Below are 72,089 nucleotides of genomic sequence, written 5' to 3'. Positions count from 1 at the left end.
CAAGTGTTCTGAGTTTATGTTTTTAGAACTTCTATCGCACTCCCTATTTTTTGTTTGTTATTAAATTTTTAGCCATATTCATTCTGGTAGCCTCAGATATTTAAGTTGCTTCTCATATTGCTTACATCAATTGTCTGACAGTGAGCTTGGCTTTGAGATCGAACCTGAATGTCTCATTTAGTTAGGTATAGGTTACTTGGATGCATCTTACAAAGTTTAATAGATTCATGGTCTATTTTTATTTTTTTGGGGTGCAGTTCCATTTTATTGTTTTTGTATTTTTGATGCTCCTATAAGAAAACTTACAAGATTCAGTTGCTTTATAGCTGGCTGCTTCCAGCACCTATTACTGTATATGTCAGTCTATCTACCACAACTCTGAGTGCCTTCCATATTGAACTTCTGATATGCAGGTATAGGTATATGTGCATTGGATGAATGATTACATTCTATGAACTTGTGATTCACATGTGCTCTATGCTCAGCACACCAATGCTTTTTGTACACTAGGATAAGACTTATTACAAAGAGATGAAATAAGCAGGTATAGTGAACTCAACTCCAGACCCACTTACCATGGTCCTTAGATTTCAATGTGACATTTTTAGATTATATGCGCCTTCTCTATTTATCATATGGAATATCTGCTGGTTTTAAAATTAATATTTTGCATTTTGGTTTATTCTAATTTCATATCAAAGGTTGTTTTGCATTTTAGTTTATTGTAATTTTACGCCTATCACTTTAATTGGACACCATGTATACTATATGACTCCCATACATTTCTTTCTTTAATTAAACGCTATTTTCCTTTCGCACTTACTTTGAGGTTTAAGGTCCCATCGATCATCTTCCTGGTAGTTTTTGTCCTGCAATCTACATGTCGTTGCTCAAAATACCAATTAAGTCCACCTTTACAGTGGTATAGGAAGTTAATCTAAGTGATTTTTTTTTGTTTCCTAGCAGCCTTGTGATCTGATTTCTTCAACTCAAGATTCCTAAAATTTCATGTTCATTTTCTTCAACTCGGCTTCCAAAACTTGGAGATTTATGACATTCCACAGTAGGTGAATTGTACAGTCATGACAGTTGCAGTTTGCTAATGGTACCTATATTGCCACCGCTACAAATAAATAGATTGTACAATACACTTGATTATATATTTTGTTTTCCTGATATATAAAACAATAAACTTGGCTTCAATGTATAATAGTTACTTAAAAAGGCTCTTGAAATGAGTTACCCTACTGTCTATGGTCACTTTTGCGACTATTGCTTATGATTGGCTATAACGCTTGGCATGTAATTCAAAACATCAGATTTATTGTGCTACCTAAGCTGAATCTCAGCTATTACACATTGATTACAGGTTAATCTTAATTACTGATTGATCGTGCCATTCTCCTTGATTGAATATTGCATGTCATGTGATAGAGGAATCATGGTAAAATAGGAAGTAGAAAATTATTGTGCTATCCATATACACATTGCATGTTTGCATGCACCAGCATACATGACAACGAGCAAAAGGAAAGAGAATTAACACAGAAGGAAAGAGAATTAAGACAAAAGGAAAGAGAGAGATTGCTATTAATCCTCTGCTATAAATCCTGTGGCCTCGCCATAGCGCCCACCCTCGCCAGCTGAGCTCGCCCTCACTCACACCGGCCTCTGCCCTGGCGCACCGGCTGTGCATCGCCATAGCGCGTCGCCATCGTCGTTGCCTGCCGCCATCGCCTTCGCCGTCTTGCTGTGCCCTCGAGGAGGACTATGGACTGCATAAAAATACTTTCTGCTCATCCAAGCGGTGAACGCATCCAGGTGACCACCACCAACCCCTTTTTCTGCTCTTTATTTACTTTCCTGCGCATCGGCACAAGCAAGGCAACAAGGAAAATGATTATTTTCAATACTTGCTAATTGGAAGAGTGAAAAAATACTCAAAACCGAACTGAACTGCTGCTATGCCAAACCGAAATGAGCTGCTGCTATATAGCTACACATATATGAGCTGAAACACATGCATATATTTTTAATCAGCAAGAGCAAACAAGGATCAGTACAGAGATTAACTTAAAACTTAACAAGGTATACACATAATATGATGCAGTATCTATCAACAAGCAGCACCATTAAATATGATATAGAATTTGATGTCAAATGTAACTGCCGTAAGAATAGTTGAGGAAAGCAATGTTCAGAACATAAACAAACATGGTTTCTAGCATAGTATTTTTTGCAAATTTCGTTCATTGCCCAGAATCCTTATAGGGCTGCAGCCTTGACAGTTACCATACAACATAGATTAAACTCTGAATTTTAATGCAGCCTATATTGCTAGAGTACATCAATATATGCAAATCTGAAGTTGCATGCCAAAAAAAAATTGAACACAATAATTAGCAGCAAGCTAATGAACGCAGCAGAAAAAAGAAATATTATCAAACTCACTTGAATCGGCTATGGATGATACTAGCTGCAATCTATTTAAAGCAGCGCTTTCAGAAAACATCCAAATAACCAATTCCAGTTAGTAACTGAATGTTCAGCACGTTCAGCAAGCTATTTAAAGCAGCACGTTCAGTAATCTACTGAACGCAGCAGAAAAATGAAACAACTTTTTTTCTTGTGATGCATTTAATTTTCTACTGATGTGTGTCATGTTTAGAGAACATCCAAATAACCAATTCCAGTTGTATAAGAGTAACCTGACACGAGAAGGATGTAAATTAGCTACTTACAGGCAGAAATTCAAAATAACATGGGAAGCTTAGACATGTTATAAATAGTTCTAAAAAAGTAATTAGTTATAGCCTCCCAGAGCAGCTAACACGTAATAGTTCTGAACTAAAAGAGGGAGCGAAACTTGGGTTCCAGCCTCCCATGCATTTAATCTCCCCGATAGGGTTTCTGCAATGCTGGTGGGTGTCCTGATATTTATTCAGAACGAAGTGTATCTCAGACGTTAGTTTTATCCAATGGCTAAGATAAGATGGAGGTCTAATCTGGGCTGAAGTGGGCTATAGTGCACGGGACCATTTATGAATGGACCCATAAGTCAGCCGTAGTAAACTTTTCCACTTATACTCGGCAAAAATAAATACAGAAAACGTTGGGTAATTCATGTTCATGTGAATAGTATGGTTTTCTTTTTAATCTTGGATTAAATTTTTGAATTAGTCTTTCTCTATCATACGACCTGAAAACAAGTTGATTCTTTTTTATTTGTGCATCTAAAATTAAGCTCTATCATGTGTTCAGATTGATTTGTTCAAGAATTTTTGAAGTGATTTACATACTAGAACCTTGTATTTTGATGACTTCAACGAAATAAATAATAATAGTGTAAAATGACTAGAAAATTCTAAAAATTGGTATGGCGACCTAACATGGGCATATAATTTTGCCATAAAAATTTCAAATCATTTCATCGAAGAGCGACTAAACATTGTACATAAGTGGATACATCACTCTTATAGTTTTAGGTAACTATATGAGAGGTGTGTCATTTGTGAACAATGTATTGGGGAGTATAATATGTAAACAAAAGTTAAGAACTTCAATAGGGAAAAATGGAACAATGTAGGTGTTGTAGTTATTTTAGAGGCCTCATATGATGTCATCAAGATAACAGGATAGAGACACAGAGCACGTGGACAACTTTAAATCTTTAATTGATTGCCGATCTCTATAGAATAATAGTATATTATGTTCGACTAATGTTATCCTGTATATTTTTCATCATTTTGGTTTCTTAGTTGCCGATATGGGTTATGGCTGTCGGTCGCTCAAAAGAAAGAGGGTGTACGCTGACCCACTGCCTGCAATCACCGATACACACATCTACAGGTAACTACATTACATTTATCCTGTAATTGATCGAGGCAATCATTTTCTGTCAACATAGATTTACTCGTGTGTTTTATCATTTTGATTGACACGGACGGGATTGTAGATGGGTTGAATTCCATGAAGTGGGAATGGAACACATATCTTCCATATGGGATGTGAGTGCCATGGTTTTTTTTTTGGAAAGGCAATATACGATATCACCATGGTGATACATATTTGCGTGTAATTTTGAAGGATGAGCAGGTGCATTTTGAGCTCATCTTTTTGGACCATGTCTAATTTTTTTTCTACAGACCATTGTTATCTATCTGTTGGATCTAATATTTTTATAGGGAACCAAAATGGAAGCGGTTGCGTACGGCGACCAAACCATGAGGTTCGATCGTTTGCTTCGTGTAGGAGAATGTTATGACTTCATGAGAGTTGGCTTCGTGCCTACTCATGTTGGTCCTTTGGGCTACATCTTTTGTTTATGTGCCGACTACTTTGTTGTTCTATCTCCACAAAGTATGGCTAATGCACCACCGAGAGAGCAATGGATTTGTCAGTGTCCTCGTACCTTTATGGAATTCGAGGATGTATAAGCTCAAGCTGAGTACTTTTTTGCAGGTATATCTCATACACCTATATTTAAAAGTACATAGTTAACTGTTTATGCTCCTATTCCATCAATAACTATTGTTTGTGTTTGTAGATGTCATTGGTATAGTTGTGCATGTGTCTAATATTCGAGGAAGGGATGACGTGCGGATGCGACCGTACAGATATGTGGTGCTGATGAATGAAAGGTACTTACAATGAAAATTTTATTATTGCTCCATGCTATCAATTTTTTATTGTTTGATGCTAATCAATTTTGTAACTCGTAGGTACCACTGCATCATAATAACCATCAAGTATACACACATATGCCGTCACTTATCGGAATGGCGGCGAGCGGCATCAGAGTTGCGCATTTTAGCTGATCTCCATGTACAAATGAATAGAAAGAGAGGTATTGTATCACTGATGTCCTCATATGTATTGACTAAATAAAGTATCAGTTATTACATTTTTTTTTGCTCGTGCATGATAGGCGGAGTGACCACTACTGACGATTTCAGCGAATTGGTATTAAGTCCTATTTGTAATCAAGCACATACTTTTCAAAGTGAGAATCTTTTGGGGTAATTCATGGATTTAATTTATTGACTACAACACTGACTCAAAAGTTTTTTATTTGTTTATAGGCCTACGCAATCATCTGCTTGTTGATGAAGCCAGACGTCGTCGAGTTTAAGAATTTGCTAAGGACACCGTGTCGTGTCTCATAGATTTAGAGAACTAAATAATATTGAAATTATTTACACGCCTGTGACATGCACTTTGAATAGATGATGGACATGGATTTAGTTTAATATAATAGTCATTTTGTGCACTTTCATTGGTCAAACGGGTTCAAAATATATGGATTGAGCAATGTTTGTCTGACATATTTGATTGCTTCATTTAATTTGTAATATCAGAGACTTCTTGCCGATATAAAACATTATTTTAGCCGTATCACGGAAAGATCTATATAGTAGAGTTTGTGAGCCTGCAGCGCCGTGCTCTTGGTGACTGTTAATTTCATAAACTTTGCTTTTTTGGATTAAATATCAGTTTAATGTCTTATAGTATTATTATCTTAACGTGAGATCTGTGTATTTTTAGTATAAAAGTTTAGTTGTCCCGTAGCAACGCACGGGCACGCTACCTAGTTACGTAGAAAGCATCAATATGTAAATTTGACCTAGTTCTAAAATTACCATTATTGCATCTTCCTTCTCTTCACCCTAAGGATTTCAAGTTCGCTCATGAGGTTGGTCATTTGTATCTGGATATAAACAATATTATGTTTTATACACTACCAAACTTAAACATTATTTATATCAAATAAACTTTAGCATGCTAAAGAAAGAAGTTATACCATATTTTTACCAAATAACCTCTTCAGCTCACTTTACAATTGCTTAAGGTCTAAAGAGAAGAAAAAAAATTCTTCTTCTTTTGTGAATAGTTTAATCCAATAACCTCACTGTGTAAATTAAAAACTGGTCCACCAATCAAATGCAGCCTTTGAGAGCAACAATGCAAGAACGTTGTAAAACCTTCTCTTCTTCTGTGCGGCTACATTAAAGTAGTGTTACTCAACATAAAATACCTTTAGTCTATCCCTAAAAGTAACTAAGGTTTTTAAATATATACCCAAAAGATCAACTACTAAAGTTAAGCTTATCATTTTATTTATCAAAATTAACTATGTGGATAACTTCTTCATATTAATCAGCATTGTGTTCAGACAATTTGACCTTCTTCGGTTCAAAATTAAGACCAATCACTACTATAGCAACAAGATTTGATCTCTCGTCACAAAAAATAGTCAATGCTTCAAAATATTGTCCATTCTCAAATTGAAAAAAAAAATCTTTTGTATCATCCTCACAATCAAAGATGGAACTAGATCTAAAAGATTCTTTGGATTTGGAGCAATCATCGACTTGTCAAACAGACCCCTACGAGTGCAATAGACTCTCTGATGTGATATTAAGTGTGTTGGGTATGGAATAGGATCAACCGAATCATCTCCACCATTTAGAATGACATTAAACAACAAGCATATTGTTAAAGAAAACTAAACAATCATTTTGAAAAGGGTAAACTATGCACAAATATAAAAGCTAGTAAAAGATTGGATATTCAAATAATTATCGAAAAAGGCTGCTGGTGCCATAGGATCCTAATTGTTGCTTGCAACTGAAGAGTTCCTATGTGTTCTGCTCCAATGACAAACTGCAAACATATACTATTTATTGATAAATTTGTGCATAATAAGTGTGAGTTAAAGAAATGTTCCATCCTTCGAGTGGCTATCCTACACACATCTACCATGCCCTTGGGGGTACATGGCATGACACTCCAACTCATGGTGGCTACCTATGACCTTGTGTGTTATGGTATGAGGGAGGGGAGCATCCCTATATATAGGGCTAGGTGAGCCATGGAAAACATGACAAGTGTCCATGCTCCTGAGTGGCAGCCTTAGTCTTTTGTCAGATCAGACCATAGTTGCTTCTACAAGCACTTATCCTACCCTACGAGACCACCAACAGATGTAACATGGACACTCAACGCTCATGTGGAAGTTGGGGCACCACGCCACCGTGGTGCGTTGAAGAAGCCCTAAGTGCAATCATGCCCTAAGTGGGTTTTTGTGATGTTGATCATATAATTAAGGGACCAATGACTTTTGTTAAGTGTTGACAACACATTAATCATTGTGGGTGCATGTCATGTAAAAAGAGATCCCCATTTCAAAAGGAATGGCTTGGAAGCTCAAGAGGAATAGTTTAAATACATTTTATCTTTTGAAATTGTATATAGGACAAGCCGTACTATAAAGAGGGATATCACTGATAAGCTAGGATGAACCAAGTGTTCACAATCCTATACAATACATAGAAACATCCAGCCCACCATAGCCATGAGCATACTCTTTCATATCTTTTCTAGCTTGCGCAGAACCTCCATGCCCAAGGATGGTATCTTCGTGTATTATGGGCGGAGCCTCTATGCTCTGTTTGGTCAACCATTTCTATGGGTGTTGAGGGGTATTTATACGTTCCCCTCTTTTCCCCAATGGTCATCTTCTCCAACATTTATTCCTATCTATGCGCTTGGTTAGAACCATGCAAGACAAATCATGGCGTACACGCGGTCCGTTAGCGGCGGCGTACGAAGCAACTCGACCTTGCTGATCGGATCTGATCCCATCGTGATGCTTAGCCTGATTGCCACACGATCTACGATTCAGTCCGGCTCGTGATTCATGGGCATGCAGGCAAATAAGGAGCCACCGTACTATCTCACAGAACCATGCAACCAAGGAAGCATATATGTGGTATACAGGGCCATGCATCAATGGATTGCGTATACATGTATATGTCACCGTTTCTTGCATAGCATCGATACTCCGTACAAGTCCAAGTTAGATCACCGCACAAGCCAACGATGACGACGAGTACTCCAGCAGCGGCAAAGGCTGCTCCTGTTGCTCCTACACCATCGCCGATCGCGAGCTGCCTGAGTCGTCGACCACTAATATAAGCACAACGTCGCCTAGACTACTTACTCTGACCAGGGCCGGACAATTTTGTCAACGCCGACCAGATGACACCATGCGCCGCCGACCTGACGTTCTGTCCAAAGCTAAGTCATGCTTTAATATTTTTCTAAATATTCTTTAATCTTCGTATATCGCTATAATGTTTCTCCGAGCTGTTTTCTCCATGTTTGCTCTCCAAATGATTTTCCGAACCCCTAAGCAGTCACGTTGATGCTCAGACGCCTCTAGAGACGGCCCTGTCTCCAGCTCCTCCCTACACGTGCACGAGTGTTTGCCCTCTGCGTTACGGGTGGTCAACAGTGGCTCCTTGGTCACGCCTGTTCCTCATACACATGCACGGGCTCCGTGCTCAACATTATGGACTATGGGCTAGCTAGGGCTGGAGACTCAGCTACACACTAACTAGTCGGATGGTTTATATTAAATATAAATACATCTTCGCTCCAACTGATCGCCAAGCTACATACGCTATTTTTTCTCTAGAGTTCATATATTTTTACATCATGTACTATCCGTTCTACATATTTGTATTACAGGATCATCGTCCAGGTGATCGGATCACCTGATGCTCGGACTTCTCCACCGATCAACTGGTCGGACTGTTTGGTTCATGGACTCCATCGCCGACTAGTTGATCGGACTATTCACCGGTTGCTTCTACTCAATGCTCACTTCATCGCCGACTAGTTGACCAGACTGTTCGTCACCCGTGATTCATCGCCAGCTACGCCGGTTACTCCTCGGCGCTAGGATTCTTCATGCTTGAGGACTAAGTGGGCACACTTCACCACATGGACGTCGCCAGCTATGCTGGTGCTCGGACCTCACCAGCTTCATCGGGAACTCCTCGGTGCTCGAACATCGCCAGCTATGATGGGGACTCCTTAGTGCTCAAACATCGCCAGCTAGACGGGGACTCCTCGGTGCTCGGACATCGCCAGCTACGCCGAGAGCTCCTCGGTGCTCAGACATCGCCAGCTACGTCGGGGCTCCTCAGTGCTCGGACATCACCAGCTACGCCGAGGACTCCTCGATGCTCGAACATCGCCAGCTTCGCTGGGAACTCCTCATTGCTCAGACGTCGCCAAATACGCCGTGAACTCCTTGGTGCTTAGACATCGCCGCCTACGCCAAGGACTCCTCGGTGCTTGGACATCGCCGCCTACACTAGGGACTCCTCGGTGCTCAGACATCGCTAGTTACGCCGGGAGCTCCTCGGTGCTCGGACATCGCCAGCTACGCCTGGACTCCTCGGTGCTCGGATATCGCTAGCTACGCCAAGAGCTCCTTGGTGCTCGGACATCACCAGCTACGTCGAGGCTCCTCGGTGCTCGGACATCGCCGGCTACATCGGAGACTCCTCGGTGCTCAGACATCGCCAGCTACGTCGGGGACTCCTTGCTGCTCAGACATCATCAGCTTTGCTGGAAACTCCTCGCTGCTCGGACATCGCTAGCTACGTCGGGAACTCCTCGGTGCTCGAACATCGCCGCCTACGCCGGGGACTCCTCAATGCTTGGACATCGCCAGCTATGCTGAGAGCTCCTCGGTGCTCGGACATCGATAGCTATGCCGGGGCTCCTTAGTGCCCGAACATCGCTAGCTACGTCGAGGACTCCTCGGTGCTCGGACATCACCAGCTACGCCAGAGACTCCTTGTTGCTTGGACATCACTAGCTTCGTTGAGAACTCCTCGCTGCTCGGACGTCGCCAGCTACGCCGGGAACTCCTCAGTGCTCGGACATCGCCGCCTATGCCGGGGACTCCTCGGTGCTCGAACATCACCGCCTACGTCGGGGACTCCTTGGTGCTTGGACATCACCAGCTACGTTGGGGACTCCTCGGTGCTCGGACATTGCCAACTACGCCGGGAGCTCCTCGGTGCTCGGACATCGCCAGCTACGTCAGGCCTCCTCAGTGCTTGGACATCGCCAGCTACGCCGGGGACTCCTCGGTGCTCAGACATCGCTAGCTACACCGGGGACTCCTCGCTACTCGGACATCGCCAGCTATGCTGGGAGCTCCTCGGTGCTCGGAAATCGCCAGCTACGCCAGGGCTCCTCGGAGCTCGGACATCGCTAGCTACGCTGGGGCTCCTCGGAGCTCAAACATCGCTAGCTACGCCAGGGACTCCTTGCTGCTCGGACATCGCCAGCTTCATCGGGAACTCCTCGCTGCTCGGACGTCGCCAGCTATGCCGTGAACTCCTCGGTGCTCAGACATCACTGCCTATGCCTAGAACTCCTCGGTGCTCAGACATCACCGCCTATGCTAGGGACTCCTCGGTGCTCAGACATCACCAGCTACGCCGGGGACTCCTCGCTGCTCGAACATCACCAACTACGCTGGGAACTCCTCGGTGCTCAGACGTCGCCAGCTACGCTAGGGACTCCTCGGTGCTCAGACATTGCCCGTGGTGGTCGGATCTTGCTACGTCTCATCGATGTGCTATCAAGCTGCTCCATGCTGTTCGGATCAGGGTGCTGATCTTGGGCAACACGTCTAGGGTCTTGATACGCGCATGTTGGATGACGTCGGCAAAGCTTTTAGACTTCTTTTTCTTTGACCCTGCTACAAGATTCATTCTTCATCTTCCAGCAGGCTCGGGGACTAAGTGGGCACACTTCACATTGCGGTGAATGTGCGCTTTTTTCATCTCGAGGCTACGCCCGGGGACTGGCTCCCTGCTCGGCTGGTCTTCTACTTTTTGACCCTGGCACCATGTGACTACGTCACCTACTATCAGGCTCGAGGACTAGATATGGGGGTATGGCCCCCGGTATCCACAAGACAAGACATGGGCTGCACCATCAGAGGTGGCCCAGCCCACAAAATCAAGGCGTGCACGGCGCTGCTCGACGTGCACCACAAGCTATTATATAGTACCAAATAGGATACTTTCCTTATAACTCTATCCCTCAAGAGTATATAAGGAGAGGCAGGGGTCCCCTAGTGGACATGATCCATACATCTTATATTCAATACAATACACCAAAGACATAGGACGTAGGGTATTACGTCGATCAGACGGCCCGAACCTGTCTAAATCGTTGTCTCTGCGCCTTGTGTCACCATCCAGTTCTAGATCACGCGCACCTCCACCGATAAATCTACCATTGCGGGATACCCCTCGGTGGACTGCCGAGCATCTTTTGTCGACAAGCGTGCTCCCAACCACCAAGTTCCATATCTTAGCTAGTGATGCCTTGTGGTAATTGGCTTTGAGAGACTTGAGAAGCTAGAGAAGAGAAAGCTCCTTCCCATTTGAGCACTTGGCCAAACCCTAGCCACTGGTGGTGTTTGTTACTCTTGGAGCAAAGCTCCTAGCTATCTAAAGGTTGCCCATGTAGCACTCCAAGCTTTCTGAGGTTCTTCGGGAAATTTGTATTTTCTAGATTTGCTTAGTGGAACCCTCAAACTCACTACTCGGTGTAAGGTCGAGATGGCGGACTAGATGAGGGGTGAATAGTCCTTTCTAAAACTCAATTGTGTCGGCTAACCCAAACAAGTACGGAATTAAAACAATCAGTCTAGCCAAGACTACACCCCTCTATCTATGTTCTCTAGCACCTTCCGAAGATACTAATTAAGCAACAAGGGTGTTGAGCTAGCTAGAGCTCACCTAATCAATTCTAGAAGCAAGGTCACACAAACCTATACACTAGTACTTCAAGCAACAAGGGAGCTCCTACACATGCTAGTAAGCAAAAGCACAAAGCCACCTAATGCTCACTAACAATGCTCAATAACAAGGCAACCAATGCCAAATTAGAGAGCACAAATACTTAGCTACACAAACTAAGCAATGTGACTAACAAGGTTACACAAACCAAATTAGCCACGCAAGGGAGCTACTTCTATGCTACACAAGCAAGAAGGTAACTAGAGAGCTATACAAGCTAACTAATTACAAGAGCAACTACACAAGCACAATGTATATAAAAGTAATCACAAGCTTGTGTAAAGCGATTGCAAACCAACGGGAAGAACAAGGTTGACATGGTGATTTTCTCCTGAGGTTCACATGCTTGCCAACACGCTATGTTCCTGTTGTGTTGACCGCTCACTTGGTGGTTCGGCGGCTAATTGGCATCACCCGCCAAGCCTGCACGTCGGGCACCGTAAGAACCTACCCCAAAAGTGAGGGTAGCTCAATTACACACTCAACTAGAGTTGCTCTTCACGGCTCCCGAGGGGCGAGCACAATGCCCCTCACAAAGCTCTTCTCCGGAGCACCACACAAGCTTCTTGCAGGCTTCGACGGAGACCACCACCAAGCCATCTAGGAGGTGGCAACCTTCAAGAGTAACAAGCACCACCGGCTTGCAACTCAATCACCTAGTGCCACTCGATGCAATCTCATGATGCAATTGCACTAGAATCACTCTCTCACACAATCGGATGATCACTATCAAGCATATGTGAGATGGAAGGCTCCCAAGCACTCTCAAGCATGGACACAAAGTCCCCTGAGGTGCTCAGCACAAGCCATGCCCGAGACCCCCTTCTATTTATAGCTCGATGGGCTAAACTAGCCGTTACCCCTTCACTGGGCAAAACACGGGATGACCGGACGCTCTAGTCGAATCGACCGGACATAGGACCTCAGCGTCCGGTCAATGGATGCTCGCCACATGTCTCCTCTGTTCAACCTCAGTCATGTGATCTCAACGGTCAAGTGATGACCGGACGCTGCTGCTCAAAGTGACCGGACATAGCAACCCCAGTGTCCGGTCGTTTCCAGTAAGGTACCAGTCACGACCAGACGCGTCCGGTCGATCATGATCAGACACAGCATCAGCGTCCGGTCCTTCTCCACCTTCTCTGCATCACCTATGTCACCATACGTCATTCTGACCGAACATACCCTGCCAGCGTCTGGTCGAAGACCGACGCCTGCACACTCTCCACCGCCACTGACCGGATGTAGGACCCCAGCGTCCGGTCACTGCATGACTAGTGTCCAGTGCACTCTGTGAAACCCTGTCTTTTCTGTATGGGGCACCGATGGCACTGTCGGACTGTCCGCACTCTATGGGCGGACACTCCGCTGGTGGAGCTTCTAACCCTACTCGCCTCTGTTTCATTGCCGAGTTGATTGACATCAACTCCAACTTCATCTCCTTTATAATTATGCCAACACCATCAAGTGTACACCACCATATGTATGCGTGTTAGCTTTTCACAAACATTTTCCAAAGGATTAGTCACTCAACTTGCCATGCCACTCGATCCTAGCAATGATGCAAAGTTAGATCACTCGAGTGGCACTAGATGACCGATATGCAAACAAGCTTGCCCCTCTTGATAGTAAGGCCATCTATCCTAAACTCGGTCTTCAACTTCTCTACACACCTCTGATCGGTGAAATGAAATGCCCTAGATTATACCTTTGCCTTGCGCATTCCATTCCATCTCCTCCAATGTCGATGCAACACATGCACCAACATGATCAACAATGATATGATCCACTTCATATCATCACGTGATCATATTGGTTCATCGATCTTGACTCCACTTGCTTTTCACCGTTGCCTTCATTCATTGACGCCAAGTCTTGCTCAAGCTTCACCGCCACACGGTCCATCGCTCCAAAGCCTCCGACTTGCCCTTCACGCTTGCAACCGGTCCATCAAGCCAAGTCTTGTCTTGATCTTCTCCACCTTGATCACATGACTCAATGTCATGTCTCATGTGCAATAAGCTCCTTCATCATCACATGTGTGAGCTTTGCAACATCTCCAAACCATTTTCACCTTCACGGCATATGTTGCTCACACACATGTACTTGTTGACTAATCATCTGTGTATCTCACATAAACATAATTAGTCCACCTAGGGTTGTCACTCAATTTCCAAAACCACACAAGGACCTTTCAATCTCCCCCTTTTTGGTAATTGATGACAACTCTACAAAGATATAAAAATTAAGCTCTTTTGGATTCATGTTGCTTGCCCAAGCAATTTTACCATGTGTAAATGATTTTGGACAAGTACCACAAACCTGAAATGGTAGTATTAGCTCCCCCTACATATGTGCTAGTGTTTGTTTTGAAGCTCGCACATATGCATAGATTGAAATTGTGGGAGAGTAATTACTACTAAATGATGCTAAGGTGTATAAAGTAAACCTTTGAAGCATGATACCAATCGGAGTTGCACCTTTAAGTTCATCCTTAGCACCATGGTTAGCTAGATATCACTTGAAAATAAAATCACTAGATACCTCGTGAGATCAACATTAAAACCAAGCTACTAGCATTACTTGAAAAGCATACCAAGTGTCTAGCTATCATCCTATGCATGCTAGTTTTCATTTCATCAATTAAATTCTATAACTAGCATACCTCACACAAGCATGCATATTGAATTTAAGAACTTATGCAATGCAAGCAAGCACATGAATTTGCACATATCAAATGCAATCAATCAAAGTTTATGAGCTTGCTCCCCCCTATTTATGTGCTTCTCTTGTCCAAGAATTTTGATCCATCTCTTTTCTTCAATGTTGCTCCCTCTTTGTCCATGTCCATGTCCAACCTCTACTTCTTTGTTTAAATCTTTCATATCTTATCTCTCCCCCTTGTACAATCTCAATCTTAAAGCTTTCATATCTTTGTACAATCTCTCCCCCTTTGTCATTAATTTCCATAAAAGGTGTGCGTCTCATTGATGCAAAGTTATGCATTTTGGGGTAGATGGTTGAGACTTGAATCTTGTATTTTTGATGGACATCACTTGATTGTTGGAATGACATCACTTGTAGATACCACTTGTAACTTGTACCACTTGTATCTTGTGTAGGGCTTCTTGAGATACCACACATAGGATCTTTGATCTTGATATCAATTTGTGGGACACCTCTTCCTATGTGATATCATGGGTCATACATTTGATACACTTTTGCTCTTGTAGGTGAGGGATGCATACTTCATTTGATGATCACTTAAAGTTGAGGATCACTTGTGAAACCACCATCTTGCATGATTGATACCATATGAAGATATGATACCACTTGAAAGAATCTTCTAGTATGGAACCACTTGTTGGATTTATCAATAAAAACCATTTCTTGAACATTTGCTATCTTCATGAGTACCACTTATAGGATATTACTTGTGAGTTGATCTAGACATCACTTGTGAATTTGATGAAATACTTGAGTCTAGATACCATTTGAAACAAACAAACTAGATATCTATTTGCATTGTTGTCTTGTGCTTGTACTCTTGATCATGAGCATCTAAGTTGACTTGAACTAAATTGATTTGCCTAAGCTTCCAGGTCTAGTTTGAACCAATGACAAGCTTCTTCACACCTCTTACAAGGGTTATCTTGCCAATGTTGTACTTGTCACTCATTGGCAATTCAAATTAAATCAAGTACTTGGGTTCACTAGCTCATGAGCAAATTCATATACTAACCACTAGATCAACTAATCATTCAAGCAATAGTGGTAGGTTATGAATTTAAATATTTCATTTGTTATGCATGATCCTATGAAGTATGAACTATATGCACTAACCGCATACTAGTAAGGGATGAAATGATCATGCACATTACAATGATACCTTTGCTATGCTGGAGTAGAGGATAGTCACATAGATTCCAATTCATTACTCCAATAGCAATGCTAAGTCCAATTGTAAGCTTGATGAAGACCAATAGATACCATTTTGAATTCCATTCTTCACCCATATGAAATGAATACCACTTATGATCAAGTGCACTTTCTTGTTGTGGTTGGCTTGCTTCTTCTTTTCATCTTTACTTGCGTGAGAGCACCAATTTGAGAATACTACTTGAAATATCATGACTAGCTCTCCTTTGGGTGTTGCTTGCTTTTTTTGATCAACCCTTTTGATTGCTCCAACTAAGCATCTCAAATGTTCCTCAGATCACCACTTCCATATTAGCCTTCCAGTACCACACTTGGTTCACTTACATATAGGTGGCAAGCCCCTACACTAGGGAGAAGTGACCTCTCTCCAAGAACTATTCTTGATACTCATTTAAAATAACTTGATTGATTGATCCAAGTGATGGACTTAACTTGATGAGTAACCTTGATTCCTTCTTTAAGTCCTTTTCTTTCTACTTGTTTAAGTCATTTTCTTTCTACCAAATGATCTCCAATCATCACTTGAACTTAAACTTCATCTTCAACTCGAGTTTCATCTTGATTTTCATCTTGAGTATCAAAAGTGTGCAAAGTACACTCCATAATCAAATAGCCTTGTACTCTTTTCTTGTCATGCTTCTAGATCATATCAAAACCAAACTTAGGTGCCTCAATTACTTATAAACATGTTTCCAACTTGAGGACCTTTCAATTAAAGTGACTCTAGATCAATCCAAAATTTATCACTTTTCTGGCAGATTTTGTACTCTTCAAAGAAAAATGCATATCTCCCAAAGTACACATCTAAATAGCACGAAATTTGGTGGAGGTGTGCATCACTAAGTTATATAGCAGCTGTAAAAATTTAAGATTCATTTGACTTCTAGATTGCTACCATTTCAATTCTTCCACCACTGCTATATGCTGAAAACTGTTGCACTATAGCTGATAAGATCTACTCCAAAACTGAAGCATCTCTTATCCAATTCTCATGAAATTTGTACACCATCTTATACCAAAAGTCTAGAGCATGTACACCAATTTTTATGCCAATCCAATAAGTTTTGATCACTCAAACATGGCTAAGATCATACCGAGCTCAGATTTTGCAATATAGGACAGATTTCAACAATTGAGCTATACTTCATCAAATATGAATCAAACTTGAAACTAACTTGTTTGAATACTTCCATAAGACATATATCCATTCAAACCACTTACTAAAAGTCATCTTATGAATTTATCCAACACAAATCAATCCAAACTTGATTACTAAGCAATTATCCATTCAATCAACTTATAGCAAGCAACATTGCATATTTATCCAATTCAATCAACTCATATGCACCCAAATGAAATGATCAACAAGAGATATACCTTGGTTAGCTCATGATCATCCAATTAGCAAGTTTCAACTCAAATATTTTTGCAAGCCATCAAATATATTCAATGAATCACCAACAACTTAAATTATAGCACTGGTATGATGTAGCATATTTGGACTTTACTCAATTATCATGGTATTGGGTTTGGATGTGCACTAAACTTCATATCTTGACTCAACATATGATGATCAATATGGAATCAATTGAATCAAGTCTCCAATGCCGATGGTACCTACAATCAATCATCCACTTTTTGATGGCACCCAAATAATTTTGGGTCCTCCCAAGTTAGGAGCAACATGTTAGATTTGATCTCCCACTAGTTAGGCCCAATGGCCTTTTGGGCCTTGTTCTCACGCCCTGATCGGGGGCGCCCAACCCTACATGGTTGGTGGGCCCCCGTCGCACAGCGCTATAAAGGAAAGGTGGGGGCCGGGGCTCACAGCATTAAGTAATTTCTTATGTTCTTCATAAGAGTTCTTTAGAAATGAGTTTTCATTTTCTAATTTCATTGTTTTAGCTTTCTCATTTTCAAAAGACATGGTCATGCTAGCAAGTCTACTAACAAGCTCATTATATGAATCAACATGATCAACCACATTATCATTTGATACCTTGGTGTCACCTTGTGACATGAAGCAATGTGGTGATGGAGAAGAACTTGTAGTAGCATCACAATCATGGCCCGAGCATGAAGCATCATCATCAAGATCACCATCAAGTGTGCTTGAGGTAGAATCTTCATGTGCAACACTTGTGGCACCATCATCAACCTTGTCAAGTGAACTTTTGATGGACCGATCATCATCATCACTTGACCATGAGGTGGAGCAATCTTAAACAATCACCAAATTGTGATCATGCTCGACACACTCATGCGCCTCCTTCTTGGGTTCATCCTCCTTGAATTTGCCATCATCCCATGTGGAGGAATCACCGAAGGTGCGCTTGATGGACTCCCATATCTCACGAGCGGTTCCCGTGATGTTTACTTGTTTCGTCAAATCAAAACTCAAAGCATCCAATAGAAAACAACAAGCATGTGCATCAAGTTCATAGAGAACTCTTTGAGCTTTGGTGAGATTTCTATGATCCAAAACAAGGGTGAGACCACTAGTTACAATACACCAAAACTTAGGTCCCTTTGCACAAAAATGATCAAGCATGTGATTTTTCCAAAGTGCAAAGTTTGTGCCATAAAAAATATGTGTCTCGCAAACATCTAGCCCACTAGACGCCATCCTCTCGGGTCGGTGAAGACCACAAAAGAGAGACCTCGCTCTGATACCACTTGTAAGGTCGAGATGGCGGACTAGAGGGGGGTGAATAGTCCTTTCTAAAACTTAATCGCGTCGGCTAACCCAAACAAGTGCGGAATTAAAACTATCAGTCTAGCCAAGACTACACCCCTCTATCTATGTTCTCTAGCACCTTCCAAAGATACTAATTAAGCAACAAGGGTGCCGAGCTAGCTAGAGCTCACCTAATCAATTCTAGAAGCAAGGTCATACAAACCTATGCACTAGTACTTCAAGCAACAAGGGAGCTCCTACACACGCTAGAAAGCAAAAGCATAAAGCCACCTAATGCTCACTAACAATGCTCAATAATAAGGCAACCAATGCCAAATTAGAGAGCGCAAATACTTAGCTACACAAACTAAGCAATGTGACTAACAAGGTTACACAAACCAAATTAGCCACACAAGGGAGCTACTTCTATGCTACACAAGCAAGAAGGTAACTAGAGAGCTATACAAGCTAACTAATTACAAGAGCAACTACACAAGCACAACGTATATAAAAGTAATCACAAGCTTGTGTAAAGCGATTGCAAACCAACGGGAAGAACAAGGTTGACATGGTGATTTTCTCCTGAGGTTCACATGCTTGCCAACACGCTATGTTCCTGTTGTGTTGACCGCTCACTTGGTGGTTCGGCGGCTAATTGGCATCACCCGCCAAGCCTGCACGTCGGGCACCGTAAGAACCTACCCCGAAAGTGAGGGTAGCTCAATTACACACTCAACTAGAGTTGCTCTTCACGGCTCCCGAGGGGCGAGCACAATGCCCCTCACAAAGCTCTTCTCCGGAGCACCACACAAGCTTCTTACGGGCTTCGACGGAGACCACCACCAAGCTGTCTAGGAGGTGGCAACCTCTAAGAGTAACAAGCACCACCGGCTTACAACTCGATCACCTAGTGCCACTCGATGCAACCTCACGATGCAATTGCACTAGAATAGCTCTCTCACACAATCGGATGATCACTATCAAGCATATGTGAGATGGAAGGCTCCCAAGCACTCTCAAGCATGGACACAAAGTCCCCCGAGGTGCTTAGCACAAGCCATGGCTGAGACCCCCTTCTATTTATAGCCCCGTGGGCTAAACTAGCCATTACCCCTTCACTGGGCAAAACACGGGACGACCGGACGCTCCAGTCGAATCAACCAGACGTAGGACCTCAGTGTCCAATCAACGGATGCTCGCCACATGTCGCCTCCGTTCAACCTCAGTCACGTGATCTCAACGGTCAAGTGATGACCGAACGCTACTGCTCAAAGTGATCGGACGCAGCAACCCCAGCGTTCGGTCGTTTTCAGTAAGGTACCAGTCATGACTAGACATGTCCGGTCAATCACGATCGGACGCAGCATCAGCGTCCGGTCCTTCTCCACCTTCTCTGCATCGCCTACATCACCGTACGTCATTCTGATCGGACGCACCCTGCCAGCGTCCGGTCGAAGACCGACGCTTGCACGCTCTCCACCGCCACTGACCGGACGTAGGACCCCAGCGTCCGATCACTATGTGACTAGTGTCCAGTGCACTCTATGAAACCCTATCTTTTCTTTATGGGGCGCCGGTGGAGTTTCTAACCCTTCTCGCCTCTGTTTCATTACCGAGTTGATTCACATCAACTCCAACTTCATCTCCTTTATAAATGTGCCAACACCACCAAGTGTACACCACCATGTGTATGTGTGTTAGCTTTTCACAAACATTTTCCAAAGGATTAGTCACTCAACTTGCCACGCCACTCGATCCTAGCGATGATGCAAAGTTAGATCACTCGAGTGGCACTAGATGACCGATATGCAAACAAGTTTGCCCCTCTTGATAGTATGGCCATCTATCCTAAATCCGGTCTTCAACTTCTCTACACACCTATGACCGGTGAAATGAAATGCCCTAGGTTATACCTTTGCCTTGTGCATTCCATTTCATCTTCTCCAATGTCGATGCAACACATGCACCAACATGATCAACAATGATATGATCCACTTCATATCATCACGTGATCATATTGGTTCATCGATCTTGACTTCACTTGCTTTTCACCATTGCCTTCATTCATCGACGCCAAGTCTTGCTCAAGCTTCACCGCCACGCGGTCCATCGCTCCAAAGCCTCCGACTTGCCTTTCATGCTTTCAACCGGTCCATCAAGCCAAGTCTTGTCTTGATCTTCTCCACCTTGATCACATGACTCAATGTCATGTCTCATGTGCAATAAGCTCCTTCATCATCACATGTGTGAGCTTTGCAACATCACCAAACCATTTTCACCTTTATGGCATATGTTGCTCACACACATGTACTTGTGGACTAATCACCTGTGTATCTCACATAAACACAATTAGTCCACCTAGGGTTGTCACTCAATTACCAAAACCACACAAGGACCTTTCACTCGGTGGTGGTCTTGAGAAAAGGTAAGAGTTGGAAGAAACTCCAAGCCTTTGTGGCTCCCTCAACAACACGGACTTAGACAAGCCATGGTGGCAAGCTGAACCATAGGATAAATATTGTATCTCTTGTGTTGTGCATCTGTTGCTATTACTCGTGTTTTAATTACATTTCTAGGGTTTGGACTTGATCTACTTGCTCCACAAGTTCTAGGTGCAACCACTTGTTTGTATAGCTCAACACAACCTCTAGGAAGGCTGGTATAACAATCGAGTCAAGTTTCATTCATTGTATTTCATTGTTATAAGTTGTGCACTCTATTGCGTAGAGGCTTCGAGCATCTGTCCGAAACCTCCGTGGCACGGAGGTTCCATGGGGATACTCGGAAACTCCATGGTCTGTTTTGAGTTAGTTGTGATTTTTAGAAACCCCCCCTCCTAGGCCCTTACTAGATCCTTTCAAGGTTCTATTGAGAACCTGCAAATATGTCTCAAATTTGTAAGCCAAGTAAAATAGACATGACAACATTCTCAATGGATTTCAGGTGAGTGGCATATGAATTCTTTTTGAAATTTAAGGATGACCATAACAAACCAGCAAAATTGCATTAGTTAACACTTATATTATTATGTTTTAGGTTCTAAAGGACTGTTTTAATTCTCATTGGTGTCTCTACGCCTGCCAATAATGTGGTCACGCATATACTTGGCCAGCCCGGGCACGGCACTAGAAAGCACGGCCCAAGCACGGCACGGCCCGGCTCCCATCATGCCCGTGCCTGGCACAGCCCGGTCGTAGTGTCGTGCCTGGGCCGCCATGTTGGCCCATAGTGCCGGCTCAGGCACGGCACAAAAAATGGGCCGGAACGATGTGGCCCGATATTTTCTAGCCATTGGATCAGCTCTGATGTGTTACAACCGTTGGATGCAGTATATATATAGAAGATCCTAAGTTCCTAACCCAAGCTCCCCCGTATCCGATTCCCTCTCTCGGCTGTTTTACGCTCGCTTGGCTTTGGCTTCCGTGGTCGCTCTCTTCTTCCCCAGCCACTCCACCTCCATCTTCCCCATTCACTCCACCTCCATCCTCCCTGTCTAGCGCTCCCTCCGCTCAGCGTCCCCGTGGCGGCGTCACTCGGCCGGGGCGCATCTGCACGCGCCGTGGGCGCCCTCCCGCCTCCTCCTGCCCTGCAGCAACACGGTGAGCTCGCCGTGGCAGCACGGACAAGGTGGAAAAGTGGCGACGCGGCGGCGTGACGGACTCGGCGAGGTGGGGCGGGACGGCAGCGTAGCGGCGGTGCGATGGCCTCGGGCGCGAGGTGCGATTGCGGGCCGGCACAGGCACACGCAGGCTGCCTACCTAGCAGCACAGCACGGCACGGCTAATAGCCTATAGTGCCGTGCCTGGGCTGGGATGCAGGCACGGTGGCACTACACGGCACGGCACGGCAGCGCCGCTGTGCCCCGTTGTGCCGTGCCAGTGTCGTGCTGTGTCTGGGTGGCCCGTTTGGCCATGTATAGTCACGCATAGCTAATAGGCCATAGTGTTGTGTCTAGGCTAAGAAGGTGGCACCGGCGTGCCAACATGGCAATGGCATGGCACGAATAGGTCATTTTGTTGAGTAGTGTTGTACCTAATAGTACTAGGGTCTTGCCAGAGCGGATCGTCCATTTGGCCATCTATACTAGTCCCACGCTACCACTCCCTTGACAAAAAGCAGGTGAACTATGTGGTTTAAGAACTTTCAGAGCTTGGTCCCGGGCCACGTTTCTGAATTGGAATGGAGAAAATGATTGAAGCTTGCATGATTTGAGGGCCATTTTCTGGTACATCAGAGAATAACTGGTGACCAGAAAACGGACTGGCCAGGTATGGATCATGTCATTGTCATGTCATCTAAGATCTGCTACTGCAAGTGAAAGTGGTTCCCTGTTTCTTTTTTGTCACTTTTCAGAATTAATTGCATGTTTAAGTTGCTAACCAGCAAGCTTCATGCGCAGATTAATCGAGCTTCTGGGTCATTTCATTTCAGACAGCAAAAAAATGATCCATTCTGAAGCATTTTTTCGATCAAACAACTGCCATCTTCCTGACGACATGAATGTGAATGGCTGAAATATGCAAGAAGAAATGAACGAATAAGGCCTTGCTCGTGGCAGCAGCACGCACGCACGCTGGAGTGCCTCGACTGTTGGAGCTAGACAAGCTCCAGAACGCCGTTAGTGTCGCCGGACCCGATGGTGATCACGGTGAGATAAATCCTCAGAGATGCAAGAACTCAAGATCACGCTGGATTATGATGCTGCAACCAACTGCAGCTTATTCGGCCTTGTGTTCCTTGTATTTATAGACTTGCTCGAGGTTTACAGACTCCAAACCCCCCACGCCACATCGCGCAAAGATCGCAACGCCGTTGACCGCGACGTGCGCTACGCGCGCTCTGAACGACATGGCGTGAGTCTACCGGACACAACCAGGCGAGTCATGATCCCGCACGCCTACGATCACGCTATCCCCTACCTGACTATTTCAGACTCTTAATTGACTAAGATTACATGAATAACGTGCATCAATTTATCTAACAAAACACCCCCTAAACTTGATGCACCTCGACGACCCCTAGAGCACTCCGTTGCTCCACGAACTTGACTCATCCCAGAGCTTTAGTGAAGAGATCGGCGAGCTGTTCTTCAGTGCCAACATGATCAACTTCCACCTTGCCTTCTTCTATGCATTCACGCAGAAAATGATACCTCGTATCAATGTGTTTACTGCGGTCGTGATGCACGGGATTCTTGCTGAGTGCTATCACGGACATATTATCCATGAGTAGCTTCACTGTCATCTCCTTAGTCCCCAACATGTCTGCAATCAGTCGGTTCAGCCAAATGCCTTGACACGCTGCTGCTGCTGCTACCACGTACTCGGCTTCACATGAAGATAAGGCAACAATCCTTTGCTTCTGTGATGCCCAGGTAACAAGACTACTCCCAAGGAAATAGCCAATGCCCGTCGTGCTCTTCCCATCTTCGACATCTCCTGCGAAGTCACTATCACTGTATCCAACTAGAATTGGTTTCAGTTCAGCACCTTTATCATACTTGTAGCCATATCCGAGAGTACCCTTCAAGTATCTCAAAATGTGTTTCACAGTAGCCCAGTGTTCTTTTCCAGGTGCCTCCATGTACCTACTCACAACACCTACGACATAAGCTAGGTCAGGCCTAGTGTTGATGATGTACTTCAGACTCCCAATTATACTCCTGTATTCTGTAGGATTCATAGGTTCTCCTTCCTTAAGCTTTCTGAGTTTCAGTCGACACTCCATGGGAGTCTCACATGAGTTGCAGTTGCTCATCCCTGCAGATTCTAGAATCTTGGCAGCATAGGAACTCTGACACAATGTGATGCCATTTGCATCCTGTTTCACTTCAATTCCCAAATAATAACTCAAGAGCCCCAAGTCACTCATGCTGAATTTTTTCTTCATCTCTGACTTGGAAAACTTTGATGCCCTTCACATCTGGTCCAGAGATGATCAAATCATCGACATAAACTCCTACAAGCAAGAAAGAGTTCCTATTTTTTCTCCTATAGACAGCATGATCCATCTTGCTTCTGACAAAACCCAGAGCCAACAATTCTCTGTCCAGTTTTGCATTCCACGCCCTCGGCGCCTGCTTCAACCCATAAAGTGCTTTTCTTAACTTGAGGACCTTGTCTCCATTGCCGACTACAAAACCTAGAGGCTGTTGCACATACAGGTTTCAGACAGTTCACCATTCAAGAATGCAGATTTGACATCCATATGGTGAACTTCCCAACCCCCTTGCACTGCTAGTGCCAACAGTACTCATACAGTCTCAATTCTGGCAACTGGAGCGAATACCTCCTCAAAATCAACACCAAAACATTGAGCATACCCTTTGGCAACCAAACGAGCTTTGTATTTGACTATATTCCCATCAGGGTCTTTCTTGATCTTGAAAATCCATTTAAGGCCAATTGCCTTGTGTTTGGGTGGCAACACACTGACATCCCAGGTCTGATTAGCTTCTATCGCCTGCATCTTTGCTTGCATGGCTTGCCTCCAACACTGCTTGTCCAATGCCTCTTCAACTGATCTTGGTTCCTCAGCTGCAACAAGACAGATGCCACTGTACTCGAAATCCTGTAACTCTTCTGTAGTTTCCAGCAAATTCGGTAAAGTTCGATATCGCAGTGGAGCGCCGTCTGAGTCAACAGACTGTCCAGTGGGCGGAGTCACCCATTGGACCATCGATGCACCAGGGATGAAACTAGGAGTGTGTGGAGGCGAGTTGGATGCACCCCTAGATGATGGAATGGACGCAGCAGGTGACCCCGGTTCAACAGCGTCAGGTACAACATTTTCAGATGCTTCAGCGGCTGTTGTCGGACGAGGAACAGTATCCTCCCAATGAACCTAAAACATATCGGGTGTTTCAGTCGTTCCTCCATTTGCCCTGTTGTCATTCCCTTCCCAATTCCATGACTTTGATTCATCAAACACGACATCCTGCGTCACCATAAGCTTGTCTTTCACCAGATCATAAATACGATAACCCTTTGTCCCTGGTTCATACTCGAGAAAAACTCCTAGAACAGCTATGTTAGTCAGCTTGCTTACCTCGGGGCCGATCAGCTTAGCATAAACAACACACCCAAATGTTCTCAGGTGTTTGACCCCTGGTTTCCTCCCAAACCATGCTTCAAAAGGAGTCTGCCCTCTCAGACTTTTTGTTGGAGATCGATTCAGAATATGTACAGCCGTTCTGACAGCCTCACCCCAGAACCGAGATGACACATTCATACTCTTTAGCAGACAACATGCCATCTCGACCACTGTTTGGTTTCTCCTTTCCACAACCCCGTTTTGTTGCGGAGTATACGGGGTGGTGGTATTGTGCTTGATCCCATTCTCACTGCAGAATACCACAAATGCTCCTGAATTGAACTCTCCTCCACGATCTGTCCTGAGTGCCTTCAGGCGACGGCCTGACTCTAGTTCTGATGCTGCTCTAAACTTCTTGAAACAGGCAAGAGCTTCACTTTTGACACCCAGCAGCTCAACCCACATGTACCGTCTATGATCATCCACAATAAGCATGAAGTAAGATTTGCCTCCTGGTGTGGGCGGTGTAATTTGCCCATAGAGGTCTGTGTGTACCAGCTCGAGCCCTTGTGACGCACGCCACGCTGAGGCCTAAGGAAAGGGAGTTCGGTGTTATTTCCCGAGCGCACAGCCATCACACACCTGCTCCACTCTCCTAATCAGAGGTAATCCCTCCACCATCTCCTTGGCTCCAAGGTCACGAAGCGCCCTGAAATTTAGATGCCCAAAACGAGCATGCCATCTCCATGCTTCTTCCTCCATCTTGGTCAACAGACACACTGGTGAGGTCAGATTGACTTTCATGACATACATGCGATTCCTTCGTTCTGCACGGATCACAACTGAGCGAGTAACCCCAATCTATTCCTGCTCGAACACTTCTAGTACACCTTTGTCAATCTCCACCCGGCACCCTGCCTCCTCTAATTGACCAAGACTAACAATATTGCATCTTAAAGAAGGGATGAAATAAACCTCAGTGAGTACGCGATGCTCTTGGTTCTTGCCGGCCATTGTCATCGCCCCGATACCACAGATCTCCATGGTAGAGCCATCTCCAAATCTCACTGCTCCTCGCATGGACTCATCCAGGTCTGCCAACGAAGCTTGGCAACCTGTCATATGATTGGTGGCGTCTGTATCTAGCACCCACGCTCCCTCGTCGTACTTCGTAGGGAATACTCGTTCTGATTTAGGAACAAGCCTAGACCATCGGTGCCCGGCGCGCACAACACGTTACACACCTGAGCAACCAGCAGTGCTGGGTTCTTGTCCGTGTCTCCGCTGACATGATGAGCTACATCTTCATGATCTTCTTTCATAGATTTCTTGTTCAGGCATTCTTTCGCCCAGTGCCCATAGACACCACACTTCTTACACCTTCCCTTCTATCAAGGCGTCCCCGGTGATGGGTGACAACCGGAGTCACGCTTGTCACGGTCAATCTTGCCGCCACCACTACGCGCTCCGAACTTGTCCTTCTTCACATAGTGGCTTCCACCTTTGCCGCCAGAAGATGACGACTCGGTGTGCACCATGCGACTTTTGTTCCTCGCCATCCATTCATCCTCTGTAAGGAGAAGAGAGGGCTTTGCCTTGTCGGTGACTTGATTTGCCAAAGGCTCAAACCTGTCCTCCGCCGCCCTGAGACGTCCGACAAGCTCTTCGACGGTCAGAGTCTTCAAGTCACAAAACATCTCAATTGTCACCGCCACCTGATTGTAGCATGCCGTCACAACTCTTAGAAATTTCTTCACGACCCGCGTGTCATCCACGCTTGTTTCACCAAGGCCCTTTAGATCAGTTGCAAGCTTCCCGATCCGAACGCCGAAGTCATCGATCGATTCTCCCGGTTTAAACGAGATCGATTCAAACTCCGCCAGCAGCTTCTGCGCATTCACCTCCTTTACTCGCTCTGCACGCCATATAGCCTCCCATGCCTCCTTCGCCTACTTCTTGTTCAGCAACATGGAGTGCATCTCAGGGGGCATGCCACGGATCATGGCGCCGAGCGCAAGCCGATCATGTCGCCGTTCGACCTTGTCGCTCTCGATCGCATCCCACAGATACATTGCTTCGAGATTACATTGCACATGTGCGGACCACTCTTGCAGCGATGAGAAGGAGAAGGAGACGATGGAGTGCGCTTGGAATCAAGCATCGGGAAATCTGGCCCATGCCTACTTCGCCTACTTCTTGTTCAGCAACATGGAGTGCATCTCAGGGGGCACGCCACGGATCATGGCGCCGAGTGCAAGCCGATCACATCGCCGTTCGACCTTGTCGCTCTCGATCGCATCCCACAGATACATTGCTTCGAGATTACATTGCACATGTGCGGACCACTCTTGATAGTTTGTGCGAGAAAGCATCGGCCAAACCAGATTTCCCGACGCTTGATTCCAAGCGCGCTCCATCGTCTCCTTCTCCTTCTCACCGCTGCTGCCCATGGCGACGGCTTCTCGGGTTCACGTCTTCTCGATCTTGGACTTGATGGGAGCTTGTCTAGCTCCAACAACTGGTATCAGAGCCGGTTAGGAGGCGTTCGGCGGCGGAGAGAAGACGAGGAGGGTGCTGGGTGGTTGAACCCATCAAGTCCAAGATCGAGAAGACATGAACCCGAGAAGCCATCGCCATGGGCAGCAGCGGTGAGAAGGAGAAGGAGACGATGGAGCGCGCTTGGAATCAAGCGTCAGGAAATCTGGCCCATGCCTCCTTCGCCTACTTCTTGTTCAGCAACATGGAGTGCATCTCAGGGGGCACGCCACGGATCATGGCGCCGAGCGTAAGCCGATCACGTCGCCATTCGACCTTGTCGCTCTCGATCGCATCCCACAGATACATTGCTTCGAGATTACATTGCACATGTGCGGACCACTCTTGATAGTTTGTGCGAGAAAGCATCGGCCAAACCAGATTTCCCGACGCTTGATTCCAAGCGCGCTCCATCGTCTCCTTCTACTTCTCACCGCTGCTGCCCATGGCGACGACTTCTCGGGTTCACGTCTTCTCGATCTTGGACTTGATGGGTTCAACCACCCAGCACCCTCCTCGTCTTCTCTCCGCCGCCGAACGCCTCCTAACCGGCTCTGATACCAGTTCTTGGAGCTAGACAAGCTCCAGAACGCCGTTAGCGTTGCCGGACCCGATGGTGATCGCGGTGAGACAAATCCTCGTAGATGCAAGAACTCAAGATCGCGCTGGATTATGACGCTGCAACCAACCACAGCTTATTCGGCCTTGTGTTCCTTGTATTTATAGACTTGCTCGAGGTTTACAGACTCCAACCCCCCCACGCCACATCGCGCAAAGATTGCAACGCCGTTGCACCGCGACGTGCGCTACGCGCGCTCTGAACGACATGGCGTGAGTCTACCGGACACAACCGGGCGAGTCGTGATCCCACACGCCTACGATCACGCTCTCCCCTACCTGACTATTACAGACTCTTAATTGACTAAGATTACATGAATATCCCGTGCATCAATTTATCTAACATCGACGCACCATCTCATTCTCATCTCAGTCGCTGTTCTGGTCCACCAGCACGTGAACCGTGGCCGACACGGCCCTGTCTGTGGCGTCGACGACCTGGTTGCCGGACACGTTCCGGAGCGTGTGGCCCGGGAACTCATCGCCGGCGACGAGCGAGTACTGCACGTGGCCGATGCGGTCCGGGAACAGCAGCACCGGCGAGAAGTCGAGCGTCCAGGAGCTCCCGTTGCCCTCGGCTGACGCGCGCGCAGAGGTGGACTTGATGGTCATCCTCGTGGCGGAGTTCTGCTGCACGTACACCTGGTCCACGGTGGTAAAATTGCCGTCCAGCTGCACGATGTCGACGCCATTGTCCCGGCCGCTGAAGATGTTGCCGACGACCTGGATGCCCCTGGCGACGCCGTTGACGGCCTTGAGCACGACGTTGGCGTCGCCGAGGAAGAAGGACCCGGACACGTGGAGCTGCACGGGGTCCTCGGCGACGATGCTGGTGTAGTCCATGTAGCAGTTGCTGATCCACGCCTGCGTGAGCCCGGGGATCTTGAGGTAGATGCCCGTGCCCCCGAATTCCGTGGCCTTGTTGTAGCAGTGCACGCCGGAGATGGAGTTGGCCTGCGCCGTGACCAAGATCCCCGTGGCCGCGGAGAAGATGACGACGTCGGAGACGGAGTTGTCGTTGCCGTCGAGGTGGATGCCCGTGCCCGTGAAGCCGCGCTCCCCGTGGTCGGCCCCGGCCGTCATGTGCTGGCCGAGGAAGGTGTTGCGGATGAACGTCTCGTGCCCGCCACGCACCGCGATGCCGTCGGACGCGAAGTGCGCCACGTAGCAGTTGTCGATGGCGACGCGGAGCGAATCCACCACCGTCACGCCGCCGCCGCGGTAGCTGCAGTCCAGCATCAGGTCACGCAGCGTGGCGTACTCGTAGTCGAAGCTCCGCCCGCTGCCGCTCTTGGACGCCGACAGCTCGATCAGGTACCGGTCCGTCGGGAAGTCGTCGGACGCGCGCAGCGACCCGCTGTGGATCTGCGCCACGCGCCGGCGTAATAACGGTGGTACGTGTCAGCAGCGCAAGCGTGCAAGTAGCCAGCCAGCCAGCCAGCAACAGCAATCTTATATTACAAACAGAAACGACGATCGGTACGTGTGGTTTTCACCTTGAAGTTGCCGCCGCCGGAGGCCGGCAGCGTGAGGGGCCCCTTGATGAGGTACGTGCCGCCGTCGAGGTGCACCTCGGCGCCGCCGAGGTCCGGGATGCCGCCGGTCATTGTGGCGTTGGTCGGCGGGCGGAACGCGTCCGCTATGGCCTTGTTGATTGCCGCCGTCGCGTCAGTCGCGCCGGTCGGGTCCGCGCCGTAGTCTGTCACTAGGCTCAAAAGATTCGTCTCGTGATTTACAATCAAATTGTGTAATTAGTTATTTTTTTACCTACATTTAATGCTCCATGCATGCGTCTAAAAATTGAGGTGACAAAAAAAAAGTAAAAAAACTTAGAATTTAGAGGCCGTAAAAGCTTAGGCCACGTTTAGCCGGTCACCAAGGCGGCGGCGACTGATTTCGTGAAGCACTGTAGCTACAGTAACTTGTTTGTTTTTATTTTGTAATACTTGTCCAAACATTGACTAATTAGGCTCAAAACGTTCGTCTCGTAAAGTATAACCAAACTGTGTAATTAGTTTTTTATTTCATCAACATTTAGTACTTCATGCATATACCATAAGTTTAATGTGACGAGGAATCTTCTTTTTACATAGTGTCAAAGTTAGTATTTTGGATGAACTGGGCCTTAGCTGCAAAGCAAGCCGACGCATCTGTCTCTGTCTGTCTTCTATCTCTAATTTGCTGGTGCCCGTACACTCCAAATAAACATGATCAGAGATTCAGAGGGGACTGACTGACTGTACGAGACTACTACGAACTGCCCATTAAACAACTCATTACTGCAAGTGGAAAGGAGGGGACCGTATGATGAATTAAAAACAATAAATAATAAAAAAAAAGGAGGGTAGGAGCAAAGAGCAATGAACACCGGAACCGCACTCAAGCGAGAACGAACGAAGAACCGAAAGCTAAAGAAGAAAAAGCATGCGACAGGAAAGACATACATACCGTTGCCAAATCTCTTCTGGCCCCGAAGGAGGATCTGACGCTCTCCATCCTCCTGAGCGCGAGATCCCTGTAAGCAGGGCGGGGCGAGCTTGGCAAGCCTTAAGAAGGCAGAGGGCAGGGCAGGCAGCAGCATGGGCGGCCATTGCCGAAAGGACGAGAGCGGGGCCGATGAGGACCGAGCAGGACGTGGGCTGCCGGGCATGGCGCACGCACCAGCAAGGGCAGTGGCCATGTGCCAGCAACAGGAGCATATTGTGCAACAATTTCGGTCAAGGTTTAGGCCCGCGTGCTAATGATGCACGCATATTTGCGCTATGCCCGGGTGGCTTCGGCAGAGGCAGACAGAGACAAGCAGAGGTGGTACGTGGCAGCAGTAGCTTGGGTAGGTGAAATGAACGACCGAGAGCGAGCGGGGCGAGGTAGTTGAGGTGAGCGGCTGAGATCGCATCACTATAGGTGCTGGTTCACAAACAGAGCGCCAACGACATGTCCTCAACACGTTCTAGCGAAGTTCGGTCAATTTTTGCGTGAGCATCGTAACTCAAACATAACCACAATCTGCACCACGTCCTAGTATACACCTAACTGCAACCGATCGTGCGAAAACATAGATGTAGTGCTTAACCATTTTTATTGAAAATCGAATGCCAAAACGGCATTGTTTACTATCGTTTCATATTTAAAAGAATTCAAGGTTTCAGTTAAAACTAATGTTCCTAAGCACTTTTGGTTGAATTTTTAAATGGTCAATAATTTACCAAATTTTACCAACCACCATTTCACGGCATACCACACACTTTATACCAAACAATAGAACCAAAACATCAGGATGTTATTTAACTATTTTGCATTTTAAAAATCGCCAAAAAGTGTACTTTCAACACAACTTCACATTTTTGCCGATTCAACGAAAAGGACTAATTTTAATTCCCGATTTGATTTTTGAGCTGGCAAAAACCCTAGTCAACAACATTTGTTTTCTGAACCCAAGTTGCGTTTTCATCTACTCGACTTGTACTTCAATTTTTATTAAAACCCCGAAACACACGTTCTATATTATTATTGCTTTATAAAAATCACTTTTTAAATCAACTATTAACTTATCCATATAACTAGGGATTAGTTTTTTTTCATTATCGCATTTGATTAAACTAACTTACTATACTTATAGATCTATTTCTCAGGCCGTAATCTCTGTGCTAAGAGAGCTCGTAACACCAGGTGTTACAACCAACCCCCCAAAAAAGAATCTCGTCCCGAGATTCGGAGCAAGAATCAGAAGAGAGAAAAACACGATTACATTTCGTACATAAAAAATTACACAAAAGATTACATAACTTCGAATACTAAACCACACGGTAATTTAGAGATACATGGTTAAGAGCAACCTAATCCAATCGAGACTTAATCCAAAAGTCAAGATAGACGAGGGCAATGGAGAAATAACAAGCTAATGATTATCCAAAATATGACGTATGACCAATAGATCCAGAAACAGGAGACTGAGAAGTCAAACATCGTGAATCCTAAGACCGAACTAACCAACGGTGGACTTGAACTTCTTCAAAAACCAGATCCTTTCTTCTTCTCAGATTACACAATCACCTCAGGCTGACGAACCAAGCTCCACAATGGCGACTAGATCTCGTAGCTCTGCTTCCGATTCGAGAGGATGGGGATGAGGAAGAAGAGCAAGGACCAAGGGCATCTTATAGTGGTGAACGGAGGTGAGGCGCAACACACCAGAAGTGGAGACGGCATGGATGGGATACACAAATGGTTCATGTTGTGGGGATAAAGTCGGCCATGGTACGCCCCCTGCGCGAGTGAACGGAGAGGATAAGAAAAGGAGAGGAGAGGGTTCACTCGACTAGGAAGGCATGCGGGCGACCATGTCCCCAAAAGAAGAAAGAAGCGAGGGGAAAAGGGGGGTCCGGTACGGGGATGAGGGCGTGAGAGTCGAGAGCCGATCGGATGCTAGGAAAAGGAGAAGCGCACAGTGCATGAGGACAGCACGATGCCCCGGCCATGTGAGAACGGGGTGCTAATGGACCTGACACCGATGGCGTCCGTAGGGCACGCAGCAAAATAACCCGGCATGCGTAGCACGGTCAAGCTAGACATAGGACTTGGGACATGACGTCCACTCAGGCTTTTACAACTACCCACGGCTAACTTTGCTTACTACTCTTCTTTTTTCTTCCCTTCCTTGACCACATCCGTCTTTCATGCAGACTAAGACCATGTCATACGTTCTTCCTCCAAAACCATGTTCTCTTGCTTACCTTGAGAGAACACAATTTTATCAACCCGTTGTGGATTTCCCGTTCGAACACCCAGATATTTTCAAGGAGAATATTTTATAGCAAAAGCGGTACGGCGGTGTAACTTAGTAAAGATACTTGGTCAACAACCTCGATACCAGCGTGTGCCGATGAAAGGACCTAGGATGCCGCCTAGAGGAGGGTGAATAGGCGCTTCTAAAAATTAACACCTTTAAATGCGGAAACGATTAGTAAAGGGAGTTTCCAAAAAGGAAACTCCAAATAAAGAGTGTTACCACCCCTCACAAGTTAACCATAGAGTATACAAGGTATAAATAATATATCTAGAAGCTACAAATCTGCAAAACAAAGTTAGAACTTGTTGATGCAAAAGTGGATCTGCAAACACAAAGGGCTAATACCCGAATCGATATCCAAGGCGTGCCAGTCGATTTGACCTGTTAATCGACAAGGATGAAGATACGAGCACTTTGGTCCTGACAACAGCGATACGCCCGGAAGTCACGGCCAAGAGGTACTCACACGGAACTCGAGGATCGCCGAAGGTCGCACTGAAGCGATGTAGCTCGCCGAATCAATGAGAACTCGTAAAGAGAAAATAATGCAAATTGACGAAGTCGCCGAAAAGTAAGTAGATGCAAATAGGAGTAAAAATTGGTTTTGATATTGATTGATATATCTATTTACATTGCCCCTCACTCTATATTTATACCCTGATCTAAAGAAACACAACCAAACACAACTAGGACACCAAGCCCATATCTAAGGAAACATGTGACTCTTACATGAATCATACTCTAACAAATATAGAAAAAGAAATCAACTCCTATCTATTTCCCTGTCCGCCTTAATTACGATGGAAATCTCACTGTCCTTCCTCCCATCGGCATACCCCCTGTCTCATCGGCAATAGTCTTCAAGTCTTCCCCCATCAGCATACTCCTTGTTTCATCGGCAGTAGTCCTCAAATCTCCCTTCATCGGCATACTCCCTGTTTCATCGGCAGTAGTCTTCAAGCCTCCCTTTATCGGCATCACCAGCTATCAGCAACCATCTTTATAAGCTGGCTTTCATCGGCTATCAAAGTATACAGTAACTTTCCTCTTGCCGATTAGTCCACTCCGAACATTTTAACACGTGCAAAAAACGGTGTCAACAGAACTGAGAATGAATAAATTCAGCATAGAGCTCTAATACCGGACGTGTCCGGTATGAACGGTTTCTGCAGAACAGCCCTAAACTTGCTCCTTTCGATTTCTATCTTCAAACCAAACTGCAAGTACATACTAGAGATATCAATATACACAGAGGACCTGCACAAGAGCTGGAGCAACACAAATATCAAATGAAATGCGAATTGAGACACGATATTTGTTTTACCGAAGTTTGGACTCGTTCGAGTCCTACTCTCCATTGAGAGGGTTACGGGCGACCCAGCAAAGGTTAGCCCTAGAGGGTACCATGAAGGTCACTCTAGCTGGAGTCTTTTCCAACTCCTTTTCCTCCTTCCACTAATTTGATTCTGAGGCGGCAGAATCGACCGTTACAAACTTTTTGAGGCACACCACAATCTCTCGGGTGCTCTCCGGTGACGCCTAACTGTCTAGGACCGAAGAGTCCAAGAGTAACAAATGCAAATTATGAGATTGACAATATGCACAAGTGCTCAAGTGGTTGGATTGCTCTCTTTTTGAATTTCACTCAACCCATAATTTGATTTGGCAAATTTGATCAATCACTCACTAAGAGATGGTTGGGAGAGTTGGCAAGGCTCTAAAACGTGTATGTCTATCAGCAGAATCAGCAGCCTCCAAAGGTGGAGGCTTGGGGGTATTTATAGCCCCCTTTGGAAAAACTAGCCATTTTATAGCCGTTGCAATACCGGACACGTCCGGTATGACTTACACTGCGCCAACGATAACTAAGTTACAGTGAAGTTGTGAGGCGTCGGAACTCCTGATGAATGCTGGAACTCCCGACCGTCGGAACTCCCGACCCTCAGCAAATTTGAAAAACATGTAACTGAGTTAAAGTATATGAGGTGTCGGAACTCTCGACTCATGTCGGAACTCCCTCACGTCGGAACTCCCGACCCTCAGCTAATTTGAAAACTAGTCGTTGGCCTCTGGTCGTGCATACCGGACACGTCCGATATGACCAGGACAGTGAACCCTCCAAGTCAATTAAAATGCGAGACGTTGGAACTCCCGACCATCGGAACTCCTGATCAATGTCGGAACTCCCGACGATCCAACTCGAGAACAACAATTTTACCACTACTGGGCACATACCGGACACATGCCAGACCAGCAAAAATAAAGTTAGCTCTTTTGTCGCTCAAATACTCAAAACTCACATGGGTCGGCTTGAGCACTTATGAAACATTATCTATCAACATGATGCATCCCTCTTAATAGTATGGCATCCCTATTAACTCAAATTCAAATGTATAACGAATTTAAACCTTTTGAGTAGTTATCTTTCAACTAAAGCCGTGTATTCCAATCTTCATCAAGTGAGGGTGCTAACATGTCAACTTTGATCCTTTTCACTTGAGCATAGCCATCTTGAGCACGTGACTTGATTCCATTCATCAAATTTGAATAATCCCAAATGTATCAAGTCACTTCCATCAAACACTCAAATAGTGATTTGATCCTCCACATCAATATAACCATCGTAGCTTGATTAGTACCTCAACTAAATGCAAGTACTTTCTTCTTCACCCTAGCTAGGTTCTTCGGCCGCCAAGCCATCGCTTGCCCTTCACCCTTGCTTAGTACCTCGAAGCCTTTCCTTGCTATCTTCACCATCTCAAGCCATCAAGTCACATCTTGTGTTGAATCATCCATTCATTTGTATTGTTATCTTTTTCATTTCAAATTAGCAAGCTTCAAATATGAGACCATTCCATATGCAATCCCTCATGTCTCATTAATTAATTCTTACAAGCTTGCTTTCACATAGTACATAGAAATCCCACAATAAATAAGCCTTTGCATGATTCCATTTGCATTGTTGTCTTATGCTTGAACTAGATTGTTTATACAACAACACATCATTTTAGCTTTCATTAAGTACCTGTGAGATATCTTATTACTTGTTCACACTTAGCAAACGGGTTAGACCTTTAATCACGTTGTCATTCAATCATCCAAAACCCACTAAAGGGCTAGAGGCACTTTCAGCCGAGCAGCGTCACCATGTGGTAGCTATTCCACAGGGGCCCTCGGTTTCGTCGTGGCACCATAAGCTATTAACCAGGCAACTATTACCAACTTACACGCCATGAAGGCAGTGGGGTCATAGACCATAGAATCAGAGGAGTATTGCAAGGGAAGATCCAAACAACAAGGGTTCCTTTCGCAACAAGGAACAACGAATTCAAATCCAACGACGGATTTGATTTAAAGAGATTCAAGTGTTCTGCTGGAACATCCACAATTAGTTGATACAGTATCCAATGTTCTCTAATAATGACTGGTCTGCTAGTATCTGAATGGCAACCTCTCTTGTAACCCATTTAACATCATCCTTGAAAAACGTAAGCACTTCTACTAAGACCTAAGGGCAGATGGACGCAATAAACCCAGCGAAGTAAATAAAATACATATTCCGACGGTCTTGTACGGGTATAACATATAGGCATTCACTCTCCCAATCTAGCCACATCGTTCACCTTTCCTACGAGTGGATGATCTCAACAACTACGGATGAAATACAACGAAAAGATTACAATACCAGAGGACAACGATGAAAGACACTACTAACTATGGGTACATCATCCCAAGGCAACTAATCTACTCTGGACCACACGTCTTCATTCCTGAGCTCGGTGGATTCTTCTACCATCCTGGCTATGGATCTGCCTCCTCTCTTGGCAATGGCTGACTGAGAGGGATCAAGAGTTCTACTTCTGACACTTCCATGGGTGGAGGTGCTAGCGGCACTACAACACAGGTTCTCCTTCTTTTTGGCTAGTGGACAAGGATTCCCTCCACAATCAAGGGATCCTACCGCTCGGCAGCCAGCGTCCTACGCTTAGTCCTAGTAACCAGGTAGGCCTCCCCCAACTGATGGACATGCCAATCTTTAGCCTCCTTTAGAGCTTCTAACATGGCAGTCTCCCGACTCTCTACGGCTGCCGCACTGGCATGCGCTTTGGCAAGTTGCACCTGGAGCATTCTGGAGAAGATCTCAGCTTCCTCGGCTCGATGGAGGCATGTCCTCAGCTCCAAGGCTTGCCGATCATACTGCTCATTTAGAGCAAGCAGGTACGTGGTCAAGTGCACCACAGTTAGACTATCCTCTTGCGCATCCCACCCTTACAAAGCCTCCATGCGAGCCCTCTATGCCCGTCGATTCTTTTCCAAAGGTGGAAAGAACCTCATGGGGGTATGGGCAATGGGCTCTTCATAGATCTAGCAATGATACCGTAAGGCTTTGTGGGCCACAACTTGGTATGTGTCGACAAAGCGAAACCCGGTTGTGGTCACATTCTAGGCTTCAGTGAAGTCAGGGAACTCTTCACTCTTCCCAATGTAGACGGTGACCTCACACCGCTCAGTGCCATGCTTTTCATACTCATAGCCCTCATACTCGGGATGATCTTTGACTCCGAGCTTTTGTAGGGCGGCAAGCAGGATAATGGGAAAACCCTCAATGTTCAGGCAGTAACTACTAACCCAGGCTCCTATCATTCCTGACGGTGGTTGTGAAGAAGGGCTGAGCGAAAAGCTTGCTCAAAAGAAAAAGCTAGACGAGCTAAAGTGCACCGAGTGGTGGTACCAATGGCTAAGCCAGACCCTGCTTATAAAGGTAGAGCGATCAGTGATCCTGGCGCAGACCACCAAGGTTCCTGCGTGGGATTACTAAGAATGAATCAAACAAAAATTTTCGCGCGTTCAAGGTGAGCGATGTCCAAGGCCATTAATAACTAGTACGACGGCAGGGTAAGGGTCCGACAAGAGCGTAGAAAAGAGTACGGGGAGACGTGGGTCACGACCGACGTGAACCATGGGTGAACGCGGAGCACGAAACCACAGTATAGAAATAACTCCAGAACAGGAACAAGTTAGTCATGCACAATACGACACACGTGACACCTATGGATGGCGTATCTACAAGCAATACGGGCAGTACAATGCACAAACAGGATATGCTTAAATGCACATCCTATACGTCCTTCCACTGTTGCCAGCATATAGGGCAACCGTTCTCATATTTTAGCACATCATTCTCTCCCTGTAGCTAGTCGATACTATCGGACTATGCTCGGGGTCAGTGTACCTATAGAAAAATTGATTAAGCCTACCTAAGTCAGTAAAGTGCCATCTATCCTAGATACATAACCATAGTAATGGGGCTACTTATATAACTTTGTATTTAAATGCCCTAACTTTTTGCAAAAATAGGGTGTCAAATTTTAGTTTAGAAAAGGATTTTGAAGCTTTATTTCCTTATTTATGCACTAATACCACCTGTGGCAGAACTGCCTAATCTAATGCCTCTCAAGAGTACTTGTCTTGCATTAGACGCTAAGTACTTAAGAGAGGACACCAAATTACGTTGTTCCGTCGAGCACACCCTCAAGGGAGAACCTAAAAATTCACATTTTTCCTTCAGGATCACAAATGAGAGAATAAAGCTTATAACCTTTTAGCCATTTCTTATATCCCTTTCTATGTACCATCATAGTATAATATTTATTATTTATAATAGCGGAATATGAACATGTTATTAGAGTTACGAATAATTTACTTTAACAGCAGAATATAAACATGTGATTAGAGTTACAGCAGAATAAATATCTATTCATGACATGATGAAGCATTAATATATAAACTATGACAACAGATCATAAAACTTCCATTTATAAAGATATTTGGTGAGAGTTATAAATAAAGACTATGATCGCATCGTAAAGAAATCCTCTCTGAGCCCACCTGGAGGAATCCACACACAAGGGTCAGCTCAAGCATCCACCTGTCACCTGCAATAGGGGAAATAAAACCCTGAGTACTCAATTGTACTCAGTAAGACTTACTCAATAGGAGGAAAGAAAAGACTCCAAGGATATGCAAGGCTATCTGGCTTGTGGGTTTATTGCATCTGCAGGAAGCATTACTAAGCATACGTCCTTATATTCAATTTTATTAGCAGTCATCATTAGTTCATTAACTAACCATTCTATGTAAGTATTTGTGCTACTTTCAAGCAGATGGTAAGCAATCAGAATCATTTTACCATCTTTCATCTTTCAGTTCTTACTACGGTGCTAGAGTGTAGACAAGTCATACCGGATTGCCCGGCGATTCACGAATCAATGTGCCTAGATGGGTACCTCGAAAACACACACCCCGCTTGTACCCTAGGCACAAGCAGGACCAACCCACTACCCTCTAGTCATGGGGTCCAGGTCCCTGTCCAAACGTGGACTCCAAGCCCACGCCCCTGAGTCCCGGACTCAGTGCGGTGCTAGGACCTCCACCCAAAAATCACCCTGAAAGTTGGTCCAGAAAGAGCCAGAACCTATGACAAGAGAGTAACAAGTCTTCCATGCGCTCATACCCAAGTATGTGCTCGGGATAATAAGTCTGTGAATTGCCTAGAGTCCAATGCAACGGCCGGTCCTTAACCGACATAGACAGGGAAATAGTGTAACCAAGCTATGCCTCGTTGGCCGCAGGACACAACCCATTACACCTACCATTACCTAAACCATATCCCTGCCCGGTCTCTATTTATCATTCCCATATATATTCCAAGTGATAATTTAGTAACAACAATAATATATTTCCTATCTCTCGCGAGTGACAGGCAATCACTCGACCTCTATCATAGTCCTATAGCATTGCAAGCTGTAACACCCCGATGTTATGCCTGCATTTAGGCACTGCAAATCATACATATCATGCATCATCAAGCATCCTAATCATACATGCCTAATCATGTAAATAACAATTGAAACACTGCTTCGAAACATTTAAAACATGTTATGAAACCTGAATGTTGCATACCTTTGTTAGAATTGTTTTGCCCTGATTTTGCTTGCTAGGTTAGTAAAACATGTTTGGCTACTATTGTAAATCATCTAGGATTATTTAATTTAATTTTTGGAGCAAGGTTTGTATTCAAATTAATTCAAAATTTTGCTTCCAAAGTAATTTCCCAAAAATTAGGGTTTTGAGTTAAACAAGGACTTTGATTTTACAATTCAAAATCCTGAAAGAATTTGGCTTTGGTCATAAAAGCAAAGTTGTAGATAATTAAATTCTAATCAACTTTCATTTTTGGTACATTTTCAAAAGATGTCATTTTCTTGCTCAAAATAATATTTGAAAGCTGGCATTTAAAAATTTCTTGAAAATATAAACGAAAAAGGGTTTTTCTCAATCGTGGGCCGCCGCCTCGCTTCTGGCCCATGGCCGAAGCCGGCCCAGCCAGCCTCCTGCCACGCCGCGTGCCTCGCCTTGGCCTAGCCTAGCCCAGCACCGTGCCTGGCCTGCCTCCGCGCTCGCCTGCCCGCTGACGCGCCGTGCCACGCCCGACCGTGGTAGAGCTCGCCCGCCGCGTGGTGGCCATGCGCCGTCGATGTCGCCGCACATCGCAGCCGGCCTGCGCCCGCGCCTACACGCCCGCCTACTCCTGCTGAAGCTGGTGTGCTCGCTTGCTCACTCCCACACTGCCTCTCCTCCCCTAAGCACCGAGCGCCCCCACTCTTCCCCTCGTCGCGCCACCGCACCCGCCGGCCAAATCCACCGCGCCTTCTCCACCTCGGCTAGTGACCGTGCGCTCATAGCTCTGCCTCGCTCTCCGGCACATCATGCTCGCGCCTATGCCGACTGACTGAGCTCAGGTAGCGCCGTTTCGAGCCTCGCCACCGTCGGCCATGGCACCGCCGTGCTCGGCCGCCATGGAAGGCACCTTCCTCCTCTTCTCCAACCCTGCCTAGCTACCTTCCCCCCTTCGCCAGCCTCTCGCGAACCTCATGCTCCCGCTAGCTTGCCCTGTCACGGCCGGCAATGGCCGCCGGCCTCATGGCCGAGCCGCGCCACCGCGACGTCGCAGCGCCGGCGTGGCATTCGCCTCGGCCGAGCCAGGCCAAAAGGCCATGGGCCGACGCCCTACCGGGCCGTCTCCCCCTTCCCTTCGCTCGGGCCGCGTAGGCCAAATGTGGCAGTGGGCTGAGTGCTTCCAGCAGGCTGGCCCAGTAGCGATAGGATGAATTGTTTTCAATTTTTCTTTATTATTTGAAAATAGAAATGGTTTGGAAAATGTTTGGGTCCTCAAATTTGCTCCAAAACTGTTGAAATAAATTTTTCTAAGTTCCTTATCATCAGATCTACTTGGGAAAATTATTGCATGTCATTTTTTTGATACTTTTCTGTAGAATTTTATTTAATCATGTATATTGCTGATAACTTGAAAAATATGTAGAAAAATCTATAGACTTCAGAAAAATATGATTCTAAGTTTGTTAATCTTCTTATGTAATGTACTTCCTAGGAAAAATATGTTTCATGCATGTGCTGTGAGAAAATTTTGAGGTGTAGTTCAAGTACCTTTAATGGCTGATTTTTGTTAATTTAGCTAGAGAGCAAACTTTGTATAAAACATGCATGTGATAATTTTTGTACAGTCATTGTATGCTATGAAGAACCTAGGAAAAATACTAACTCTGCTGTTTGACACTTTTTACAGTTCAAAGTATTTTTATGTTCATAATCATGCCATAGTTTGTTATTTTTGTGTAGGCTAATCCACTCATTCAAATACCCTGAAAATCTGATAGTAGACTACTTAGGGTAGTACTTTGCTGTAGTAATTTTCTAAGATTTTTCTAAGCAAGAAAAATAGATATTGCTATTCAAACCTATTATTAATTAGGTTTTAATTAAGTGTTGCTTTTTGTGGGATTAAGAAATTAGTAAAGCGTTGGTGTATCTTTGAAGCATTTAATAAAATGTGTTCAATTAACATATTAGTAGTAGAAGAGAATGCAATAGATGACATATGCTTGTAGTATATTTTCTTGGATGATGTTGACTACCTTGCATTCAAACATATCCATTGTATTCATCTCATCCGATGCACCGATTGCCTAAGCACTTACGCACATTGCATCATACAGGATTGCAAACCAAGAACCCAGTCGTCATACCCGAGGAGCCCGTGGAGCAGTTCGAGGTGCAGCCACAGGAAGTGCCCGAAGCCGACGAGGAGGATCTTGAGGAACTTCTGGAGTGCCCCGATCACCGTCCGAGCTCCTTCGAGAGAGGCAAGCCCCGGAGCATTTTCTCCCGGTTTGCAATTATTTAATTAAATGCTTTACTTTAATTGATGCATTACGTTCAGGAGTTGTTTGCAACCGTTGCTGCATTGTACCTTGTCTACCTTTGTTATACTATATCCTTGTTACCCGGGTATCCGCAGTCGAGTCAATGCTTAGCTGGCTTAGACCGGTAGAAGTCGGGTGATTTCCTGTCACCTGCGAGCTATAGGTGGTTACCTGGATCTGCTTGGATGACTATGAAGTCATGGTATAACTAAGTGTTAAATGAAGTTGAGACCGGACGGAGACTTGCAGAGTTTTGGACTGTAGTGTTTCCGTCTGTGTCGATTAAGGACCGACTGTTGTTGGGCCTCGAGTCATGTTGAACGCATGCCTTACATTTAGCTAGCCGGATAAAGTACCTTCTGACCGTGAAGCTGGGAGATTATTCGGGCCGAGTAGATTGCCCGCAGCGCACTGTGCCGGAGCAGGTGTGGTAGGACACGGGGGCGAGATGATAAGACCAAAGTGCAGTCGGTCGGCCCCCGGGTACATATGGTTCCTAGCAAACTCGAGATTCCTGGATAGTTGACTCGGTGATCAATATCTCACTTTAGCGGGTGAGTGAGGTTTGTGTAAGGAATAAATCACCAGCTAGTTAGGAATCGATTCGAATCGCCATTGCTCCTGGATAGTGAGCACTTGACTTGAGTTACTTCATCGTAGTAAATGTTTATGCAACACTTGGACAGTTATAATAAATATGACAGTATGGAAGTTGTTTAATGATCATTGGTTATCATTATCTGCTTAATCATATGTTTACTCTAGTATAGGTGCAAATCTAGTCGACAGGTTAATAACAATTAACTTGACAATAATGCTTTAAAAAGGGTCTTGAAATGCTAAAAATGCTTCTTTTTGCAAATAAGTCATCTACCCTACTATAAAGCCCTTCATAATCCTTGGTATCACTTATTTTCAGTTATGTCGGGTAAGTCTAGCTAAGTACCTTCTCGTACTCAGGGTTTTATTCCCACTTGTTGTAGATGGGCAGATGTATTACGGCTACTGTATCAACTGCCTTTATCCTGCGATGGGTGATGCTTAGGACCATGGGCATGGTCATTCCTTACGTCTCATCTGATGCTTTTGTTGGAGATGATCATTCACTGGCACTGTATTTAAACTCCGTGTGAGTGTGTGTGGTTTGAACAAATGACTTCCGCTACTTTTATTCGAACTTGTTTTGTAATAACTATGTTGAAACTCTGATGTATCTGAGATTGCAAACTTTTATGTAATATGTGATGGTGACCACTAAACTTATTACGATCTTGGCTGGAATGGAAGTTGGTTTGAAATCCTTCGTGATTTCACGGACTACTGGGTTATACGGGCTTAAGTTTGCTAAATCGTCTGCTCTGGCGGATGATTTTCTTACTTAATTTCGTATAATTGGTCGGTTCTGTTACAGCTGGCATCAGAGCATGGTTTAGCATGTTACTGTTCACAAGTGTATTTAAAACAAAAAGGCATTTGAAAAACGTGATTTTCAAAATATAAGGTGTGCCAGTGATCATATCCTTTATGTCCAGTTAAGGACTTTAGGTGGCTTAATTAAGTACTGACTAGGGTTCTTGCATCATATTTCTCTTTCGTCGCTCATACGGCGTGCTATTGTATGAGTGCCACTTGTTTGAGTGGTAATGTATGGATCATTTGCCTCTACGCCTCGGTAAGTGTGAGTTGTGAGAGTATGATCGGATACACCGCCGATCTAGGGTGAATGCTTATATGATGCTGAAGTAATTACATGTTCTACGCATGTTTTACAAAGGCATCTCATGTATGGGTCTTCCGTCTGTTGAGGCGATGCCGTCAATAGGACGATGGTTCGGGTAGTTACTACCGTTGTACACATATCTGGGGATTCGTGTAGAGCGTGTAGATAAAATTTACTGCTTTTATGCATTCATTGGGAATTGGGCTGAAATAAATCTTCTGTAGGTACATAACAACGCTATCGTGTAGAACGTATTAGCTATGTATTTGAGAGATCATTTGTATGCCACCGAATTCGTCTTTAGAAATTATTTATTTCCTAAGTTTGTGAGAACGTACGGCACGTACATACATCATGTTACTTGTGCATTTCATTCATGTCATGCATTCCTCCCCTTATAAATTGATTATCTCATTTTGATAAAAGTTGTATCACCTAAAATATGTTTCCCCAAGGTAATGAAAGAACTTTTGCTACAGATGGCCCGCATGAAGCAAACCGCCCGTAAGTCCACCGGAGGAAGAGCACCTCGACATCCGTTGGCCTTGAGGGAGCACCACACCACGGACACCTTCTTGAGCGAGTTTGGCATGCCGACTTTGCTTTGGAGAGTGCTCCATGATGTGGGGTACCTAGAGGGTCAAGAGCCAGTGTACTCTTGGAATGAGAGCCAGTTAGTAGAGGATAGACTCATAGTGGTGGAGATCACAGTTCCTGCTCTCGGTGATGCTCTAGATTGGGATGGTTGGCACTTGGAGTTTGAAGGTCACACTCCCGCTGAGGGTGCAGAGGGAGCAGCCTTCTGTGTCATCAGGGACATTATGAGCAGATTTCCCAGTGAGCTTGCAGCATCTCTAGCTGGCACTTTTCCTAGGGATGATCCTCGTGATGCCATTTGGGTTCAGCCTTAGGGAAGCGCCTTGGTCAGAGGTCTAGCTGAAGGATAGGCTAGCGACAACCAGGCAATGAGTGCTATGTTCGCCACCATTAGAGCATATGAGGGTCTCGAGAATACCTACTGGACTTTGACTAGCTTGCGTGGTGAGGATAAGCTCAAGGGGAGAAAGCAGAATAAGAGATAGGCACGTGCTATAGCTAGCTTGCAGGAGCAGTTGGCTGATATGAACTTACAGCGAGATCAGGCGGTTGAGAGAGGTGATAGAGCTATGCAGCGGGTGCATACGTTGACTCAAGCCAACAACAATGCAGACCGCATAATTGAACAGTTGGTTCAGGAAAGGAATGAAGCCTGGGATGAGAGGGACCTTCTGCTGTAGAGGGTCGATGAGCTAGAGGAATACAACGGCAACCTGCACGAGGAGTTTCATGTGCTCTACAATGGGGTTGGCCCATATGCTCCACCAGATGCCGCTGGCATGGATATCGACGACGACAACGAGGACGAGCCTATAGTTTCACCTGGGGGCGATGGTGACGTCTCTGATCCCGACAATGGCCCCGAGGAGTAGGCTAGTTGCCTTGCGCTAGTATCTAGGTCCTATCACGATGACCTTTCTTTGTTGGCATGTAACCTATTGTATGTTGCTTTGAACGTATGAGACTTGGCATGTGGTTGGAACTTGATTTTCGAATGCGATATCTGAACGCATAAAAGTCCAGTGTATGTATGCTGGCAAATTGGTTGTATGGACGCGATGTTTGCCGTTGAAGTAATTTGATTAAGTGCTGTTGTTTTAATTGGGATGCGATTGTTGTGCCTCTGTTTTATTGTATGAATTTATTCTCTCCAGTAAATTCAATACGACATAATTTTTCCTTCACTCGCAATTATTACAGCTTCACTCAATCATTACTTGTTGCTAAAATATGCAGATGACAAACACTCGCCAAACCACATATGAGGCCGCTAAGACCGGTGCTAACGGTGCGGGGACCGGTGGTGGTGGTGGAAACCACGGCAACAACAATGAGCCTCCCCATGAACCACATTTGCCACCTCCTCCCCCGTTTACCCCCAAGATGTTCCTCGCACAGCTGCTCGGGAGTCAGCGCAATGCGGAACAATCCCAGAAGAACATGGAGGATTTTCAGCGTACCATCGCCAACAACGTTTAACGCGGTAACAATCAGGGCAGTGGCATGGGTGTGAACCAATATAGCAGCTTCAAAGATTTTATGGACACTAGGCCGCCAGTATTTAAGGAAGCAACAGAGCCACTCGATGCTGAGGAATGGATCAATACGATGGAAGATAAATTCCATGTGTTGAGGATGACTGAGGTGTTGAAAACGGAGTATGCTGCACTTTAGTTGCAAGGACCAGCGGGAATGTGGTGGAAGCACCATCGCACCACCTTCCCTCCAAATGCTCAGATTTCTTGGAGAGAGTTTGCTGAGGCCTTCCGTGGAGTCTACATTCCACCTAGGCTGACCGAGATGAAGTTGGGAGAGTTTCTAGCATTGAACCAGGGCACCAAGACCGTGATGCAATATTTGCATGCCTTCAACAACTTGTGTCGCTATGCTCCCGACATGGTTGACACAGATGCTAAAAGAATAGCCAGTTTTAAGAGGGGACTCAATCCAAAAATGATGAAGCATGTTGGTACCAACAACCGCGTCAGATTCAATGACTTCATCAGCAACTGTCTGAAGCAGGAGAAGAATAACAACACCAGCACTGTAGCCAAGACACGCAAGAGAGCCCTTGAAGGTGGTCCGTCGCAAGCTAGAGCACCTATGGGAGGTCGTCCTCCATATCGCTCATCGGCACCTGGCACTAGGTTCCGGCCACCTTAGCAAAGAAGTCAGAATTTCCGTGGACCCTAGAAGCCTTACAAGATGGCAGTACAGCCCAACAAAGCAGCCACAACTGTGGTATAAGGCAGTTCCAAGGGAGCTGTGGGATCTGCCGGGACAGTGAGGGGACCCTGCTATAACTATGATCAACCCAGCCATTTTTTGAGGTTTTGTCTGTACCCGCCCAAGAAGAAGTAGCAGACTTATAATGCTAGAGTGCATAGTATGACTGTGGATGAAATTCCTGAGGGAGAGCCCGTCACTGCTGGTAAGTTTCCTATCAACGAAAACCCTGCAATTGTTCTATTTGATTCTGGATCATCGCATTCTTTTATGAGTCAAGCATTTGCATAGAAACATGAATAACTATGCATAGAATTGGGTTATGGTTACCGTATAAGTTCAGCATGGGCTGATGTTTTGACCAACCGGATGGTTCGAGGGGCAACCCTTAAATTAGGTAGCAGGAAGTTCTGAGTGAACTTGATAGTTATGCCTAGATTAGTTTTGGATGTCATTATAGGGATGAATTGGATGAAGGATTGGGGAGCAGTCATAGATACTGGAAGTCGAGTACTTACCCTTAAGGATCCCCTAAGTGAGGGTACTTTCCAAGTACCATTGCCTCGGAGAATAGACCTAATAAGTGTTACATATGCTATGGCAGTCATTCCTATTCATCAGATTCTGGTAGTGTGAATTTCTGGATGTATTCTCGGATGAGCTACCTGGTCTTTCGCCGGATAGGGAGATTGAGTTTAGAATTGAGTTAGTCCCTGGAACAGCTTCGATTTCAAGGAGACCCTATCGGATGCCTCCAGATGAACTAGCTGAGCTGAAGAAGCAGTTAAAAGAGTTATCAAAAAGGGGTTTATACGGCCAAGCAAGTCTGAATGGGGATGTCCCGCCTTGTTTGTGAAGAAGAAGAAAGAGGGCACGTTGAGAATGTGCGTAGATTACAGGCCACTCAATGCTGTAACCATAAAGAATAAGTATCCCTTGCCTCATATTGATGTTCTGTTCGACCAGTTAGCCAAGGCCAAGGTGTTCTCAAAAATAGATTTAAGATCCGGTTATCATCAGATCAAGATTAGGCCACAGGATATACCGAAAACTGCATTTTCCACCAGATACGGGTTATATGAGTATCTTGTCATGTCCTTTGGCTTGACAAATACTCCTGCATACTTTATGTTTTTGATGAATACAGTTTTTATGCTAGAATTGGATAAGTTTGTGGTGGTGTTCATCGATGACATTCTGGTGTACTCCGAGAACGAGAAAGATCATGAAGAGCATCTGAGAACTGTCTTGACTAGACTTAGGGATCATCAACTATATGCTAAGTTTAGCAAATGCGAATTTTGGTTCAGGAAAGTTCCTTTCCTTGGTCACATTCTGTCAAAAAATGGAGTTTCAGTCGATCCGAGTAAGGTGCAAGAAGTTATGAATTGGAAAGCACCGACCACAGTTCCTGAGATTAGAAGTTTCTTAGGACTAGCCGGTTATTACCGTCGCTTTATACCAGACTTTTTGAAGATTGCCAAACCGATGACAAGTCTCCTATAAAAGGATCACAAGTTTGTGTGGACAGAGGAGTGTGAAGCAGCTTTCCACACTTTGCGGAAATTGTTGACCACTACTCCTATTCTAGCATAACCAGATATCGAGAAACCATTTGATGTATTTTGTGACGCATCGAAGACTGGATTGGGCTGTGTTCTTATGCAAGAAAGGAGAGTCATTGCTTATGCATCACGTCAATTGAGAAAGCATGAGGTCAACTATCCAACACATGATCTTGAACTTGCTGCAGTTGTGCACGCCCTAAAAATTTGGAGACATTATCTACTTGGTAATGTGTGCAACATTTTCATAGATCACAAGAGTCTTAAGTACATCTTTACCCAATCAGAGTTAAACATGAGACAGCGCAGATGGTTGGAATTGATCAAGGATTACAACTTGAATGTGCAATATCATCCTGGAAAAGCCAATGTAGTGACAGATGCTTTGAGCAGAAAGTCACATTACTTGAATATGCAGCCATTACTTGAAGATGGGTTCGATCTAATACATCCTGCTGTGTTACATAGTATTCAGATTAGTTGCTCTTTGGAGAGTAAGATAATAGAAGGCCAGAAAACCGACAAGGGGATATTCCACATCAAAGAGAAAATCAAAGAAAAGTCATCTCAACACTTTAAAGTGGATGAATAGGGCATGTTGTGGTTTGACGACCGTCTTGTGGTTCCCAAGGATCGAGAGCTTAGGAATAAACTCATGGATGAAGCTCACCTTTCTAAGCTATCTATCCATCCCGGAAGTAGTAAGATGTATCAAGAACTAAGATCTCGTTATTGGTGGACCAAAATGAAGAAAGAAATTACAGCATATATTGTCAGATGTGACACATGTTGTCGAGTGAAAGCCATTCACATGAAACCTACCGGTATGTTGCAACCCTTATCAGTCCCTAGTTGGAAGTGGGACGATATAAGTATGGATTTTATCATAGGTTTGCCCCCTACTCAAAAAGGACATGATTTGATTTGGGTAATTGTGGACCGTCTTACTAAGACCGCTCATTTCTTGCCTGTCAAAACAGAATATCGACCACCTCAATATGCCAAGAAGTATATCACAGAAATTGTGAGGTTGCATGGTATACCAAAGACCATAGTTTCTGATAGAGACTCACAGTTCATGGCTCATTTTTGGGAACATTTACACAAAGGCTTAGGAACTAGTTTGATTCGTAGTACCGCTTATCATCCTCAGACAGATGGTCAGACTGAACAAGTGAATGCTGTTTTATTGTCTTCTAAGGGATCATGGGAGTCATGGTTACCATTAGCTGAGTTTTCTTATAATAATAGTTATCAAGAAAGCATCAAGATGGCTCCATTCGAAGCTTTGTATGGCAGAAAATGTAGAACACCATTGAATTGGGTCGAGCTTGGGGATAGAAGGTATTATGGCATTGACTTTGTAGAAGAAGCCGAGAAAAAAGTTCATATTATTCAGCAGAATATGAAAGCGGTCCAATCATGTCAGAAAAGCTATGCAGACAGAAGGAGACCCCTTGTGTTCGAAGTTGGTGACTATGTTTATCTGAAGGTCACGCCAATGAAGAAGAAAAGGTTCGGAGTCCGAAGAAAGCTTGCCGCGAGATTCGTAGGACCATACAAGATTCTGGAATGAAGAGGTCCGGTAGCCTACAAGTTAGAGTTACCTAAGACAATGAGTATCGTTTTCCTAGTTTTCCATGTATCACATCTCAAGAAATGTTTGCGTGTTCCGGAGGAAAGAATAGAACCGTTAGGCCGAAAGGCCATGGGCTGACGCCCTGTCGGGCTATCTCCCCCTTCCCTTCGCTCGGGCCACGCAGGCCAAATGTGGCAGTGGGCCGAGTGCTTCCAGCAGGCTGGCCCAGTAGCGATAGGATGAATTGTTTTCAATTTTTCTTTATTATTTGAAAATAAAAATGGTTTGGAAAATGTTTGGGTACTCAAATTTGCTCCAAAACTATTGAAATAAATTTTTCTAAGTTCCTTATCATCAGATCTACTTGGGAAAATTATTACATGTCATTTTTTATACTTTTCTGTAGAATTTTATTTAATCATGTATATTGCTGATAACTTGAAAAATATGTAGAAAAATCTATAGACTTCAGAAAAATATGATTCTAAGTTTGTTAATCTTCTTATGTAATGTACTTCCTAGGAAAAATATGTTTCATGCATGTGCTGTGGGAAAATTTTGAGGTGTAGTTCAAGTACCTTTAATGGCTGATTTTTGTTAATTTAGCTAGAGAGCAAACTTTGTATAAAACATGCATGTGATAATTTTTGTACAGTCATTGTATGCTATGAAGAACCTAGGAAAAATACTAACTCTGCTATTTGACACTTTTCACAGTTCAAAGTATTTTTATGTTCATAATCATGCCATAGCTTGTTATTTTTGTGTAGGCTAATCCACTCATTCAAATACCATGAAAATCTAATAGTAGACTACTTAGGGTAGTACTTTGCTGTAGTAATTTTCTAAGATTTTTCTAAGCAAAAAAATAGATATTGCTATTCAAACCTATTATTAATTAGGTTTTAATTAAGTGTTGCTTTTTGTGGGATTAAGAAATTAGTAAAGCTTTGGTGTATCTTTGAAGCATTTAATAAAATGTGTTGAATTAACATATTAGTAGTAGAAGAGAATGCAGTAGATGACATGTGCTTATAGTATATTTTCTTGGATGATGTTGACTACCTTGCATTCAAACATATCCATTGTATTCATCTCATCCGATGCACCGATTGCCTAAGCATTACGCACATTGCATCATACAGGATCGCAAACCGAGAACCCAGTCGTCATACTCGAGGAGCCCGAGGAGCAGTTCGAGGTGCAGCCGCAGGAAGTGCCCGAAGCCGACGAGGAGGACGTTGAGGAACTTCCGGAGTGCCCCGATCACCGTCCAAGCTCCTTCGAGAGAGGCAAGCCCCGGAGCATTTTCTCCTAGTTTGCAATTATTTAATTAAATGCTTTACTTTAATTGATGCATTACGTTCAGGAGTTGTTTGCAGTCATTGCTGCATTATACCTTATCTACCTTTGTTATACTATATCCTTGTTACCCGGGTATCCGCAGTCGAGTTAATACTTAGCTGGCTTAGACCGGTAGAAGTCGGGTGATTTCCTGTCACCTACGAGCTATAGTTGGTTACCTGGATCTGCTTGGATGACTATGAAGTCATGGTATAACTAAGTGTTAAATGAAGTTGAGACCGGATGGAGACTTGCAGAGTTTTGGACTGTAGTGTTTCCGTCTGTGTCGATTAAGGACCGACCGTTGTTGGGCCTCGAGTCATGTTGAACGCATGCCTTACATTTAACTGGCCGGATAAAGTACCTTCCGACCACGAAGCTGGGAGATTATTCGGGCCGAGTAGATTGCCCGCAGCGCACTGTGCCGGAGCAGGTGTGGTAGGACACGGGGGCGAGATGATAAGACCAAAGTGCAGTCGATCGGCCCCTGGGTACATGTGGTTCCTGGCAAACTTGAGATTCCTGGATAGTTGACTCGGTGATCAATATCTCACTTTAGCGAGTGAGTGAGGTTTATGTAAGGAATAAATCACCAGCTGGTTAGGAATCGATTCGAATCGCCATCGCTCCTGGATAGTGAGCACTTAACTTGAGTTACTTCATTGTAGTAAATGTTTATGGAACACTTGGACAGTTATAATGAATATGACAGTATGGAAGTTGTTTAATGATAATTGGTTATCATTATCTGCTTAATCACATGTTTACTCTAGTATAGGTGCAAATCTAGTCGATAGGTTAATAACAATTAACTTGACAATAATGCTTTAAAAAGGGTCTTGAAATGCTAAAAATGCTTCTTTTTTGCAAATAAGTCAGCTACCCTACTATAAAGCCCTTCATAATCCTTGGTGTCACTTATTTTCGGTTATGTCGGGTAAGTCTAGCTGAGTACCTTCTCGTACTCAGGGTTTTATTTTCACTTGTTGTAGATGGGCAGATGTATTATGGCTACTGTATCAACTGTCTTTATCCTGCGTTGGGTGATGCTTAGGACCATGGGCATGATCATTCCTTACGTCTCATCTGATGCTTTTGTTGGAGATGATCATTCACTGGCACTGTATTTAAACTCCGTGTGAGTGTGTGTGGTTTGAACAAATGACTTCCGCTACTTTTATTCGAACTTGTTTTGTAATAACTATGTTGAAACTCTGATGTATCTGAGATTGCAAACTTTTATGTAATATGTGATGGTGACCACTAAACTTATTACGATCTTGGCTAGAATGGAAGTTGGTTTGAAATCCTTTGTGATTTCATGGACTACCGGGTTATACGGGTTTAAGTTTGCTAAATCGTCTGCTCTGGCGGATGATTTTCTTACTTAATTTCGTATAATTGATCGGTTCTGTTACACAAGCTACACAATCCTGTCAAACTAGTAAGACTCATAGGATAAAGATATATATATATATATATATATATATATATATATATATATATATATATATATATATATATATATATGCAAGTGGGTTTCATTCAACTCCTTAAAACTTAATGCACAAATATAATTTAAAGTGCAGAAAAATAGGGGTTATGCACCAGGGCTTGCCTGGGTAAAATATAACCAAAAGTTAGTATCCCATCTTTGTGTCCTGATCCCTGGCACCATCTTTTCTGATACTCTAGATGACTCCATGATCCATCATTGTCCCTATTATGGTATGCAATGCGATGCAGAGATGATGCAACAGTTAATTAACAAGGCAACAACAACTCTTAAAACAGAGTACGTGCTATGAACTAACAAGCTAGCTCTAATGACTAACGCACTAATCTACGCATCAACATCGTCAAGAAATGTGTCATTTCCCAACAAGTGTTTTAGTTATACAATTTCAAGGTGTTTCTTTATTCCATTCTATCGATTTAATCTTTATTCGAAATAGGGCAACATTATCTACTCTAGTAAACTAATTATTATTGTGCTACAAAAATTACAGTGAGCAACTAATAATATTAGTAATTTACTATAAAATTGTTAGAGCCAACACTGTCACCATTTTCTCACAAAAATTCCCACAAGTTCCCATTTTAACAATATCAAACATTTAAAATAATTAGAGCAACCCTGGAAAAATTTTAAAACTAGATGAACCAACGACGCTAATAGACAGATCATGATTTTAGGAGCCTACACAATTTTATTTTGAATTTACAAATTTACCTTATAAACTAAATTAGAAATTGCTCTAGAAATCGAAAAGGGCCGGTGGCAACAACCTCGGCCCAACGCGAAACACACGTACGTGGCCCAGTGGAGGCCGGCGGCCCACGCGGACGCGTGACCTAGGCGGGGGCAAGGCGCGCGCGCGGCCACAGGTCGTGGCCCACGGCGCGGTGACACAAGGTCGGCCTAAGCGGGCGTGGGTGGCCTAAGCGCAGCGGCGACAAGGTGGCCCAACTAGGAAAGCCCTGGGCGCGCTGTCCATTTTGCAAAAAGGACCCTAGGTTTTTAACTAATAAACCTACGATCTAGCTCACTATTCAAATAAGTCATTTATTCTTCACCTAGCACCCTATATTTTCCTATCTTCACCGTTCCCTAGTCCCCAAGCCTCACCAGAGCAGAGTAGCGCAGCAGGTCTTGGTCTGCCGACACTGGTTTTGGCCAGGAGGGCTCGCCGACGGCACAGGGCGAGCGACAAGGCGCGCGGGCCCCCGTGCGGAGACAACGTGGCCATGGAGAGCGACCCGAGGGGGCTAGGGCACCCGACGGTGGGTAGGGCACTACTGCCCACGTGTAGACATGGATGGCGGCAATGGTGTAGCGTTTCGGTGAGATGGCTATGGCATAGGTTACACAAGGAGTCAAGGAAGGACCAGTGGCTCACCACGAACACCGCTGCAGAGTTGGTTAGGGCAGGAATGGCTTGAGATGGACTGGCCACATGCGAGGCGGATAGGCGAGTCCATGACGGCGGTGGAGATGATGTTCCCGGTGAACCATTGGAGGTCCGGCGAACCTGCTTCATATGCGACACCGATATGTCAAAGAGAAGCTAAACTGAGGTCACGGAAAGGAGAAAGTGCTCGAGGAGGGTGCAACCACGACAGAGCTTAGATCAGTGGACACAGTGGCCGGCGGCGAGGAGATTGGTTTGGGCGAGCTCACTGGTGGATGATTTACCCCGCGACCAAGTGTAGTGGCAAGCTATGCACCTTGGGCACCAGTGAGTGCAAGGAATTGGAGGGAGGCACTTCGTGCACGATGAATTTAGGAGGAGAGGGAGGGCGGCCATGGTGACTGGCGATGACAAAAATGACTTAATGGCCCTGAGCAGGGCGGCGCGAGCTTGGCGAGCCTCAAGAAGGCAGAGGGCAGGGCAGGCAGCAGCATGTGTGGCCACGGCTAGAAGGACGAGAGCGAGGCCAACAAGGACCGAGCAGGACGTGGGCTATCGGGCATGGCGCACGTAGGGGCAGGGCCAGCGAGGGTAGTGGCCATGTGCCAGCATAGGAGCACACTATGCAACAATTTCGGTCAAGGTTCGGGTCCCGCGTACTAATGATGCATGCATATTTGCGCTATGCCCTGGTGGCTTTGGCAGAGGCAGGCAGAGACAAGCAGAGGCAGTACGCGGCAGCAGTAGCTCGGGTAGGTGAAATGAACGGCCGAGAGCGGGCAGGGCGACGTAGTTAAGGTGAGCGGCTGAGATCGCGTCGCTACAGGCGCCAGTTCACGAACAGAGCGCCAACGACATGTCCTTAACGCGTTCTAGCGAAGTTCGGTCAATTTTTGCATGAGCATCGTAACTCAAACGTAACCACAATCTGCACCATGTCCTAGTATACACCTAACTACAACCGATCGTGCGAAAACATAGATGTAGTGCTTAACCATTTTTATTAGAAATCGAATGCCAAAAGGGCATTGTCTACTATCGTTTCATATTTAAAAGAATTCAAGGTTTTAGTTAGAACTAATCTTCCTAAGCACTTTTGGTTGAATTTTTAAATGGTCAATAATTTACCAAATTTTACCAAATACCATTTCACGGCATAGCACACACTTTATACCAAACAATAGAACCAAAACATCATGGCATTATTTAACTATTTTGCATTTTAAAAATCACCAAAAAGTGTACTTTCAACACAACTTCACATTTTTGCCGATTCAACGAAAAGAACTAATTTTAATCCTGATTTAATTTTTGAGCTGGCAAAAACCCTAGTCAACAACATTTGTTTTCCATACCCAAGTTGCGTTTTCATCTACTCGACTTGTACTTCAATTTTTATTAAAACCCCCAAACACACGTTCTATATTATTATTGCTTTATAAAAATCACTTTTTAAGTCAACTATTAACTTATCCATATAACTAGGGATTAGTTTTTTTTCATTATCGCATTTGATTAAACTAACTCACTATACTTATAGATCTATTTCTCATACCGTAATCTCTGTGCTAAGCGAGCTCGTAACACCAGAGGTGTTACAGTACTCATGTTGACTTATACAATCTCTATGTTGTTTCCACACACATAGGTCATAAGTCAACATGAGTACTTATGACCTATGTGTGGAAACAACATATACAAGTTAAAAACATGAGTGCACACACAACCTCTGTTGTTGTTTATCACCAGATCACCTAACTAAAAGCATTGTTAAGATTATCTCTAACTAAAGATAAATCTATGACATGTGATGATAGTTATGCAGACGTCAAAGCCTTTTAATTATGGTCAAACTCAAATTTTGGTGAAAAGATAAATTAAATTAAATAATTATTAAATATAATTTAATGTCAAATAAATGAAAACAATTCAAATTACCAAACACATGATGCAGAAACCTTAACTCCAACTAAAAATAAAATAAAAATAAAGGAGAAAAATAAAGGCCACATAAAATGATAATGTATTTAAAAGCTTTAAACATATGCTATTATTAAATATAACTCTATATATTTGCTTGTGCACAAAAGTCAACCTTGTGACCATTAAATCCTAATTAAGTTATTAAACATCTTTCATTGAAGTTTCATGTGAAAATGGTATAAAGGAAATGACTAAAAGTTATGAATACTCCATTGGCCATTAATTGCCTATTAGCCTTTTGGAGAGCCAATTAAATGATAAAATTATTAAACACCTTAAAATTGGTCAATATAAAAAGTGTAGTACAAGTCATGTACTATAATATAACGCAGTTTACACAGAAGTCGCAAAAAAAACACAGTTTACACAGAGCTAATCATTGGTCATTAATTGCCTATTTGCCGAGACCCATGGCCCAAGGAGTTGGCGATCCCAACATGTATCCCTCTGTTCTCTTCCCCGTATTTTTGTCTGTTTTCTTTACTCTCCACTCCCACATTACACTGTGCTGGCTAAGAAAATCCGGAGAAAAATCGAACTCCAAGCATAGTTGGAGTTGTTGGACTGTTGGAGGGGTAAAAAAAAAAGAGGAAAAAACTTTTTGGCCCTTTATTATTGCAGGTAATAACAGACCAGCTCCAGCGATTTCAGTTCAGTTTGCAGAAATGGCCCAGCCCACTACCTCAACCTTATGATCTAGCGAAACGAAGGGCCGAACATTCCTGTTGGGCCGTCACCTTGATGACCCAGTCTCGCAGAGTCGCAGTGCAGGCGTTCCCTTCTCGCGCCGCCGCCCGTGGCCCGTCCGTGACGTGAGCTCGTGGCCCGTCACTGTTCGCCGGCCCTCCTACTCGCTCGCACGCAGGCGGCAGGCGGCAGGCGGCAGGCAGCAGCACGCCAACAGCTCCCAATTTTTTTCTTCTTCTTCTGGTTTTCCTATAGATCGGCAGACAGGGACAAAACTAGACTTGGGAGCATCTCGCAACGAACACCGTCGTCGATGGTTCCCCTCCGGGCTCCGGTGCTTCCGGGAAGTGTGGAACCGCCTCTGCCTCAACACACCGTACACACTGGGAGTACGAGTATATAAACCAACTCATTGTACTCAAGAGATTCAGAGCAGAGCATGGTCATGGTTGTGAACTGTAATGGTTGAAAGCCAAAGCGTACTGTATTGCTAGTCCGACGACAAAATCACTCCAGATTTCTGTCCTTCTCCCAGTCCCATCTCGAGAGCAAACAAGCATCCAGATCCGACGACAAAGTCATCACAACAACAAAAAGACGCTCCCACTCAGAGCGCACGGCCCCGGGGGCCATATTCGAACGTCCGCCGCCGCCTCCGCTCGCTTCTTTCTTCTTCGCCGCCGCTGATCCCCCCTCCTCGGTTCCTCCTAGTCCCGCCGACCGAGGTTCTCCCCTCCGCGGCCCCGGCAGCTGACTGTCTTCGTTCTCTGCTGGTGAATAAAACCTAGCTTGGTTGGTTCTCTCTATTTTTTATGAGGATGGGTGCGGGCGACCGGTCCCAGATCTTCGGATTCGTCTCGTGCAGTATATATATAGAAGATCCTAAGTTCCTAACCCAAGCTCCCCCGTATCCGATTCCCTCTCTCGGCCGTTTTACGCTCGCTCAGCTTTGGCTTCCGTGGTCGCTCTCTTCTTCCCCAGCCACTCCACCTCCATCTTCCCCATTCACTCCACCTCCATCCTCCCTGTCTGGCGCTCCCTCCGCTCGGCGTCCTCGTGGCGGCGGCACTCGGCCGGGGCGCATCTGCACGCGCCGTGGGTGCCCTCCCGTCTCCTCCTGCCCTACAGCGACACGGTGAGCTCGCTGCGGCAGCACGGCACATGGTGGAAAGCGGCGACGTGGCGGCACGGCGGTGCGACGGCCTCGGGCGTGAGGTGCGATTGCGGGCCGGCACGGGCACACGCAGGCTGCCTACCTAGCAGCACGGCACGGCTAATAGCCTATAGTGTCGTGCCTGGGCCGGGATGCTGGCACGGTGGCACTACTCGGCGAGGTGGGGCGGGACGGCAGCGTAGCAGCGCGCGCGACGGCCTCGGGCGCGAGGTGCGATTGCGGGCAGGCACGGGCACACGCAGGCTGCCTGCCTAGCAGCATAGCACGGCACGGCTAATAGCCTATAGTACCGTGCTTGGGCCGGGATGCCGGCACGGTGGCACTACGCGGCACGGCACGGCAGCGCCGCTGTGCCCCGTCGTGCCGTGCCATTGCTGTGTCGTGTCTGGGCGGCCCGTTTGGCCACGTATAGTCACGCATAGCTAATGGGCCATAGCGTCGTGTCTAGGCTGAGAAGGTGGCACGGGCGTGCCAACATGGCAATTGCATGGCACGAATAGGTCATTGTGTTGAGTAGCGTTGTACATAATAGTACTAGGGTCTTGCCAGCGCGGATCGTCCATTTGGCCATCTATACCAGTCCCACGCTGCCACTCCCTTGACAAAAAGCAGGTGAACTATGTGGTTTAGGAACTTTCAGAGCTTGGTCCCGGGCCACGTTTCTGAATTGGAATGGAGAAAATGATTGAAGCTTGCATGATTTGAGGGCCATTTTCTGGTACATCTGAGAATAACTGGTGACCAGAAAACAGACTGGCCAGGTTTGGATCATGTCATTGTCATGTCACCTAAGATCTGCTACTGCAAGTGAAAGTGGTTCCCTGTTTCTTTTTTGTCACTTTTCAGAATTAATTGCATGTTTAAGTTGCTAACCAGCAAGCTTCATGCGCAGATTAATCGAGCTTCTGGGTCATTTCATTTCAGACAACAAAAAAATGATCCATTGTGGAGCATTTTTTCGATCAAACAATTGCCATCTTCCTGACGACATGAATGTGAATGGCTGAAATATGCAAGAAGAAACGAACGAATAACAACGCCTTGCTCGCAGCAAGCGGCACGAGCAGGCAGCAGCACGCACGCACGCTGGAGTGCCTCGACGCACCATCTCATTCTCATCTCAGTCGCTGTTCTGGTCCACCAGCACGTGAACCGTGGCCGACACGGCCTTGTCTGTGGCGACGACGACCTGGTTGCCGGACACGTTCCGGAGCGTTTGGCCCGGGAACTCATCGCCGGCGACGAGCGAGTACTGCACGTGGCCGATGCGGTCCGGGAACAGCAGCACCGGCGAGAAGTCGAGCGTCCAGGAGCTCCCGTTGCCCTCGGCCGACGCGCGCGCAGAGGTGGACTTGATGGTCATCCCCGTGGCGGAGTTCTGCTGCACGTACACCTGGTCCACGGTGGTAAACTTGCCGTCCAGCTGCACGATGTCGACGCCCTTGTCCCGGCCGCTGAAGATGTTGCCAACGACCTGGATGCCCCTGGCGACGCCGTTGACGGCCTTGAGCACGACGTTGGCGTCGCCGAGGAAGAAGGACCCGGACACGTGGAGCAGCACGGGGTCCTCGGCGACGATGCTGGTGTAGTCCATGTAGCAGTTGCTGATCCACGCCTGCGTGAGCCCGGGGATCTTGAGGTAGATGCCCGTGCCCCCGAATCCCGTGGCCTTGTTGTAGCAGTGCACGCCGGAGATGGAGTTGGCCGGCGCCGTGACCATGATCCCCGTGGCCGCGGAGAAGATGACGACGTCGGAGACGGAGTTGTCGTTGCCGTCGAGGTGGATGCCCGTGCCCGTGAAACCGCGCTCCCCGGGGTCGCCCCCGGCCGTCATGTGCTGGCCGAGGAAGGTGTTGCGAATGAACGTCTCGTGCCCGCCGCGCACCGCGATGCCGTCGGACGCGAAGTGCGCCACGTAGCAGTTGTCGATGGCGACGCGGAGCGAATCCACCACCGTCACGCCGCCGCCGCGGTAGCTGCAGTCCAGCATCAGGTCACGCAGCGTGGCGTACTCGTAGTCGTAGCTCCGCCCGCCGCCGCTCTTGGACGCCGACAGCTCGATCAGGTACCGGTCCGTCGGGAAGTCGTCGGACGCGCGCAGCGACCCGCTGTGGATCTGCGCCACGCGCCGGCGTAACAACGGTGGTACGTGTCAGCAGCGCAAGCGTGCAAGTAGCCAGCCAGCCAGCCAGCAACAGCAATCTTATATTTACAAACAGAAACGACGATCGGTACGTGTGGTTTTCACCTTGAAGTTGCCGCCGCCGGAGGCCGGCAGCGAGAGGGGCCCCTTGATGAGGTACGTGCCGCCGTCGAGGTGCACCTCGGCGCCGCCGAGGTCCGGGATGCCGCCGGTCATTGTGGCGTTGGTCGGCGGGCGGAACGCGTCCGCTATGGCCTTGTTGATCGCCGCCGTCGCGTCGGTCGCGCCGGTCGGGTCCGCGCCGTAGTCCGTCACGTGGTACACCCGCGCGCTCGCGGAAGCCTGCACGATCGCATCGCATCCATTCGGCGCCAGGTCAGACTGACGTGGCAGTACAGTTCCGAAGGGGTGATTTTTTTTTTTTTTTTTTTTTTTTTGTCGCTGAACTAAAGACTGCCGCACGGACGCGCCAATCGTGTGCGACAGTGCGCCAATCGTGTCGCTGAAATCTACCACCGCGCGGGGCAGGTAGCGGTGGTTGGCATGGCATTGCCGCTGCCGGAGACGGAAACAGAGCTGGGACGGGGAAAAGTTGCTTTGCCAGCGCTGGAGTGCGGAGTGTGAGCACGCCAAACATTTCCTGACGAAATCGCACGGGGAAACTGGGAGGCAATGCCGTAAGTTTGGTACTGCGAAGAAAATGCAGGCGGGGGTAGATTTCAGAGTTTCAGAAAGACGGCGTCATGCGCTTTGCTGCGGTCAAGAACCTGACGCACCTGCAATGCAAAATGGCGGACTCGCAGGAACGCAGCGGTGAAACGGCTCGCGTATGACTCCTGTGATCCTGTCCTATGGGTGGTGGTTGGCTTGGGTGACCGACGAGCCTGACGTTTCTCCAGGAAGGCTTCGGATGATTGGATCTGCTGAGCGTCGACAGTGACGGCCGGCGGAAATCGAGACGGTGGGGATTGGATCTGCAAAGCTCCATTTGGTTGATGGTAAAGGCCGTTACTTTTCTTGCAAAAATGCAAGAATTAATGTACTCCCAGTAAAAGCTTAGCTGCAAAGCAAGCCGACGCATCTGTCTCTGTCTGTCTTCTATCGTGCCCGTACACTCCAAATAAACATGATCAGAGATTCAGAGGGGACTGACTGACTGTACGAGACTACTACGAACTGCCCATTAAACAACTCATTACTGCAAGGGGAAAGGAGGGGACCGTATGATGAATTAAAAACAATAAATAATTAAAAAAAAGGAGGGTAGGAGCAAAGAGCAATGAACACCTGAACCGCACTCGAGCGAGAACGAACGAAGAACCGAAAGCTAAAGAAGAAAAAGCATGCGACAGGAAAGACATACATACCGTTGCCAAATCTCTTCTGGCCCCGAAGGAGGATCTGACGCTCTCCATCCTCCTGAGCGCGAGATCCCTGTACCACCGCTCGCCGCCGGCCGCCCTGGCCATGCCGGCACCGGCGGCGGAGGCGCCAAGGCCGACGGCGCCGCCGTGACCGTGAGGGTGAGGCCACGCGGTCGCACCGCCGGCCAATGCGAGGGCGAGAGCCCCCAGAAGTAGAAGCGGCAGCAGGCATCTCCCTCTCCGACCTGGTAGCGCAGGCTCCAGCGGCGGCTCCATGCTTCCCTTCGCCTCCCGGTTTCTTGAGCCTGGCCTCAGCTGCAGCTGCCGCTCTCTCTGCTACTAGTGTTGCCGCATCAATGGCGTAGGACCAGGCCTCAACGCTCGCCTCCCTTTCCTCTTTCTCTCTGTCTCGCTCTGTGGCACGCACTACGCCCTTTCCTCTCTCTGCTGAAATGACAATGCTTATGAGAGCCACAGAGAGGTGTATGAGCAGGTAGAGGAAGAGATGTAGGAGTATGTGTGTGTGGTGGGGTCGCAGTTGCACCTGCACAGCACACATAGAGGATTTATAGGTGTGTGCCATCAGACGCCGACATCACCAGCTTTCCTCTTCGAGCTTTATTATATTACTATTTGTTAGTGTAAACAATCATCGGTGACGGGCGGTGGTTGGATTGGACCAGATTAGCTTTTTACCAACGGTAACTCTCGGCATGATGGCGTGGATAATAGACTAGTGCTGGTTTTGTTTTACTAATCGTCGAGGGGGCCGGGAGCACGCCGCGCGAATCTAGGTTCTAGAAGTGCAGTGCACCTGCTTGGTGTGCCCTGTTGAGGAAAGTCGGTTTGGTGTGAGGGGATTCCTTTTTCCTCTACCACTGCTTCCGTTCCGATCTGGTTGTTCGCCTGCCCTTGCTTTCTTTCACCCTCTTTTCACCCCTTACCTTTCCTTAACCTTCCTTACCTTTCTTTGGGTGCTCTCTGCACGCTCTCCTTTCCCTTTGTTCCATTCCTTTGTATTCTTCATTCTGGCGAGAGATGCTCTGAATTTCTTGGAAGCTACAATCATCAAATTCTGGTCTGAAGTATGGTTGAATACGCTGTTGCACACCTTGATTTGTTTAGAAAACATATGTTTAAAGATGAAAATAAAAGGGGCTTTGCTTTTTGCAATGGCACTTCGAGCCATTGAGTATTGCAACAGACAGTGAGATATTTACATGTATGGCCTCTAAAAATATGCGTCTTCCTTTCATGGCCTCTTTTTTTTTTAACTCACCTGTATGGCCTGAAAACAAAAATCTCTTTCGTCTATGGCCTTCTGTCCGATTCAGACCATTTATGATGTTAACAAAAATAAAATAAAATGCAGAGTTTACACTTGACCCCATACGTCGGGGGGCATAATACAAAAATGCAAAAAAAAGGAAAAGAAAAAAAATCCGGCCTTCTTCCCGACCTGGCTCGACCATGGCCATTGCAGGCTCGCGGCCACGTCCATGGCGGACGCGCGGGGCCGGTGGTGCGGGGCCCGTGTTCGGAGGCGGCCAGAGGTGCGGGGGCGCGCGCGGCGGCACCAGGAGTGGCTGGGCGGGCTCGCGGTGTCGCTGCGAATCCAACAGAGGAGACGAGAAGGCGAAAGGTGGCGTATACAGGGAGATCGGCGAGCTCGACCTGGGGTCCGTCAATGGCGGGGGCAGCGGTGGGTGGTGCCACTGGAGTGGGAGAGCGGCCATGGAAACGGGAGAGGTGACGGCGGGTTTGTACGTGGTCGTCATCTGCTTTTACAGGGCAGAGAGGAGGAGGAGCCGGACTGCGGAGCTCGGGCGGCCATTCATGGCGCCAGCGATTGCACAGGGAGAAAAGGAAGGGGAGAAGTAAGAAGTAAGGGCATTTTAGTCATTTCGCATAGAAAACAGTGGCCCACCTGACGGCACACGGAGGCCATGGAAGAAATTTTCGTTTTTGGCCTCAAAGTAAGTTAAAAAAAAAACTATGGATTGAAGACATATTTTTTCTGAGGCCATACAGATAAATATCTTAAAGATAAAACTCCATAACCTTGGATGTATCTTGAAAAAAAAAAGATGATATAGTGGGAACACTGGAGTGAGTGTGCTGCTCACTGCTCACTTTGCTATCATCTTTTCCCACTAACCTGAAGATGCTTTTTTCCCTACACTTGGAAGGTACGATTTGATCGTGTCTCCACAAAAGCATCATATTTCTGTTGAACCTAAAGTCGCAAAAGAAAATGAAGTCGGTTAAACAAAACAAGTCGGAAAAAGGAAAGGGAGAGTATCATATTTAGCACTAGTCTTGAGTAGATCATATATTTCTTTCTTTCTTTGTTTCTTTACTTTTCCCTGTAAATATTCAGGCTATGCTTCCTACTGAATGAAAAGGCAGCACACCCTGCCGCCAGTTATGTTAAATTAGCACTAATAAATATGGTTTAGATTACTACGCTCGTCGAGCCATCGCTTTGCGAACAAACGTCCCTGCAGATGATCGATCTACAAGCAGCCATGCCTGATTGATGAGTTTATGCAGACTTGCAGGCTACTCACTTATGTGCATGCGGTTGCCTCTGTAGGTAAGATGGGCGTAGAGGCAGGTCCGCAGGTGGACTGGATGCGGTGACATGAAAAATGATTGCTTGTTTAAATATACTCGAAATATAATATGGGCGGAGGATACAATAATCCCGTAATTATCGATGCTTTGACGTGTACACCTACAAAGGCACGGAGGTGTTTGATCGCCTGTAAAGACAGATGTCGCGGTCACCATGCAACGACCCCTACAAAGAATGCCGCTGTTCTCATGCAGCTGTGATGGCAAGTGGCAACTATTTTTTATACTATACACACCCTTTCGATCGATTGATTCGTTTGGGCCGGACCGACCACATCACTTGGCGGAACGAAGGCCAACGGACCTGAATTCTGGAACGAATCGCAAGAAAGGCAGACAATGCCTCTGCAGGAGAAGTTACCACTGCAGCGACAATGTACGTCAGTATAGCTGCATCCGGACCTCCGGAGCTGGCATGTGTGCGTTAGCTGTTTGATGAATTGTCCGCGGACGAAACGGGAGCGGATGGCCAACGGATCCGGCCGATCACGACGCCCCGAAAGCAACCGCCGGCGCCCCAGTTCGTCCAATGCGCGGGCTAGCTAAGCTGTGGCCATCTCCATCTGCGTGCGATGCCCACGAGTCCACGACGCACGGGGGGATTTTGTTTGCTCCCGTCTCCCTCCCACCTCTGTTGCTTCCCAGGTGCGTGCGTGCCGTGCGTGCTGCATCACAGCGTCAACCACGAAGTCCCCAAGGCAGCCGGTGAAGCGATCGAGGAGACACGCGGACAGTACCTACGCTCGCGTGTTGCTCCAGTACAGTACTGGTCCATGCATCCTGGTAAGTGTGTCTCCCAGATTCAGGGGAGACAGTGACCTTCACAGTCAGTCACAGGCTCACCAGCTCGCTGATCGATCCATGATACGTGGAGTGGAGTTCTTTTTTTTTTGTGAGAAAGACATTGTAAAAGCTAGTAGACGCGTGCGAACGCAGAGGGGAAGGAGGAAAGTGAGCGCCTCACGAATCGTTCGCATTTGCTGCATGCTCCTGCCTCTGCCGTTTAAACACTATACACGCAAGACGCACGCAACTGCCCCATCCGGCCGGCCATCCATATATGCCTATATTGCCTAACGACGAAAGGGATAGCTAGGCCAGGGACGCGTACGTACGCAGAGCACAGGAAACCTAACACCTAACCCAGCTAATGAGCTAACTGCCTTATTGCAGCCCATGTTGACATGTTGTCATGCTTAAGAAATCACGCGCCTATACGGCAACGGTGCCAGCCATCGCCAATCCCGTTCCCGTGTAAAACCTGATGCCTGCGTACGTTCTTGGAAAAAAGAAATAAACCCGTGCTCGATCGATTACAAAGACTTGCCTGCATCAGTACACAACACTACCGTGCATCCGTGCTCTACAGTGAAGGGAAGATGTCTCGCCGAACTGCGTTGTCTTGGTGCTCAGCGGTGCGCGCATGCATGCTGATGTTGGTCGACCACTACTAATATCAGGGTGCGGAGCCAAAAATTATACACAGAGGAACCAATTACATTATCACAAAAGAAATTTTGGAAGACACAAGCGTCTTGATTAATAGAGGCAAGCATAAATGGATGCCAACTTTATTATTCGCAGAGGCGCCCAAGAGAGAAATGGCCTGCCTATGTTAATCATTAACAGAGGTAGACACCCTAATTCCCTAAAGCGCAAGCCTCTATTAATGCTAAGAAGCAGAGGTGGCCACGATGGCTGCCTCCGAAAATGGTCGATTAACCATGAACATCTGCTAGAGGTGGATGCCGTGCCTGCCTATGAGAATCCATTCTGACCACCTCTAAAAATGCTTCCAGCAGTTGAATATGTATTCAGTAAAATGTAAAATATAGTAAAATGTAAGTATACATTTATAGTAAAACCTAAAGTTTTATTAAATGTGTCCTAATATGTTAGGCAAGCAAGGTTAGATAAATTAAAATATTTTATTATAATTATATGTTGCGTAATTTGTTGTCTAGAAGACACGAATAATATGACAAGAATCTTAATCATACACAAATTGTTAAAATATAGATATTAAGTAAAAAAATTATAGCTGTGTGTGTGTGGGTGTGTGTTTGCTAGACATGTGTTCGGTTAGCCAACCATTCTCGATTCGTTCGCTACGTGTTTGTCGGCCGGACTGGTCTCAACCATCTCTGGTCACGAGGTGGTGCTTTCCCTACATTTTTGGATCATGTCCACCTGCCACCTACCCTCTTTTGGGTGTGGGTGGGGCCTTGCCTGACCAACTTCGGCCACCATTTTCGCACTCTTAGAGCATTTCCACGCCTTTTGACACGATTGTTATAAAGGCCCAATTGTTATTGCGTAAGGGTGGAGACTTATGTGTTGGGTGGATGAATTTTGTGTATTGCTGATGGGTGCTTGTGCTTGTAGTGGCAGATGCAGGATTTTGCCAAAGGACATGCCACGCGTTTGGTATGCGTCACGAGGCCATGCAGAATCATCCGATCTTGGTACCGAAGGTAGCCTAGGCGTTTGGTTTGTATCATGTCATCGAATCATCCGTCACGAAGCCATTCTGTGTAGACGGACCATGTGGTTCCACGAGAAACCATCGGATGAGTCCATGCTAGACCATTCCATGCTGCATGACTTGGGTCTCCAAACTAAACACGCTATAAATTTTCCAATACAACTCGATAAAAATCCATTTCACAAATTGGTGAGAGTTCCTCTGCTTCCGACTTGCTTGTTCGCCAACCCTTGCTTTTCTTTCACCATCTTTTTCCTCCTCTTCTTTCCTTTACCTTCCTTACCTTTCCTTGGGTCCTCTGCATGCTCTCAGTTTCCTTTGTTCCTTTCCTTTGCATTCTTCATTCCGGGGATGAATTTCTTGGAAGCTACCATCATCTATGGCCTGTCTAGAACGCATGAATTTTACAGGAATTATGCAGAAATTTTATAGAAATTAGTTTAATTTCATTAAAAAAAACACACGAAGAAGGAAAAAATTACCATGTTCCAAATATGGCCCTCGTAATTATGAGCTGAAGTATGGTCCAGTATGCAGTGTGCACCATCAGTTGTTTATGAAAAGAAAAAGCTCAGAGGTGAAAAGAATAGAGCTTTGCTTTCTGCGGTGGCATTTCGAACCAATGAGTTTTGCAACGGAGAAAGCTCCCTAACCTTGGAGTCAGCTTGGAAAAAGGTGGAGTGGGAGCACTGTGGAGTGAGTGAGTGTGCTGCTCACTTTGCTATCATCTTTTTCAACTAATAACCTGAAGATGCTTTGTCCCTACACTTGGAAGGTACGATCGTGTCTCCACAAAAGCACCATATTTCTGTTGAACCTAAAGTCGCAAAAACAAAAGAAGTAGTTTAAACAAGAAAAAACCGCAAAAAGGAAAGGGAGTATCATATTTAGCACTAGCCTTCACTAGATCATATAGTTTTTTTTCCTTCGTTTCTTTTCTTTTCCCTGTTAATATTGAGACAATGCTTCCTATTGAATGAAAAGGCAGCACTCCTGCCACTTATGTTAAAAAAACAATTTGGCACTAGTAAATACTCAATTTGGCACTAGTAAAAACAATCTGGCACAAGTATGCAACAGAGTATGGTTTAGAATTATTAAGTTCGTAGAGCCATCGCATTACGAACAAACGTCCCTGCAGATGATCGAGCTGCCATAATGCCTGATTGATGAGTTTATGCAGACTTGCAGGCTACTCATTTATGTGGATCGGTTGCCTTATCTAGACTAGATGGGCATAAGCAGCCAAGCAGGTGTGCAGGTGAATTGGATACGGTGACATGAAAAATGAGTGCTTGCTTAAATATATGGGCGGATACAGTAATCGTGCACCAATCGATGCTTTGACAGTTGACACCTACAAAGCTACGGTGTTTGATCGCCTGTAAAAACAGATGTAGCGGTGGCCGGTGACCATGCAAACGACCCATACAAAGGCGCGCGGCCACTGTTCTCATGCAGTTGTGATGGCAACTGATAACTACTATACAACTACTGATGCTGGAACGAAGGTCACCTGCCCTGTTCGTTTCGCTGAAATTTAGCTTATACTGTTGCTTAAGCGGATTTGTTGTGAGAGAAAAACATTGTTCGTTCGCTGAGGTGTCTCCGTAGAAGAAGTTTCCACTGCAGCGACAGTGCTAAGCGTACGTGCAGTATAGCTGCATCCGGCCGGACTTCCGGAGCAGGTGAACAACGGATCCGGTCGATCACGACGCTCCGAAAGCAACCGCCGGCGCGCCCGTCCAACGCGCAGGCTAGCTATGCCATTGCCATCCATCTGCGATGCCCACGACGGGAAGCACTGGGGTCCCAGTCCCTGGTGCGTGCATGCGTGCCGTGCCGTGCCGTGCCGTGCATGCTGCATGGGCCACGAAATCCCCACGCGCGCCGCGCCGGTGATGAAGCGATCGAGAACACGAACGGTGCCTACGTGTTCTCGCGTGTTGCTTCAGTACTGGTCTGGTCGATGACTGGACCTGGACTGGTGGTCCTTGTGCTGCCGTCGTCATGCATGAGCCGATCGAGATCGCTAGGTCGTTGCGTGTTCGGCCGGGCGGTCGTTCGACCTATCTTGTTGCCCTGCTCCTCCTCTTCCGGGTCAGATGCATGGTTCGGTGACTTGCCCGCCGTATGCATCGCTGCACCTGCACCTGCAGTACTGCTCGTAAGTCGTAACTAACGTGCATGAGCATGACAATTGGCAACTTGCTTGACAACAAGCTGCCGATGAACCGTGTCATCTATCTGCCGCCGACGTCACATGCATGCGGCGATGCGGCCACAGATGTAGGCGCGCGTCGTCTCTGCGTACGTATGCATGCTGCAGAGATAGGTGTGTGTGCTGTCGTTGGCCATGGATCGACCAGGTTCACAATCACAGCTCGCGTTGTGACATGCATCTCGCCAACACGATCGATCGAATAAAGGGTGTGTCTCTCCCAGATTCAGGGGAGACAATGACCTTCCACAGCTCCGTCGTCACAGTCGATCAGTCACAGGCTCACAGCTAGCTGATCGATACATTGTCATCATATATACGTGGAGTATTTTTTGAGAAGGAAAATGTGAAAGCAAGGCGCGTGCGTGCGTACGCAGAGGGGAGGGAGGAAAGTGAGCGCCTCACGAATCGTTCGCATTTGCTGGCTGCTGCATGCTCCTGGCTCCTGCCGTTTAACTGCACACAACTGCTGCCCCATCCACCCTATGCCTACGGCCTAACGACGAAAGCTAGCGTACGTACGCCGAGGAAACGTAACCTAACCCAGCTAATGAACTAAACTACCATGCTCCGCCGCCTCATAATTCGTCCATCCACCATATGCTACTTGGACGGACGGCCACGCTAGGTAGCTCATGTTGACATGTTGTCAATTGTCATGCTTATTAAGAAATCACGCTCCTACGGCTACGGTGCCATCGCCAGTAATCCCGTCCCCCCTGTGTACAACCTGATGCCTGCGTACTTTCTTGGAAAAGGAAAACCGTGATGGATCCGAAGACTTGTCTGGTGCTCTGTTTCTTGTGGAATATCAGAATATGTAGCTGTTGCTATGGGATACTTGGATCAGTTGCAATGGTGGTGGACAACTAGCTAGGCAAGTTTTGGTTAAGCACTTGTGTGGCAAGAAGAGAATAATAATAACCCTAATTAACAAGTAAGCCTGTATTGATTCCTTTTTATTTCATTATCTGTATTCCTTTAACTGAGTTTGGGAAGCCAATACAGTGACCTCACCCAAAATATTTCTAACACTATAATTTTTTTCCAATTTCTCTAGGCTCGATGAGGAGCCCGACGTTAGTGTAGATGCAGTAGAAGAAATTGGAGATATTGATAGCAATAATAAGCCTGTAAAACAGGAAGCATGTGATGTCCTTGGCAGTTCACAGGCTGTAGAATGTTATGAAGGTGTTGGTTGGGACAAACTGTAGATTGCTGATACAGTTGATGAAGAGGATGAGGGTGTGCTAGATATAATTGATGAGGATCAGTTGTTCCGTCTTCTAGGTTTGAGAACTGATGATGATCAGCATGATAGGTCTAGTGAGGCTGAGGCTGAGGCTGCTGCTGAGAGGAACAGCATAGCTGAAAATAGAACTGCTGATATTGTCATTTTCATTGAGCCATTGGCATAACTGATACATTTTGATAACAAGTACATGAGATTCACCTATTCTTGACAATTGCATACACAAAGCTAACTAACACAAATCCACAAACAAGAAGCAAATATTTCAGCAGCATTACTATCTCCCTAAGCTGCTCAACTTGTTCTTTCTGGCTTGATTCTCCACAGTTCAGCTTGTTTTCGACAATTGGGACTTGCTGCGGCAACTTAGTAGACTCGAAAACAGGTTGATAATCTGGAGACACCAATTTATTATCAATCAAGTATTGCTCATATCATTCTTCCCACTCTCAAAATGGACAACCAACACCATCCCTCTGTCGCCAAATAAACAGAAACCAATCAAGTCAAAAATCACACAAAATACATCACATAGAAATTTACAGCTAACCGTTCTCACCGTTCGAGTTGGACAAACATAGAACTGCCGGTCGTAGTTCTTCTCCGTCTTCGTTGTAAAGACCTTGAGAAACCGGCACTTGCAGTCCTTGCAATGACCAAGAGGCAGTTCATTGTTTGAAATCCTTCGGCTTCGCGGTATTGAGTACTTGCTGTTTTCATGGCTGGCCTTGAGGACGTCGCTGCAGTGTTGTGCTCCATGGCCAGCATGGAGGCGCTGCTGCTGCGCCATGGCGAGCTGGGGCCGGCCATGGCGGGCGAGCGGGCCACGCAGGCAAGGCTCGCCTGGCGGGCGGGCCGTGGGCGGGCGTGGGGGAGTGGGCGGCCGTGGCGTGGGGAGGCGGGCGGGCGTGGGGGAGTGGGCGGCCGTGGCGTGGGGAGGCGGGCGGGCATGGGGGAGCTGCCCGTGGGGGCTCGCCATGGGTGCGACCTTTTGCTCGCTCGGTGTCGGAGAAGAACGAGCGCGCCAACGCTCAATCCGTTTTGCGTGCCTCCGTTCCGTCCCAGCAGCTGCTCTGTCAAAGAAAAAGATAAGGGACAGGGGCATAAGAGGAATAAAAGGATCCCAAAGGCATCGGATGGCATTCTAGCAGGTAGATCGTGTTCCATAATGGCAAACTAATGAAGCCCCATTACGAGTAGGCCTGGGCGTTCAGTTTTACCGAACCGAACCGATCGGTTCTTCGTTTTTTGAAGAAGTTCGGTTCTCAGGAAACTCGGTACCGATCGGTTCTTCAAAAAACTCGGTACCGACCAAGTTCGGTTTCGGTTAGTTCGGTTCAGTTCTCGGTTCCAACCGAACTAACCGACCAATTATTGAACAGGTTACAGTAGAAAATTTCAGCAGCATTTTGGCTGTTTTCAAGGCATAAATGACATGGCAACATATGCAAATCAATAAGTCACAACCAAATAACCACAACCAACACATCAGCACATTCACAAATCACAAGTTCACAACCCAATTACTGATCTCTTGGTCAATGTCCTCATCAAGCTGAGACATCTGAAAAAAGTTCGGTTCTTCGGTTATTTCGGTTAACGGAGGGGAGGAACCGATTTAACCGAACAAAGTTCGGTTTCTAAGAAC

General features: G+C 46.0%; 2 protein-coding genes and 1 long non-coding RNA gene across 6 annotated transcripts in view; 1 reads left to right on the top strand and 2 right to left on the bottom strand.

Moving 5' to 3' along the window:
• The window catches only part of LOC136491421 (uncharacterized), a 6,973-nt gene extending 1,680 nt beyond the window's left edge, over positions 1–5,293 (top strand). Inside the window, exons 2-11 of one of the 3 annotated variants that reach the window (XR_010768031.1) lie at positions 414–544; positions 967–1,105; positions 1,509–1,821; positions 3,759–3,849; positions 3,956–4,095; positions 4,185–4,461; positions 4,547–4,640; positions 4,722–4,846; positions 4,928–4,962; positions 5,082–5,293. This is a non-coding gene — a long non-coding RNA (uncharacterized lncRNA). Of the gene's footprint in view, positions 1–413; positions 545–966; positions 1,106–1,508; positions 1,822–3,758; positions 3,850–3,955; positions 4,096–4,184; positions 4,462–4,546; positions 4,641–4,721; positions 4,847–4,927; positions 5,007–5,081 lie in introns of those variants that run through there. The other 2 variants (XR_010768032.1, XR_010768033.1) reach the window with 2 other exon arrangements.
• A 23,238-nt stretch (positions 5,294–28,531) lies between these two features.
• On the bottom strand, positions 28,532–31,215 carry LOC136493653 (polygalacturonase QRT3-like). 2 transcript variants are annotated; one of them, XM_066489756.1, is made up of 3 exons: positions 30,928–31,215; positions 29,976–30,184; positions 28,532–29,844 (listed from the first exon to the last, which is right to left on the bottom strand). In XM_066489756.1, the coding sequence occupies exons 1-3, from the start codon at positions 31,157–31,159 to the stop codon at positions 28,849–28,851; spliced, it is 1,437 nt and encodes a 478-aa protein (XP_066345853.1). In that variant the 5' UTR covers positions 31,160–31,215; the 3' UTR covers positions 28,532–28,848. The 2 variants fall into 2 exon arrangements, with proteins under 2 accessions (XP_066345853.1, XP_066345854.1); XM_066489757.1 differs by having other exon boundaries at positions 29,976–30,178; positions 30,928–31,214.
• A 27,978-nt stretch (positions 31,216–59,193) lies between these two features.
• On the bottom strand, positions 59,194–62,366 carry LOC136493652 (polygalacturonase QRT3-like). The gene is made up of 3 exons (XM_066489755.1): positions 61,850–62,366; positions 60,588–60,824; positions 59,194–60,455 (listed from the first exon to the last, which is right to left on the bottom strand). Exons 1-3 carry the CDS (start codon positions 62,120–62,122, stop codon positions 59,460–59,462), a joined length of 1,506 nt encoding a protein of 501 aa, XP_066345852.1. The 5' UTR covers positions 62,123–62,366; the 3' UTR covers positions 59,194–59,459.
• Positions 62,367–72,089: the final 9,723 nt, after the last annotated feature.

The sequence above is a fragment of the Miscanthus floridulus genome, chromosome 11 (assembly GCF_019320115.1).
Source record: "Miscanthus floridulus cultivar M001 chromosome 11, ASM1932011v1, whole genome shotgun sequence".
Classification (NCBI taxonomy): Eukaryota; Viridiplantae; Streptophyta; class Magnoliopsida; order Poales; family Poaceae; genus Miscanthus; species Miscanthus floridulus.
The sequence above is the reverse complement of the archived record's forward strand: the minus strand, read 5'-3'. Positions and strand labels throughout refer to the sequence as shown.

Bases quoted from the DNA above. Each gene is read 5' to 3' on its own strand.
- LOC136493652 (XM_066489755.1), bottom strand. From the start codon at position 62,122: ATGGAGCCGCCGCTGGAGCCTGCGCTACCAGGTCGGAGAGGGAGATGC. The intron at 60,825-61,849 runs GTATGTATGTCT...GCGATCGTGCAG, and splicing joins CCAGAAGAGATTTGGCAACG to GCTTCCGCGAGCGCGCGGGT. The intron at 60,456-60,587 runs GTGAAAACCACA...CGCGTGGCGCAG, and splicing joins CCGGCGGCGGCAACTTCAAG to ATCCACAGCGGGTCGCTGCG.
- LOC136493653 (XM_066489756.1), bottom strand. From the start codon at position 31,159: ATGGCCACTGCCCTTGCTGGTGCGTGCGCCATGCCCGGCAGCCCACGT. The intron at 30,185-30,927 runs GTATGTATGTCT...TTTTGAGCCTAG, and splicing joins CCAGAAGAGATTTGGCAACG to TGACAGACTACGGCGCGGAC. The intron at 29,845-29,975 runs GTGAAAACCACA...CGCGTGGCGCAG, and splicing joins CCGGCGGCGGCAACTTCAAG to ATCCACAGCGGGTCGCTGCG.